This window comes from Phaseolus vulgaris, chromosome 5 (genome assembly GCF_000499845.2).
Source record: "Phaseolus vulgaris cultivar G19833 chromosome 5, P. vulgaris v2.0, whole genome shotgun sequence".
Taxonomy (NCBI): Eukaryota; Viridiplantae; Streptophyta; class Magnoliopsida; order Fabales; family Fabaceae; genus Phaseolus; species Phaseolus vulgaris.
The window spans coordinates 3833114-3899883 of NC_023755.2; the positions used below are offsets into that span (position 1 = coordinate 3833114).

At 34.0% G+C, this 66770-nt stretch overlaps 7 protein-coding genes across 8 annotated transcripts; 4 read left to right on the forward strand and 3 right to left on the reverse strand.

Annotated features, from left to right (window-relative positions):
- Positions 1 to 6704: 6704 nt before the first annotated feature.
- On the forward strand, positions 6705 to 8741 carry LOC137836143 (uncharacterized). The gene has a single exon (XM_068644999.1). The coding sequence runs from the start codon at positions 6705 to 6707 to the stop codon at positions 8739 to 8741; it is 2037 nt and encodes a 678-aa protein (XP_068501100.1).
- Positions 8738 to 9337, forward strand: LOC137836144 (uncharacterized). Its single transcript, XM_068645000.1, has 3 exons — positions 8738 to 8851; positions 8927 to 9118; positions 9191 to 9337. The coding sequence occupies exons 1-3, from the start codon at positions 8738 to 8740 to the stop codon at positions 9335 to 9337; spliced, it is 453 nt and encodes a 150-aa protein (XP_068501101.1).
- Positions 9338 to 9785: 448 nt separating this feature from the next.
- LOC137836145 (protein MAIN-LIKE 1-like) lies at positions 9786 to 11553 on the reverse strand. Its single transcript, XM_068645001.1, has 5 exons — positions 11320 to 11553; positions 11138 to 11245; positions 10749 to 10979; positions 10026 to 10595; positions 9786 to 9953 (listed from the first exon to the last, which is right to left on the reverse strand). Exons 1-5 carry the CDS (start codon positions 11551 to 11553, stop codon positions 9786 to 9788), a joined length of 1311 nt encoding a protein of 436 aa, XP_068501102.1.
- Positions 11554 to 18710: 7157 nt separating this feature from the next.
- Positions 18711 to 20524, forward strand: LOC137836147 (aspartic proteinase CDR1). The gene is made up of 2 exons (XM_068645002.1): positions 18711 to 19308; positions 19733 to 20524. The coding sequence occupies exons 1-2, from the start codon at positions 18711 to 18713 to the stop codon at positions 20467 to 20469; spliced, it is 1335 nt and encodes a 444-aa protein (XP_068501103.1). The 3' UTR covers positions 20470 to 20524.
- A 2957-nt stretch (positions 20525 to 23481) lies between these two features.
- LOC137834894 (uncharacterized) lies at positions 23482 to 28033 on the reverse strand. 2 transcript variants are annotated; one of them, XM_068643122.1, is made up of 9 exons: positions 27830 to 28033; positions 27599 to 27684; positions 26486 to 26973; positions 25788 to 25953; positions 25453 to 25503; positions 25181 to 25363; positions 24959 to 25052; positions 24103 to 24836; positions 23482 to 23999 (listed from the first exon to the last, which is right to left on the reverse strand). In XM_068643122.1, the coding sequence occupies exons 3-9, from the start codon at positions 26947 to 26949 to the stop codon at positions 23670 to 23672; spliced, it is 2022 nt and encodes a 673-aa protein (XP_068499223.1). In that variant the 5' UTR covers positions 26950 to 26973; positions 27599 to 27684; positions 27830 to 28033; the 3' UTR covers positions 23482 to 23669. The 2 variants fall into 2 exon arrangements, with proteins under 2 accessions (XP_068499223.1, XP_068499222.1); XM_068643121.1 differs by having other exon boundaries at positions 23482 to 24002.
- Positions 28034 to 39690: 11657 nt separating this feature from the next.
- On the reverse strand, positions 39691 to 42066 carry LOC137834895 (protein SRG1-like). Its single transcript, XM_068643123.1, has 4 exons — positions 41736 to 42066; positions 40996 to 41243; positions 40472 to 40796; positions 39691 to 40168 (listed from the first exon to the last, which is right to left on the reverse strand). The coding sequence occupies exons 1-4, from the start codon at positions 41988 to 41990 to the stop codon at positions 39929 to 39931; spliced, it is 1068 nt and encodes a 355-aa protein (XP_068499224.1). The 5' UTR covers positions 41991 to 42066; the 3' UTR covers positions 39691 to 39928.
- Positions 42067 to 47812: 5746 nt separating this feature from the next.
- On the forward strand, positions 47813 to 52967 carry LOC137834900 (protein EMSY-LIKE 3-like). The gene is made up of 10 exons (XM_068643128.1): positions 47813 to 48035; positions 49307 to 49509; positions 49609 to 49718; positions 49842 to 50088; positions 50229 to 50447; positions 50529 to 50597; positions 51857 to 52099; positions 52187 to 52255; positions 52346 to 52409; positions 52619 to 52967. The coding sequence occupies exons 1-10, from the start codon at positions 48008 to 48010 to the stop codon at positions 52663 to 52665; spliced, it is 1299 nt and encodes a 432-aa protein (XP_068499229.1). The 5' UTR covers positions 47813 to 48007; the 3' UTR covers positions 52666 to 52967.
- Positions 52968 to 66770: the final 13803 nt, after the last annotated feature.

Sequence of the window (66770 nt, forward strand, 5' to 3'; positions counted from 1 at the left end):
AAGATATATTTATATTAAATAGTAATTTAATAGTAAAATATTATATTGCAATCAGAATTATTTTATTAATTAATATTATATTAAATAGTATTTTGATAGTAAAATATTATATTACAATTAGGTTTAATTTTTATTACAATATATTTATATTTCTTAAAAGTATAATTTACCATAGCATTATATAATCATGTTAATTTTTTATATTAATTTATGTTATTTTAAATAGTAATTTAACAGTATAATATTACATTATAATTATGTTTAGTTGATTATAATACCTTCACAATAAATTATCTTTTATAAATGAATGCCTTTAATAAGTGTGGTTTCGAGATAATATTACAAGTAAAACTTTTTAATTTTTTTATTTGTAATAAAAATTAATAAATATAGAAGTGTTTCAATCCTTATATAAAACAATAATATAAATTACCTGAACACATTGAATCCAAAAAAATCCGACCAAACCCTACTAAATACTAGTAGCTTAGCTGAACAACATCATTAAATATAATCAAACATAATCAAGTTGTCCCTACATAAAACTTACATATTTAAGATTCATATCTATATCCATCTATAAAAAAAAAACATAACAAAATTATTGTTTCTCATAATTAAATATAGCTAAAATGCTCTTTAAATTATTTAAAAAGGATGGAACTTAAAACTTTTTAATAAAGCTAGCTTTATATTTATTATTCTATATCTAAGCAATATATAGATAATAAACTGAAATAACATTTCCAATCATAATTTAAGTTCAATTTTAAAAAAAGTAAAATAAAAACATCTTACTTATAAACACTACTTCTATAAAATAAATTTATCTTTATAAATACGATTATTATTTGGTAAAAGTTTACTCATTTCAATAATTTAAAAAAAAATCTACCTTAATTAATAAAACCATAACTTAGGAGAGAAAAGTGTTTTCAATATAACAAAAATAATTTATCATAAAAAACTTATTTTTTTCGTATCAGTTTCTTAACAATGTCTCTAACTCAAACACATTGCAAATTTACTTTTGCTTGTAGTTTGATAATAACGTGGAAAAAAAAAGTAGAGTTATGAAAAAAAAAAATCCATTATTTATGAAATTCTCATTCTTCACATGTATTTTTAGTTTGTGTTCTTATCAAACATCCGTAGAAAAAGTTTAACCTACCCAAAAAAAGGAATAACAGTTAAAACATGATTACATATTCCACAACGTGGACATAATTTGGACCATTGAAAACTTCTTCATTTCTATTGGAAAACTAAATATGAAAGGAACATGATCTCAATTATTTTGGAGTGGCAAAATATATATTTGGGACCCAGGCAATAAATATAGATAAGATATTTTGTTCTCTAGCTTATGAACATTTATTAGGATATTGTCGTTTTTTAGAAGACAATTAGTGACTTACATAAATCCTAAAATCTAACTCTTGATCAGGTTTTAAAGATATAATGTAAGGATCCCAATTTGAGATTACCGTTACCGTTGCGCCACATGTCAACAACCTTATCCATTTCTCATAACTGCTCATCATTATTATACACAACCAACCTAACTCTATTCATTTGTAATGTGAAACACGATTCATGGCTGCACTGTTCATCATTTTCTCCACAACTATAACGTTAATCACGATTCATGTGGTTGCCCTGTTCACCATTTTCTCCTCCTCATGCTACGCATACAAACACCATCTTCTTTTCTCGATAATTGTTGTTCTCAGGTTCTATAGTGTTGATATCATTTTTTCACACCATTAATTAATAATATGATAGTTATTTATAATATTATTTGTTATTAAAGAAAATCATAAATAAAAATTAATTTTAGAGAAAAAAAAAACAATTAGTTGCTATATTGATTAAATTAGAGACCATTTTAGAGACAAAAAATTTGGTTTCTAAATTGGTTTATATTATTATTAAATGATTTTTAAACTGTATCTAATTAATAATAAGATTTTAATTATTAATTAGCAGTGTAACGTTGGGAGAAAGAGCAGGTTTTGGGTAGTGAATTATTGCACTAAACTTAGGTGGAAAAAGTTTAGGTTAACATAGTGATTAGCTGTGTTGGAAAGTTGGATTAGTGGGTATTTTGATGTGAAAATGATGGTGATTTAACTAAGAATGATAATAAGAATTGGGTGAAATGTCTTCATAAGTTTAAAGTAAATTGTATTGATTACATATTTGTTGTGGATTAGGGGAAATTTGGGTTAATGTGGTTGTAAAAGGTGGTTAATTGTGTTGTACATTTCTTAAAATTATTGTGTGTTGACTTAAAAAATATATGTTGGTGAATAAGCTAAGAATAATAATAAGTTTTTATGAAGTCAAATGTCCAATTGTTGTTTGTTTTTATTGGAATTTTAGGTGACATAATTTTACAAATTTGTTGAATATATTTGTAAATTAATTTAGAAACCATTGTGATTGTTCTGAGAATGACAAAAAGTAGTTGGTGAATGACATATGAAAGCAATGATTCAATTATTATTGTTTCTTATGACATTATGTGACATTATTTTTTAATTATTGCATTTACACTTATGATGGAAAAAAAGTGAGTTTATATAGTTGTCAAAAAATGTAGTTAATTGTGTTGAAATTTGGTTAGATGGGTAATATAATTTGAAAATCATAATTATTGACTTAAAAAGGACATAAAGCAGACGGTAAATGACATATGAAGTCATGTTTGGGTTAACAAAGTTTGAAAGGTGGTTAATTGTGTTCTATAATGACTAAAATGATTTTTGTAATTTAAAATTCGTAGATGTTGACTTCAAAAATGATATAGTTGTGAATAAGCTAAGAATGTCAATAAGTTTCTATGAAGTCAATTTTCCAATTATTGTTCATCGTTGAAACTTGAAGGGCCTAATTTTATGAATTCAGGCATTACATTTTTTTTTTAAAACATTATGCTTAATTGATGAACATAATTTTATTCATAATTTAAAGCTTTAATCTTAGATTCTTGGATTGTAATAATGAATAAATTTATTATTTTAATTGAAATTTATCTAATTGAGTTTATTTTGGTCTTAAATGTTATTTTTACTAATTTTTTAGTTAGTGTAGACGATCTGACTAGAGTCTAGTGGTTATGCACAATAGATATACACAGTAGATGATTTGATAGGAGCATCTAACTAGACAATCTGGAAGAAATATATACCAATGTGAATGCGTCAAATCACACGAAAGTCCAATTTGCTTCTTTAAATAAAAACGAAAAATGAAATCTGAAATAAAAGAATTAGATAATAAAATCTATAGTATCACAAAAACGTATTGGAAGTAAATCTTCTGAAAAAAAATACGAAAAAACAGAGTTCATGATAAAATTGGAAATAAAAATTGAGAATTCTAGAAAGTTGGAAACTGTGAACCATATCTGAACCAAAATATTATTTTGAGGTCTTTAGAGTAGAAAAACCTATAAAAAAATACAAACTTCAAGGATAAATCATCAAACTTCGAATCTTGATAGTGGTGTTAGAAAAAGATAGCATTAGGCTTATTTACTTTTTTTTTTGTAATTCTTTCATTTTGCCTTCATATGGAATGTTAAACTCATTTGGATTGATTCTCTTGTAAATTCTCAATTAATTTTGAGGTTTTACACAATTAAAATTTTGTTCTTCAATATTTGATTGCGCTTTGGGAATTTTTTTTAAACGCACATTGATAATTCATTTTTGACTTTAATTAAACTCTTCTTTAGTTTTCTAAACATTCTCTTGAACCCGCATAATTCAAGAGGTAAAAGATTAAAAATCCGCATAATTCAAGAGGTAAAAGATTAAAAATCTTATGAGTAGATGTATGGAGACAAGAACGGTACAATATAAATTAGTGGATGCATGTTTCATTAATTAAATTCGACTGTCTTTGGTTTATAAGGCTTTCTATGAGAGATAGTGGGTCATCCAAGTTTCTGCACTACTCTTGTAGTCGCGACATTAACACAACTACCCTCATCGATGGCACCGTTTGTGGGAATCGTAAACTCTTTCCCTTAGCCCTCATCTGTTGTGTATTGCTAGTTGTTTTCTTTTCCTTATATAGGGTAACGCTCTCCTCTTTCCCCTTGTATCTAGTTTTATTATTGGCTTATTTCGACATGGATCAGGATTGACTCTGCTCAACATCGGCCTGGGCCGACTCGACCCCACATCGGTTTGGACTGACTCGGCTCGACATGGGCTCAAACCAACTCGACTTGGCCCAGACTTATTTGGCATGAGAAGGGCCCGGGTCAACTCGACTCGACATCGGTATGGACTGACTCAGCTCGACATGGGCTCAAACCAACTCGACTCGACACAGACTTGGCTCGCCATTGGCCCTAATCGACTCGGTTCAACATGGGCCCAGACAAATTCGGCTAGACATGGGCTCAGGCAGATTCTGCTCGATATTAGCTCAGACAAATTCGGCTCGACATAGGTCGAGATCGGCTTGGCTCGACATCGACCTACGCCGACTTGACTAGATGTGGGACCATACCGATTTGATTTGACATCGGCCCGAGCCCGCTCGCCTCGACATCGGCCCAGGCCTGTTAGCCCAGACATCGGCCTGGGCCCGTTTGCCCCGACATCGGTGTAAACTCGTTCGCCCCGACATCGACGTGGGCTCATTCGACCGTCATCGACCCGGACCCATTCGAACCGTCATCAACCCGAGCCCGTTTGACCCGACATCGGCCTGTGCCCGTTCGCCCCAACATCAGCCCGAGTTCGTTCGCTCCGAAACTGGCCCGATCGGCTCGACATCGGCCTGGGCCCGCTCGACATGGGCTTGGACCAGCTCGACTCGTGCCGACTCTGCTCAACATTGACCCGACTCGGCTCAATTCGGGTTCGAGCCGACTTGGCTCAGTATTGGAACCGGGCCGACTCGACTCGGTATGGGCCCGGACCAACTCGAGTCATAATTGGCCTGGTCGACTCGACTCCAGATGGGTATGGATTGACTCATCTCAACATGGGACCGAACCGACTCTGCTGGACATGGGCCCAAGACGACTTGGTTCAATAGGGGCCCGGTGTCGACTTAACCTGGTCCGAGTGTCGATTTGACTTGGGCTCTAGCCCACTCAACTCGACTTGGCCCGGGGTTGACTCGGCTTGACTTTGGCCTGGAACGACTTGGCTTGACTTTGGCCCATACCAACTCGATTCAACTTGGGCCAGGACGACTCGGCTCGACATGGACTTGGGCCGACTTTGCTCAACCTGGACCCGAATTGTCTTGGCTCAACCTAGATCGGTCAAGTCAAAATCCAACCCAAAATGCAATTTGGATAATCCAAAAATGTATCCAATCTATATCTAGTCCATATCCAATTAAATAAATGGATTAGATTTAAAATCCAAAAATATGGATTTGGATTTGAGATAAATCCATTTAAATGAATTATAACTAATATGGATTTGGATAATTATGGATTGGATTTTGTGATTTGAGTTTTTTGCCCAACCTTATGAAAATGACATAAGAAAGTAGTTACACTAACATCAACTTGACCCTGTAGAATTTTTCACTGTAACACAACTAAAAGCTTGATCATGAATAATATATAAAAACAAAATGGTGAATTTCCTCTTATGTTGAATAGTGTATTGATCATATCACTTGTTTGAAAACTATAAAAAATAGTTGCAAGAAGTTAATTTAACAAATATTTTTTCAAAGTCTATGAGAATTTTCAAGGATGGTTTTTGGTTTGGTTTTGCAGGAGGTACCATCCTTGAGTTGGACTATTATTTTAGGCAGTCAGTGGAAGATTGAAATCGTACTCCAGTGAAGGAGATTACAAAGATGCATATGCTTTTGGTTCTTTGCCACTAGTCTTTTGTTGTGCATTTTTGTTAAGGCAATTGCTTCCTGCACCCGATCAATTGTGACTGGCACCCGACATACTTTTAAAAATCCTAAAATGCCCTTGTCTTCTTCACTTATGAAAACATTGAATGGTGAGGAAGAGGAAGTTCATGAATGTGTGAAGCTTTGCTTTGAGTTGCAAAAGAGGAGGTTGTGCTTCGTTCATTGTTGCTAAGTTGAGTGTAAGCTTCGTTTGCCAAGTTAATGAGGTAAGTAATCCATTTTCGTTCGTTTCTGGTTTTTTCTCGAGCTCAGCTGGGTCCTGGATATCAGAATCCGGAATTCAATTTTTTTGCCTACGGATATTAATATCTGGAAGTCAAAAATTTCAATACGGATATTAATATCCGAAATTGTGGATCGTTCCTTCTGGACGCTGATATCCGTAGTTCATCATTGGCTTACGGATGTACATATCCGGAACTAGTTTATGCAATCCGGATATATATATCCGGAAGCTAACTATTGATATTTTTTTGGTTATGGATTTATTTATCCGGAAGCTAAGTGTTCATTTTTTTCAACAGTCGAATGGATACAACAGAGTCATACATGGGAGTTTTAGGGGAGATTGATGTGTGAGATGGATTAGATGATGTTGATCTGGAGCAGTCAATAAGTTATAACGCATTAGATAATGAACAAAGGGCACATGAATGCAGTGAAGCATTTTCTACAAATGAGGTATGGTCAATGTTGGGTTGTGAATGTTTTTTTTATGAATTATTTTTAAATTTGAAATATGTTATTGTAGGTATTTCGTGATCGAGATGAGCTGTTAGATTGGGCGAGAAGTGATGAGAGTTAGTGGAATTACATCAAGAAGTGTTGGCTATAGTTATGGGTTTGTTATTGTTATATTAAGGTCAGATACATGGACGGGCAAACGAGAAAGGATGACCTATGTATTGTTAGGTTGTGAGGGAGGAGGTAAATACAGACGGTATAAAAAAGAAGTAGATGTCAGTCGAACTGGAAGTAGGAAGTGTGAGTGTCCTTTCAGATTGCGAGGCAAACCAGTCAAAGGTGGTAAAGGGTGGATGGTTGAATTAATTTGTGGTTCTCACAATCATGACTTGGCAGAGACAATGGTGGGTCATCCGTATGCTGGAAGGTTAAGTATAGAGGAAAAGGTTATGGTTGAGGATATGACTAAAACTTTGGTGAAGCCAAGAAATATTTTACTAACCATGAAAGAGAGAAATGAGAAGAATGTGACAACAATTAAGCATGTTTATAATGCAATCACTGTTCACCGAAGATCACAACGAGGTCACAGAACAGAAATGCAACAACTGATGTTGTTACTAGAGCGAGACAGGTACGTGCATTGGTGTATGTGTGATGAGGTCTCTAATATTGTGCAAGATATATTTTGGACACACCCAGATTCAGTAAAATTGGTGAACTCATTTAACATTGTCATATTAATGGATAGTACGTACAAGACGAACAAGTATAGGATGCCGTTACTTGAGGTTGTTGGGATTACGTCTACAGGTTTGACTTTCTCCGTTGCATTTTGTTTACTAGCAACAGAAAAGGAAAATAATTTTTTTTGGGCCCTTGACAGACTTAAAGGGTTGTTTTTAAGAGTTGATTCATGTCGTAGGGTGGTGGTATGTGATAGAGATGTTGCCTTAATGAATGCAATTAGAATGGTGTTTCCTAAAGCTTATAATTTGCTCTGTCGGTTTCACATTGATAAAAATGTGAAAGCAAAATGTAAAATGTTGGTGCATCCAAGAGAGGGATGGGATCAAGTAATGGAAGTGTGGGGATCTGTTGTGGATTGTGATATTGTTGAGGCCTTTGAAGATCGTGTCAATGCTCTTCGAGTTGTCTGTTCTCCATGGCCTATATTTGTTGATTATGTGATGGATACATGGTTACGTCCACATAAAGAAAAATTTGTCAAGGCATGGATAGATAAGGTGATGCACTTAGGAAACACAACAAGTAACAGAGTTGAGGCGGAACACTGGAGCCTAAAGAGAGTTCTTCAGAATTCGATGGGGGATTTATGTTTCCGCTGGGATTCCATCAATAAGATGATTATTTTACAACATAATGCAATCAAAGCTTCATTCCCAAAGAGTTTGCATGTGGTTGGACATCGGTTTAAGGTTACAACTTACAAAAAATTGTTAGGTTTTGTGTCTAAATATGCTTTGAACCTTATTTCAGAAGAACTTGATAGGGTTAAATCAGTGGGGTTTGATAAAAGTAGGTGTGGATGTAGTCTTACATGTACTCATGGTCTTCCTTGTGCGTGTCAATTGGCTTCATTTGGTGTTGGTAGCATACCACTTAAATCAGTACATGTGATGTGGACTCGTTTAAGCTTTGAAGACATTGCTACTGAACAATCTTCATCTGAGTTGTCAATTGATAAAGAGTTTGAGGTCATCGCGAAGCGGTTTAAAGAGTTGGATGTTGCAGGTAAGGTTAACATCAAAAGTAAATTGCAGGATATTGCCTTTCCAGAGAAGACATCTATTTACGCACCAGATCATAAGGTGAAAGCAAAAGGTGCTGTAAAGATGTCTCGTCCTACCAAATTCATGAGATCAACTAAGCGAATCCCTTCTTATTTTGAACATGTGGATTTCTTACACTCACAACATGATAGTTGTGCGAGCAAAAAATCTAATGAAGAAAGCTTACCAGAAATTGTACCAGCAAAATGTATTCCTTTCCTTGATCAGTTCCCTGTAGGGTATCATCCATATATTGTTGATGTTGTTGACGTTAAGGCTGATGGCCATTGTGGCTACCGTGCTGTTGCTGCCCAATTGGGAATGGGAGAGGAATCATGGCTGTTGTCTGAATGAATTTGTTAAAAGAACTAAGTGAATGGAGACAAGAATATGTTCAACTCTTCGGTGGTGATGATAGATATGAATACTTGAAGAAGTCACTTCTAGTGGACTACATGTCTATGGTACCAACCACTAACACCATTTCATTTTTACATTGCATTTCTTGACTTAACTTTGTTTCTCAATTGTACTTGCAGGCAGGAACAAATAAGTGGATGACAATTCCAGACATGGTATATGTCATTGCAAATCGGTATAATGTCATTCTTGTTTCTTTGTCCATGTTACAATCATTGAGTATTTTTCCTTTAAGAACCCAAGCACCAAGTAACTTCCGTCATCACCGAATCATTGCAATTGGACATGTCCACGGAAATCATTTTGTGCAGGTATAAACTAAACCAATCAAGATTTATGTGGTAAATTAAGATTTGTGTACCTTATATTTATTACCTTTATAGGTCAAGCTCAAAGATGGTTGTCCAATTACACCTACGGATATATTGTGGGCATCACATCGTTATCCGGCGGCCCAAACTTGGTCAACATACTACACTAGCCGGATACAAGTTTATACCCAACTAATGTCCATTAGACGATATTTGTAATCATAACATTTGTAATATGGATGTTTAGTACATTTGAAGCTGTCCTAGAATTCAGTGAAGTGCCTGCGGATATTAATATCCGGAACTCAATATGCTGTCTACGGATAAAAATATCCAAAAGTTTCTTTGCTATCTGCGGATAAAAATATTCAGAAGCCACATTTGTCACTACGGATAAAAATATCCGGAAGCCACATTTGTGTCTACGGATAAAAATATCCGGAAGTGTGTGAAGTGTCTACGGATAAAAATATGCGTAAGCCAGTGCGGGGTCTACTAAAATAGAAGTAACGTGAAGCAAAAACCGATAAGGTTCATATTGAAACATATAAAAAGAAATCCATATAAACATATTGAAACATATAGATAAGGTTCAAATACATTGTCATGGATAAAAATATTACATAAAAAGAAATCCTAATACATCTGACATAAAAAAAAATCCTAATCAATCATTCCTACGTGCATGTCTCCTGACATAAACAACTCTTTCATCAGTCGCTCCTCGTGCTAACATAATGGTTGCTTGTATGCCTTCCCAAACAGGGCTGCCCTCCACGACATCGCCATGATCAAGTAATGGTTGCAATGTCTCTGTAATTCTACGACAAATACCCTACAAGCATGAATGACATACTATTAGAAAAAAATAATACAAATTAATACGTTAACAAGGTTAGAAGCATACCAGAGCAGGATGTGACTCCTCAGGATGACTTGGCACTGCTTCGTGACCACGTGCATCTGAGGGTACCGGTACAGGACAATCATCTTCATCTGTATTAATCACATATGGATGTGATACAGATCTAAACCAAGCCATGTACTCTTGAACGCAAGCATCAGGATGAGGTGCTATGGCATAGTCATGTATGACATAATCATTGAAATGTAACCATCGACGGTCCATTTCATTTGTATCCGGATGACCATGTCCAAGTATAGATGGGTTGCAAGGGATGATCTGTGTATAGCCATACTGACGCAGGACACGTTCTGGCATGTGCAATTGTGTCCAATTTCCAAGCCTCAAATAACCACTGAATAAGGAAATCCACTCGAATGGACGTTCTTCCCTGTGCTCGTTGTATGGACAAAACCGAATGGAAGATGGTGTCAATGTATCCAACTGTGATCGAACAACAACAATTGAAGTACCTTTTCCAGCATCATACAGCCTACACCGAGGTTGATCTTCAGAATACAATGCTTGCTTACGTCTCATCCCTATAGACAGGAAATGCTCATAAATCCACCCCTGCAACAATGTTGCATAACCAGCTAGTTGCTTTGTGTTTGCATAACTTCAATCTCCTAGCTGCTCATACATGTGAGTTAGGGCAGCTGCTGCCCAAGAATATCCCCCGGTAAGCCTCAAATCAACAAAAAATCCAAGATAAAACACACTTACTGATGTAGCACTCTTGTCCGCAAAAATAGTGCAACCGACAAGGTGAAGTAAGTATGCTCTGACAGCCACAGTCCACTGCCTCCTTGAGCATGCGTCTCCATACACATCTCTTAACCAGCTCAGACGCACATGAGCTCCCCGGCAGTGTCTTGTTTCTTCAGATGCTAGTGCACGGTCAACACGGAGGGATTCTACCAATAAATCAGTCGCCGAATCAGAACCTAAGGTTTCCTGCGTGTAAAAATGACCGACAATGGGTAAGTGTAACAAATTTGACACATCATCAAGAGTGATGGTCATCTCCCCAACCGGTAAATGAAAATTGTTTGTCTCTGCATGCCACCTCTCTACAAAAGCACATAGCAGTCCTCGGTCTAGACTCTCATAACTAGACGACCTAAGCCAGACAATTCTACAGCAGCTTCTATGCGCTCATGAGGTGCTCCTAACTTATTTATCTTCCTCCCATGTGAAACGACCTTCAGCTCACCACGATCCTACAATAATCAACATATATCATCAATAATCCGGAATACATAACAAATACAAAAAATTGTTTTTCATTACTTACCAGACCATCCCACAACTGTTTGGCTACGTGATGTTCATAATTAACAAGTAAGGACTTATCATATGGCCCTCCTGGATAGCCTTCATCATCAACTTCAACTTCTTCTTGTTCAATATAATCTTCAAACTGTTGATTTGGAATTGAAGTACTAGGCCCAGCTCGTTTTCTTATAACCGATGCAGTTGGACGCACACGATCCAAATTAGAACTTCCTCCACCTCTAATCCGCACCATCTTACATTTCATAAAAGTAACATTCAATCCAATATATATAAAAAAATTATAACACATATAGTCTAAAACACTTGTGAAAAATTTCACACTAATACGAATATTAATTTCCGCAGAACAACAACAACATTCCGGATAAAAATATCCACAAGTCAAATGTAGCTTACGGATAAAAATATCCGGAACTTATTTTTGAATTACGAACAAAAATAACCGGAACTTATTCTTGAACTACGGACAAAAATATCCGCAAGCCACTATTCAAGTGCGGATGAAAAAATCCGGAAGCCAATATTCATGTACGGATAAAAATATCCGGAAGCAAATGCTGATCTACGGATAAAATTATCTGGAAGCAAATGGTGATCTACAGATAAAATTATCCGGAATGCACTATTCTACGAAGAAAAAACGATGAACGGTACCTTGACTTCTTTGAAGATGAAGCTCACTCACGGCGAAGCAAACCAACTCTGCGAAGGTGGCTCACGGTGTCTCCTTGCAACTTCACGGTGGCTCAAGGTGGCTGCTGCTTCACGGTGAAAGGCACAAAGGAAGAAGAAGAACCCTATTTGTTGGGTGCTTACATTGGGTGCAGATCACAATTTATGTGTTTTTTATTTTATTAAAGGTAATATGGTCTTTTCACAAATCTGATTTGGTGCCAGTCACAAAGCTTTGGGTGCAGGGAGAATCTGCCTTTTGTTAATATGAAAGTATAGTAGAAGTAAGTCCAATTCCATCATGGATAGACGAAGCATCAAAGGTTACAAGGCTGCAAAGTCCTGTCTAGCGAAAAAAGGTGAAAAAGTGCGGTTTAAATAGATTTTGATGGATGGGGCATTCCTTTTTGTTAGGGCTTTTTTGTGTTGTATTTTTTGTTGGAATGGCTGATGGCAGGTTGGTTAGAGGCAATTACTTCCTGCACCCAATCAATTGCTTCCTGCACCCAACAAACTTATTAAAATCCCATTATGTCATGGTCTTTGTTAAGCACTCCGGATATAAACATTTGTAAGCAATTAACATTTTCAGTTGAAGTTTCCAGACGCCTATGTCCGTAGTAGAGAAACGCGTTACGGATATCATTATCTGAAATTGGGTTTTGTATTCCGGATGTATATATTCAAAATTGGGTTTTGAATTCTAAATATATATATCCAGAATTGGGTTTTGAATTCAGATGTATATATCCAGAAGTTAAGTGATATTTTTTTTCCAACATTCTCAATGGATAATGCAAATGGAAGAATGACAAGACGATGTTGCCCGTTGCGTTCAGTGCGAAAATGAAGGTGACAGTGGCGACTGCTGCACGAGCACGAAGGTGGTCGTGGTCGTGGCGGCTACTGTGCGAAAACGAAGGGGTGCTGTAATTGGGTGTAGATCACTCTCTTAACCTAATTTCAATTTCATTAAGAGCATTTTCGTATTTTCATAAATTTCATTAAGGATATTTTGATATTTTCGCATATATGATTGGGTGCAAATTCAAATTGATTGGGGCTAAGGAGAATTTTTTTGTAGTTTTAGACGGAAGTCCATTTTACATATGCAAAAAAAATGTTGACATCATGTTGTACAATGTTAGATTTTTTTTAAATGATTGGAATATTCCTACTACTCCTCATAAAAAAAAACACCAACACCATCTCCTTAAAAATGACATTAAAGTTTTAGAATTTTTATATTTATCTTGAATCATCTAAATTTTATACAAGACACTTGGAAAGAACATACGAAGGAGTTACAATTATCTTGGATGCTCTTTATGTCTTTCAACTTCTTTCAATAGTTGTTTTCTTCATCTCTCTTAAAAAAAACATTTTTTATTTGTTTCATACTTCTTATATTTATTCTAATTCTTTTTTATATTTCTTTTCTCTATTTTCAATAAATTTCTCACTTATGTTATTTACATATCTTAGTTATTAACTATTAAGGAAATAATAATTATCAAATTATATGCAATATTTGACGATATTGTACCCAATTATATGCAATTAATTTAATAATTATAGAATCTCATGATTAGTATCCTACCTAATTAGATTGTAATTTGGGAGATAGAAACTCCCTATATATTTCATATGCATGAGTGATGTAATATACACATAAGAGAATAAGAAACATCTCTTCTTCTTACCATTTTTATCATTTTCTTATATGGTATCAGAGCACCGATCTTGGTGCCCTGACAGCCTCTCCATTTTTATACCCTAAATAAAAAATCATGTATGGCAAAGAAGGCACCAGTAACGAGTCCGATAGAAACCTCATACAACGCTTCAGTGCCGAGCAAATTCAGCAATTGGCAAGGGCTATTTACTCGCTCAACAATAACGGTAGAAGTGACACGTTTGTTAGCTCTGCAGGTCTGCTTGCCCATAACTCCTCTTCTAACTCTGCTTTTACGAAACCATGGATTTTGGATAGCGGAGCAACCCATCACATTGCATCTGATTCACAATTTTTCACACACACTTCATTATCATTTATTTCAAATGTTAATCTGCCCACAGGCTCAACTGCGCCCATCTCATCTATAGGCACAATTAAATTCAATGACAAAATCACTCTCAAAGATGTTCTTTGTGTTCCTTCTTTTAATTTAAATCTCATGTCCATTAGTAAGATAACCAGTTCACTAAATTGTTGTGTCGTTTTTACTCCACATGGTTGCGTTTTACAGGACTTGGCTACGGGGAGGATGATTGGCTCGGGTAAACAACACGCAGACTTATACTACATGTCCCCTCTTCCAAACCAAGCCCACGCATCTCAAATATCGACCGATCCTGATTTATGGCACAAGCGCCTTGGACATCCTTCTCCAGCGTGTCTACAACTTGTATCTTCCCTACTACCTATCCCTATCAGTAAAAATCTCATTCCCATTCATAATCATTGTAGTATTTGTCCCAAAGCTAAACAGACAAGGCTACCCTTTCCTTTAAGCACAATAAAATCTCATTCTCCATTTAATCTATTGCATTGTGACATTTGGGGTCCTCATAAAACCCCAACTCATTTTGGAAAACGTTTTTTTCTCACTATAGTCGATGACTATACTAGATGCACTTGGCTATTTCTTATGAATCACAATCTGAAACCCAACATCTCTTAGAGTCATTCATTACATTTGCACAAAATCAATTTCAGGCATCTATTAAAACCATCCGCGTTGACAACGAACTGGAATTTATTTCAATGTATGATTTTTTTCTCAAAAAATGGTATTGAATGTCAACGCACTTGCGTTTACACTCCTCAACAAAATGGAGTAGTAGAACGCAAACATAGACATGTTTTAAACACAACACGAGCCCTCCTATTTCAGTCCAATTTACCATTAGAATTTTGGGGAGAATGTGTTTTAACCGCCACATATATCATTAATCGCTTGCCATCACCTTTACTAAAAAATAAATCACCTTTTGAGCTACTATATAATCAACCACCTTCACTTTCTCACCTAAAAACTTTTGGTTGCCTCTGTTACGCAACTGTTGTTTCACCTAAGCAAAAATTTGATCTGCGTGCTCGACAATGCATCTTCATTGGTTATCCTCACAGTCAAAAAGCATACTAATTATTTGATATAGATGCAGACACTTTTTTTACAAGTCGGGATGTCATCTTCCATGAAAGTGTTTTCCCATTCTGCCAACAGTCACAGAAACAATCCTCACCTCCATTACAAGGTATTTTGCCCAGTATTGACATTGACTTACCCACTCCTATCCAACATTCACTTAACCAACCTTCTTCTCTTACTCATCACAATGCACCTGTACCTTCATCAAACCAACCTTTTTTTCCTACTCGTCACAATACACCTGAACCTCCATCAAACCAACTCTCTTCTCCTACTCGTCACAATGCACCTGAACCTCCATCAAACCAACCTTCTTCTCCTACTCGTCATAATACACCTGAACCTCCAGTAGACCAACCTTCTTCTCCCATGCCAAGAAGTTTAGCACCCATTACCAAACCTTCTCTAACCGACCTTCCTGTTCGACGATCCAATCGCACATCAACCCAACATTCCTGGCTTCAAGACTACGTAACGGGATCCCAAGCCAATCATTCGACCACTGCCCAAGACCGACCGAATGAAACCAGGTATCCTATGCATCATTTTCTTTCTAATTCACGATTTTCTTCTACACATAGTGCATATCTTGCTAACATCACAACCACCAAAGAACCTCACACTTATGCTCAAGCTATCCTTGATCCAAATTGGCAAAAAGCAATGGACGAAGAGCTTTCCGCATTGCAGCTAAATCAAACGTGGACCTTGACACTGTTACCTGCTGGACAGAAACCCATCGGATGCAAATGGGTCTATAAAATAAAGTACAACTCAGATGGTAGCGTCGACAGATATAAGGCGCGCCTTGTCGCAAAGGGGTACACTCAGATTGAAGGTGTCGACTATTCTGAAACTTTTTCACCAACAGCAAAATTAACAACTTTGAGGTGTCTCCTCACCATTGCAGCAGCCAGAAATTGGTTTACTCACCAGCTAGATGTGCAAAATGCCTTCTTACATGGCACATTGCATGAAATTATTTACATGGACTTGCCACCCGGACATCATCGACAAGGGAGAACATTGTATGTCGACTCAACAAATCCCTTTATGGTCTCAAACAAGCATCTCGAACATGGTTTTCAACATTTTCTCATGTGGTTAAATTTGTAGGATTTCAACAGTCCAAGACAGATTACTCTCTATTCACAAGACAGAATAACTCATCATTTACTGCCCTTTTAATTTATGTGGATGATATTCTTTTGACAGGAAATGATTTGACAGAAATTCAGCGTGTTAAAGATTGTTTATTACAACAATTTCGCATTAAAGATTTTGGAGACCTAAAATATTTTATAGGGATTGAATTTTCCCGTTCCAAAGCTGGTATTTACATGTCCCAAAGAAAATATGCGCTTGATATTTTGCAGGATACGGGACTCACAGGTGCTTGTCCAGACAAATTTCCAATGGAACAATACCTAAAACTCACACCAGACGATGGAGAGTTATTAAAGGATCCAGTAAAATACAGGCGACTCGTGGGACGACTGATATACCTCACGGTTACTCGGCCTGACATAGCATTTTCGGTTCGGACCTAAGTCAATATATACAGGATCCACGGAAATCTCATTGGGATGCCGCAATTCGAGTCCTAAAGTACATCAAAGGATCACCAGGACAAGGATTGCTATTGCCATCCGAAAACAATCTGACATTGACAGCTTATTGCGACTCAGACTAGGGAGGTTGTCAGACAACTCGGAGATCAGTATCTGGATATTGCATTTTTCTCTTGGTTCCTCTATTATCTCATGGAAGTAAAAAAAACAGACAAACGTATCAAGATCATCAGCGGAAGCAGAATACCGCGCAATGGCCAATACTTGTTTGGAGATAGTTTGGTTGCGATATCTGTTGCAGGATTTAAAGGTGCCATGTAACTTGGCAGCTCAACTTTTCTGTGACAATCAAGCGGCATTACATATAGCAGCAAACCCAATATTTCATGAACGCACAAAACACATTGAGATAGACTGTCACATTGTGCGAGAAAAATTACAAGCTGGGATAATCAGTCCTTCATATGTACACAGTATCAGCTCGCAGATATTTTTACGAAGGCATTGGGCAAGGAACGATTTTTTACGCTACGACACAAGTTGGGGGTTCTTGATCTTCACCTACCAACTTGAGGAGAGTATTAAGGAAATGATAATTATCAAATTATATGCAATTATTGTATGCAATATTTGACGATATTCTACCCAATTATATGCAATTAATTTAATAATTATAGAATCTCATGATTAGTATCCTACCTAATTAGATTGTAATTTGGGAGATAGAAACTCCCTATATATTTCCTATATGTAATATACACATAAGAGAAAGAAACATCTCTTCTTCTTACCATTTTTTATCATTTTCTTATATTAACATTTTCGAAATATAAATAAATAGTATTATGAATAAATTTTCTTTATAAAGATTTTTATAAAAGTAAAATAAGAAGAAAAACTAAAATTTGTTCCTCTGTATCATATGTTGTGTCTTCCCAAATACACTTATATAAAATGCTTGAGGTTTTGAGATTACTGGTTATTCTCTCATCACCTTATAATTGCACCCTTTCTTCTTCTTCTTTTATTTATCTTTTTCAAGTACCGTTTTAGATCTCAATAAGGGAACTAAAATTAAGTTTTTTTTTTCATGTGAGAAAATTCACTTACACAAAATTGAATGAGAATTAAGATTTTTATATCAATAATATATATATATATATATATAAGATGGCTAGGACATTAGACCATTCGTCTTAGGCTCCGTTCCAAATCTAAATTCTTTTATATATTTATAAAACATTATTTTAACCTAACTTAAATTATTAGACGGTATATTAAAATAACACTAATGTGAAAACTGTATTTAAAAAATCAAATATTGTAAACACAGCTCTAAATATTAATATGAATTATATTTTGACACTGGAGGACTAGTATATACAACTTGATTTGATTATTTTAATGATAAAAAATACAATAAACAGTATTTTTGTAATTAAAAAAGTATTAGAAAACATTATTAAAATAACAGTAGTAAGAATTGTGACGTGAATGTAAAAAAAAAGGTTCTCAACTATCAGGTTGCAAATATTAAAAATGATTGACCTAAATTTTTCAATAATTATTTTCAACTGAGTTTAGTTTTTTTCTTTCCAAACTATAAATTATGAATTATCCAGGTTTATAAGCATACAAAAGGACATTACATGCACGTTATAGTTTCTGAAACTCACTGAATAAAACCTAAAAGAGAATTAAATGACAGAGTTTAAGTGAATGAATGGGGATGATTAAAGGGCACTGTAAAGTCACTCATATTTGAACTGTGATACTGAGTCATGCAAATTTAACAAGAACTGAACCAAAAAATCATAAATTTTCATTTTGTAACATCCATGCATGGAATTGAAATCATTGTTTTCATTAAATCATAATAGTTCAATGGAATTCAAAAGGATTCTCTTCTATAATCAACACTCTCCATAACCACTATATATACAGTGTCTTATAAACCATCTTCCATATCTAACTTGCATTCAACTCACAACATGGCCATTCATTCTTGCATCCTCTTTTTCTTCTTCTTCATCTTCACATTCTCAACCACTTGCTTTTATGCAAGGTCTCTCACTGAGCCACTCAAAGGAGGTTTCAGTGTGGAACTGATTCACAGAGACTCTCCAAAATCTCCATTTAACAACCCCACCAAAACCCTTTTCCAGAAACTGAACAACTCTTTCCACCGTTCTTTGGAGCGTGTTAAGCATTTCTACCCAACAACAAAAGCTACCGAAAACACACCACAGTCTGTGATAACCTCGAACCAAGGAGAGTACCTTGTGAAGTACTCGATAGGAACACCAGCGTTTGAAGTGATGGGCATTGCTGACACAGGGAGTGACCTCATTTGGTCACAGTGCAAGCCCTGCGAACAGTGTTACAATCAAAGCAGTCCATTATTCGACCCTTCCAAATCCAAAACCTACAAACCCGTCTCTTGCTATTCCAGGGTGTGTCAATCTCTAGGTCAAACTTATTGCTACTCTGATACTGATCCCAATTGCCAGTATACCGTCTCATACGGTGATGGATCTCATTCACAAGGAAATCTTGCCTTTGACACTCTCACTTTGGGTTCTTCTGCAGGTCCCAAATGCACCCTTTTAGTTCATTTGCATGTTTTGTTATGCCATTGTTCTTAAGGGTCTAATTAAATAGTTAACTAAAAAATGCTTTTTTTTAAATGAAAATGAACTTATATACACACATTCTTTTTGTTTCTTTGTGTAGGCTTTTGCTATAGCTAACACTAAGACTAAGTTTACCAAATTCTTCTGTCTTCATTTCATACTGATAATCTCTTTTAATCGTCAGAAGAGGGTAGTGGATCTTATAATTCTTAAAAGAAAAATACATCTTTTACTGCAGATAAAAACATAATTATAGAAGACATTCAAAATACTTCTTGTCGGTTAATGTTTTCAGAAGTTGAAGTTTGTAAGGTTCATTTGTTATTGTCTTGATGTTCCTTTTTTAATTGCTGTTCACTTGTTTTGATGTTTCTTGTTAGATTCCTCGGTTGCATTTCCCAGAATTCCCATTGGTTGTGGTGTGAACAATGCTGGTACATTTGACACTGAAGGGTCTGGCATAGTTGGGCTAGGAGGTGGTCATGTCTCACTTGTTTCCCAAATAGGTCCTTCAATTGATTTCAAATTCTCCTACTGCTTGGTACCTTTGTTTGATTCCAAAAGCTCAAGTAAATTAAATTTTGGAGCTAATGCTGTGGTGGATGGCCCTGGAACAGTTTCCACACCAATTATAAGTGGTTCTGTTGATACTTTCTATTACCTGAAATTGGAGGGGATGAGTGTGGGATCCAAAAGGATTGATTTTGTAGGTGATTCAACTTCAGATGATGAAAAGGGTAACATTATAATCGATTCAGGAACAACTCTGACCATTTTGCCAGAAACATTTTACGCCAAATTGGAGTCAGAAGTGGCTGCTAACATCAATCTAGAACGTGTTAATATCACAGACCAAATTCTAAGCCTTTGCTACAATTCTGGTGGACATAGTGCAGTTGAGGCTCCACCTATTGTTGCACATTTTAGTGGTGCAGACGTTGTGTTGAATTCTTTGAACACCTTTGTTAGTGTCTCTGATGGTGTGCTGTGCTTTGCTTTTGCCCCAGTGGCAACTGGTTCCATCTTTGGTAACTTAGCACAGATGAACCACTTAGTTGGGTATGATTTGCTCAGGAGAACTGTGTCCTTTAAGCCCACTGATTGCACCAAGATGTAATGTGTCACTTGTTCAGTGAAACAATGATAATGAATAAATGAGTTTATAAGCTTAATCAACTTTATATATTTTGCTTTCAATTTTATTTTGTTCATGATTTGATAATGATTTTGCAGATGTCATTCATCATCATCATCATATATATGTTGCAGGAGAATATATATGTTGCAGGAGAATCTTTGCATACCTTGTTCTAATGTTGTGATTTTTATGTAAGGGTAAACAAGATCTTCACAAAATTATTGTTTATTTAATTTATTTTTCTGAAAACGAAAACCGTATAATTAGTTTTATTTATATTGTTTAGAGTTATTTTATCAGATATGACTTTTCATTACTTTTCATGTTATGAATTTTAACTCATCTCTTAAAACGTCTTAAACTTGGAAATGAAACAAATTTGGATTAATACGGTTAGAAATACTTTTTATTTAACTATAATCAGAATAAATATGAATATAATAAGAAGGGTGTTAACACCTAACATTTTCGTTCTCTTTTTGCTTCTGAGCCTCCCTTTAACTATTAATAAAATTTAATTGTAATTTTGGTTACTATAATTTAAAAAATTTGAAAATTTAATCTTTAAACTTATATTTTCATAACTTTAGTTCTTTTAATTTTCATTTATCATTAATTTTAACTTTATCATGCAATATTTATCATTGATTGATGGCTAATATTGTTAGGGAGATTAACTATATATCGGTTATAGTTAACTAGTGTTTTTTTATATACCATATTTGTGTTATGTATAAATACATGTTATCACTTGTATAAAACATAATAAATAATTATGTAATAAAAAATAGTTTCCCGTTCAATCCTTTCAATTATCTCTATTATTACTTCTGAAAACAATTTCACCACTCCACTATTTACATGTAAAGCTTGCTTGAAACTTTTGTCTCAATAAGTATGACTAATTGATGGTTAACATTGTCAAAAAGAGTGATTAACTCTATTGTGTATTTAGTTCATTTGGTACATGCAACATCATATGTGTGTTATGTATAAATACATGTTATCACTTATATATAAATCATAATGAATAAGTATGTAATAAAAAATATTTTTCCATTCAATTTTTTCAATTATCTCTAGCATGACAGTATGTTCTCTTTTATCTCTAACGATTTTCATCATTCTACTCTTTAAAAATCTTCTCAACAAACATTTGAATCCCAACTACAATATTGCAAAAATGGTTATCGAGATCCAAATGAGCAGATTGTTCTGTTAGTAATTGTGAGCCTTGCTCCTCTTCATCACCCCAAATGAGTAACTCCCAAATTAATAAGGTGATTAAGTTCATAAATTTGCATTACCACATAGGTAGTCATGTAATTCCATGCATTTAATCATTTCATTCCTACTCTACAATATTCCTCAAATATATAAAAGGAATTTCTACATTTTACAATGTATATTATTTCTTTTTCAACCTCCTTTAGCCTTTTTCGGATCATAATTCCTCTCAAAGACTGGGGTGCCATAAAAGAGGTTGTTTCTGGGAAGGGGTGGTGGTGGAAAGCTCGAGGAGAGGAGAAGGTTAGGTAGATGGAAAGGAAGGTACATTTCTGTGAAGGACGTTTGTGCTGATTAAATCAGTATTATTTTCTCCACCATTGTTCAATATGTCACCATAAAATGTTTGTCATGGTGGTTAGGAAGATAGAAAGACTCCAGAGAAATTTTTCATAGTGTCTCGAACCTATTATTTGTATGAGGTCAATTAAAGCCAATAGAGGTTAGGTGTATGAGTAGTTTTTAGTGGTAAGGTCGATATTACACGGTTCCTCAGATTTGATCTAGTTGTGTTAGCTGAACTGCGCTTTGTTGGTAGATTGTTGCGAAACTTTGTGTTCTTACGTTTTGTAAGGGTGGAAGTGGCTTCTAACCTTTTGTATAAGAGTTGAGATATCCCTCAAATATCTCTATTAGTTATTCTTTATAATAAAATAAAAATCCTCCCAAAAACTTATTTATTATTGCTTTCTGTTTTTCTTTTGTCATCATTCCTGAGAATGTCTATTCTCCTTCCAGCTACCTTATCCTTTCCTTGGATTACATCCTCTTAATTTATCTCATCATTTTCTTCATCTACCTTCATGTTCTCATTTGTTCTATTTTTTAGCATACTCCAATGTTCTATTTTTTTAACATAAATGAGACAGTGATATCAATTAAAATGCTTGTTTAACATTTTCCATTTCCTTTTACACCTAGTTTGAGTTAGAACATGACCGAATTGACGAAGCAACTTGGGTTGCTCTTTTCTTTTCTTGCACAACTCAACAAACAACACAATATGCTAGTATTCAAAACGCAATGAATTGGAATACTCGGATTAAACAAGCTTAAGTAAATGAAGTTAAAATACTCGGAATTCTTTTTTTTTCTTTTATAAGTTGTTTTGTTTTCACTGGTGAGAATGTGAAGTAAAGGGTGAAAGAAAAATATCCCTTTGAAAAATGTCATATTTGACAAATTAAACAAAAATATCTAGCAAGTAAAAAAAGAAAAAACTAAAGAGAGAAGAATATGGTTCCGAAAATTCATTCTTCCTGTTCCTAACCTCAAGTCTTCCTTTTCTTTTTCTGTGTCCTTGTTGGCCCTTGTTTGGCAAGCTACTGTATGTCTATCCCTGATTGATAACTAAAAGTATATCTTTTGATTTTTTTTTTCTTGAAAGCCAAGAGTAATACTTTATAAGCATGTCCTTAGTCACCACCAACCAATAAGCAATTATGTTTAAAAAAACTATAACTATAATTTATCTATATAATAGAAATACGAGTCTCTAATGTTTAAGAATACGTCAACGTAGCATTTGTGCAGTGCAACACTGGTTCAAATTTGTAGCACAAATGTTTAAATTCAAGGTCTGAAGTTTGAATGGGTGGTGTACAAGAGGGCACTGGTCCAATCAGACCCTAGCCATATAACAATAAACATATAGTAATGCAGCAATCTTGCAAAATGGAAATGAATACCGTCACCCGAGAATGGTTTTAGTCCAAAGAAACACGTGCCATTTCGAAGCATGATCCACACAGAAAAACAAAAAAAGAAACTGAATCGCATCAATTTAACATACAGGATATATAATAGTTTGCATTCATTTTACTTCTCAGTGTACACCAAAAAAAGTCTCGGTGCAATCTCACAGTATAGATCCTTAAGAACTTTTCCCACAGTTAAAAACCGGCCCAACCAGCTGGTTGAGAAGTTGGTTTGCTCTCAAAGGCCTTTGCCTCACCAAAACCCTGAGACTTACCTCCCGCACTGCTAGGTCTTTGCATCTGTGAGCTGCCACTAGGTACAGCACTGAAGCTATCAGTTCCAAAACCCCATGAATCAAAAGTAGTAGCTAGTGGAACAGGTTGCTTGTTCTGCCGGCCATTATTCGTCCTGGCTGATTTGGTAGTATTTTCTGCTGAGAGGGACTTTTGTTGTTGGGGTTCCTCAGGAAAAGCTTGCCATGACTTAGGTTCTGAACTGGGAGTTTTCCATTCAGTTCTATCCTGCTGCTGTCGCAATGTAAAACATATCAAGCATATACCAAGAACACAATCTAAAACAAAATCGGCAAGAAATTTTTTTTAGAGGAAAACAACAAATTTTTATTACCATAGGTTGAGATGAAGTAACTGCAGGAGAGGTTTTCAAACCCTCTCTACTTGGTGAAGGAGTCCGAGCTGCCAGTGCTTGCTTGAGATCCTGCAATTCTTGCCTCTGAGATCGACATATAGCAGAAAGCTTATCAAACTTGGATGTTATTTCAGCTTTTTCGACGTTAGCTTCCTTCAGCTGCTCTTTGAGTTTCTCCACTTCAGCCTGTAATGCTTGTTCCCTTTCGGATTTGTTATTATGTCCAGGGTTGAGCTTAGTGGTATCGAATTCAGCAACAAAAGTGTTAAAAGCCTTGTTTTGAAAGTTAGCTGTATTCTCCATACGATCTTTATCTTGGAATAAGTTTATTTCAAAATCCTTTGAGGGTGTAGTATCAGGCTTGTGTAATTTTCCATGTGTACTGCTTTTCACAGTATGAGTTTGTGCATTAACCACTTTGCCAGTATTAAGATTTTTGGCTAATTGTTCAATTTCAGGACGAAGGCTATCATGTTTCAGTGACATATGGTGGCTAGATGGTTCTTCATCAAAAATTGGTTTGCTCTTGTCCTCAGTAACAAGTGAATCCTTTGCGTGCTGACTGGACCAGAAAGCACCAAGCTGCCCCCCACTGCCCCCTCCCTTAGAAGCAAGGGATGGCTGTGGTGTAGTTTTGGGTTCTCCAGATGAAGGTGGAGGAGGTGGGTTCCTACGAGGCATTGGAGGTGATCTGTTTGAGGGCAATGACACACCTGCAAAAATTTAGTAACAAATCAATTTTCTGAGTAAGAATCGAGGGGGGGAAATTGTATGTACAACTCCAATCTCTGCAAAGAGATTTTGGCCCCTAATTCATCAAGGATAACATTATGACCTTCATGATTGCTGGGTGAGGGTGATTCAGGTGGTCTGTCAGGTAATGACTTCTGTAGATTAATGGGCAGTTGCTCGTTAACACGAAACCAGACCTGCGACCATGGTATCCAAAGTCATCAATTGATTGCCCTAATTCTAGTACCTATGAATGCTATTGACGGATGATCTATGACCAACCTAAACTGATGGAGATGAATGGCCAATCAAGCAAAGCGCTTGCCTGCGTGATATCTGGTCTGTCATCTGGTCTAGCTTGGAGCATGTCTCTTATCATGTCCGTGATAGATGAATTGTATTTTGGTAAATCGGGAATACGGTAGTTTCCATTTAAGACTTGGAGCTTTGATTCCCCATCAAAAGCACTTTTGAAGTAGCATATGCGAAAAAGAAGACATCCAAGAGCCTAACCAGAAGTATGATTCCTCAATTAGCATAAAATGATTTGCAAAATATTATACTGAAAATGATGAGTTTTATGCATGCATGACTTACCCAAATGTCTACCTTCTCATTAATGACCTCTCTCAGGAACAGATCCCACATCTAAATACACAAAAGAAAATGAACATTTGTATCACACTTGACAATAGATTTTTTGGTACAACAAAAAATAAAACATTTGTGTATCACACATGACAACACGTGCAAACCTCCACCTAACCATTAGCAGTGTTGTCCAGGGAAATGAGTACACACTTAACCCAGAAAGAACCAAGATCAAACCTGTCTAGTATCCACCACCCATAACTGGGCATAGGCTGTGGTGCTTTCACCACAACCTTCATTTGTACCCTAATTTTATCTAGTGAAGACAGATCTCAACTTACCTCAGGGGCCCTGTAGGCTGGAGTTGTGTACTTCCTGATATTGTCTTCCTCAATCCCCATTTCTTCTGGCTTTTCAAAACGTTTGTGATTAGTGGAAGTGCTTCCAAAATCACATAACTTCCATAAGCCATCTGAACTTAATAAAAGATTCTCCGCTTTCAAGTCTCTAGGAAACACAAAGGAAAACAAAAAGCAGTTTATTAATTATAAAAAAAGCACCACTATGCTTCCATTGGATTTGCCAAAGTTTTTCAATGATGTCATGAACAAGAAGACAAAAGTCATTCTCACAAAATAGAATGGTTGAAATAAATACATTCATCACATGTGAATAATTAGATCTTAATAAAACAGAACATAAAGACAGCATTTGTGTCTGAAGATGTAAAAATCATTTCATTGTCGGTAAATATATAATGAAGCTTCGGGCCATGGGCATACTATCTAGCACTTACAAATGAGAAAGCAAACAATGATGTCATGGGGAGAGACAGACAACATCGGAGTTTCGTAATGGAACAAATTTTAGAAGAAAAAAAAAAGAAAATACGAAATTTAGAAAATAAAAAACAGAATAACCATAAAGCTTTACATGTTTCAAATGATTGGACGCAAAAAAAATTAAAGATTCAGAAGAATATAAAAAAAAACATCACAAATTCTGACACATATTAAATCTTTTAGCTGGTGTTGTTTACCGGTGTGCAATAGGTGGGGACAGGCAGTGCATAGCAAAAACTGCATTACAGACATCCCTGAAGATCAAAAGAACCTGTTTCTCGTCAAAATAACCAGCTCCGCGGCTCTCCAGCACACTGACCAGAGACCTCTCACAAAATTCCATCACAAGGAATGCCTCCTTTGTCCTACCCATATCGAAGATAGAATGTGCAAGAAGTGTGACAACATTGGGATGTCCTACCAGCATCTTCATCACAGATATCTCCTTCTTTACCAATCCAAGTGATTCTTCATCATTGCATATCATGTGCTTCAAAGCATATTGCTTTGACATATGTACAGCATCACGAGCTACGTAGACACAAGAGAACCCTCCTTCCGCAATGGCCTTAACAATGTTTATTTTAAGATTGCCAACATCTACAGTGCGGCCTTCTAGACCAGTCTGCTCTTTGTGGCCGAATGGCTTAAATCTCCACATATTTTAGGCAAAACAGAAAGGATGCTGCATATGCAACTTATAATAAGCAATAACATCCTTAGTTGAAAGTTATAAAGAAAGCAAAACAGAACAGCATGCTGCATATACATATGATACTGCCGGCAGTACAATTGACTTTATCCTCCACATTAACTGATCTACGTCATTCATACTCAAAAAAAGAAAGAAGGAAATATAACAAAACTAACAACGATTGATCCCTAAATAAGAGAAGAAAAAACTAGACTTACGCAGAAAAGCTTTCATAACAATAGCAAAGCAAAACGCAACTTCCAAGCACTCTTAAATAAGGTAAAACTAAAATGGTTAATGAGGGTAACACGGATTAACAAAAATAAAAGAGCTTTCGTAGATCATCATAATACACTTGCAAAAGGGAATAACATCTAATAATTGTCGCACCCAGATAAAACTTATCTACCTTAAGAAGATATAATTGCTAAACTAAATAACCACACCATAAGATCCAACAAGGAATAACGCTAGGACATCATTAAATATTCAATCACCACCTCCGCATCCATAAGATCCAATCCAATGATAACAAAATGGTAATCAACACAAGCAGTTAAGAAAACCAAACATTAGAAATAAAATATAAAACACAAAAGCACAATCTTAACCTCACCTAGAACTCTTCCGCTTTATTGCTCCCAGAGAATGAGATCCTTCAATCCGAAATTCAACTCAAATCGAATAGACCACGCCCTCGATCTGCATCCAACTCAAACACCATTGAAGATCACATAACTCAAATCCCAAAAAGAATCACAATACGAATCTTCCACAAGTACCCAGAATCTCAATTCGTGAAAAGAACAAACTTTAAGAAACTCACTATCAAATCTTGGGATTCTACCTGTTCACACCAGATTGAGGGATCGATAAGTTTGTCGAGAATTCGAATCGAATCTAACAATCCGCCATTAACTCAAAGGATTGAGCTTTAGCTTCGGCTGCTAATGTTGCTTCTTCAGATTTGGCCAAGTGAAAAAGAAAAGCAATCTGTGAAGGAAATTTATATGTGGGAGGGGAATAAGAAAGGTTGAGTAAGAAGATCTGTACCGTCAAAATTAGGAGATTGTGGGACCTCAAAATGAACGGTAAAAGATGAGGTTACACGATGAGCTCACCGCAGAGAACAAAAAGATCCTTACGTTTCTGTTTCGCTGAGAGTTGACGTGGGGTGGGGTACACGCGATTGTGACTTTGTTGCTATCATATGCAAATCTAAAAGGTTTTAATCTAAATAAAATTGAAAAAAAAAACATTTAATACTCATTTTCAGAGGTAATATAATTATTAAAAAATATTTTTTGCATTTAAAAAAACATAAAATGAAAGGTGCAATAGTAAATACAAAATAGATGTGAAAATATATTAAGTGTCGAAATATCATAATTTTCAGTGAAATATTAGTAACATTTTTTCTAACATATTTTTTTATTAATTTTGATAAATTTTAGTTTTTATTTAATTGTTACCCTTTTGGATTTTACATTTTTAACAAAACATATTAATTAACTATTAAATAAAGTAAATGACCAGCATGATGGGTTTGTACGAAAAATCTAATTTAATCTTTGAAGGTGTAAAAATTTCAGATCAGTTTTAAATATTAAAGTTTAATGATAAAATAATAATGTCTGATTTAGAGGTCAAATTGGTCTTTAAAATTAAATTTAAATGTTAAAATAGACTCAAAAGTAATCTAAAAGTGATAAAAATAATAATTATGTGTTTATCATTCATTCATTTCTCCATCCAGAAATAAATTCATGTATTAAAAAATTATAAAGTAATGGATCCTATCAAATTAAATCAAATTTATCCGCTTTATTTATAAATGATCAATAAGTCGCCAATTATTTGTCTAAAATCTAATGTCAATAGTTAACAAGTCAAGATCAATTTAACCAAATTTTTCATAATTAAAGTTTTCTTAAGTTTACCACATGAAAACTCCCAAAATTATATTTTTTAATTTTTTTTTAAACCTTTTTAAAAATATTTTAATGGATGGATTTCATCCATAAAAAAATTCTAATAAATGGATTATATTTTTTATTAATGGATAAGATTTTTATTAAATTATTAACCTATCAAAATAGAGTAATAGACTTTATTGTCTAATTTATTATAATCTAATATGAAATTTATTCCATTCATCCATGGACACCTAAAAAACTTTAAAATATAATTTAATTACATTAAAATTTTTGCACATTTATAAACTAAAATAAATATTTTTTATTTTTAAAAGACTAAATTAAGTATGTGTTTGACAAATTTAAAGATCGAATTGGTATTTATTTTATTAATTATATATTCAAAATAGACTTAATCACTCTTTGCCTCATTATTATTTTTATTCTATTTTACTATTATTAAAAGCTCCATCAAAATTCAATATGTTTCATTGCATTAATAGTAAAATCATCAATAAAATCATTAATAAATTTAATAATCTAGTAGTTCAGTCCTAAGAGATTTGATAGTTGAAATTTATTCAATCTCGATAATATTCGTAAAATAACAATTCTCATTAATTCTGAAATTCTAGAAGAAGAAAAAACTCACAATTTACATTCAAATATACTTATTCAATTTTGATTATATTCATAAAATAACAAAACAACTCTCATTAATACCAAGAGTTTAGAAAAAGACTTATAACTTACATCCAAAATATAGCCATTTTTTTTTAATGTTATTCACAAATTATAATAAATCTAATTTTATTATTACATATTCAAAACCTAAATCATCTATAAAAGCAACATAATTAAAAAGAGAAAAGATTAAAAAATTTATTTGTAATTAAACATCGTTTTAACTTAGAAAAGTCTTTTAACGAGATCATTTAAATCGATTATTCTACCAAATTAAATTAAATAAATAAAAATAAAAGGAAAAGATAATTAACCCAATCAAGTATTTTTAAAATGTATATGAATAACACTTCCACGTTTTTTATTTTTATTTTATTTTTACTTGTATGGGTGAATCGGTTAAAGGTTTTTTACCCTCTTGGTCACGAAACAACGTGGTGGAATGTCACAACAAGCAAGTGAAATTTCGCACCTAATGATTTTATTATTTTTGGCAAAAACATGTGTGTTTGTCATTTTTAAATTTCCAAAATGTTGGTAGTTGAATTTTGTTTTTTCTGCAAAACTATCTCGTGAGTGTTTAATATCATCATTGAATTATTTTTCTATTCATACAAATTACCACCTAAGTTGTTAACTTGATTATATGTTTTTTAAACTTTTCAATTTTACTATTCAATTTTTAATTTGACCAAATTTATGATCTAACATTAAACAATATTATACATGTTTTACCTATCAACTTACAAAGAGTATGATGATGTAACCAATATAAGATTAATTATATATTCAATGATGAATTATATGCTACATTTTAGATTACAGAGTTTATCATTAAACTTTTCCACTTTTACTAATTTATTACTAAATTTCAGTCTCATAAATTTTACCGTTGAACATTCATCCAATTTTCAAAATTATGTACACTTTACCTTAATACCAATTGAATGTCAATTATTATGGTATCACCAATAACAAAATCATTTTATACTATAACTTCATTTGAATAATAATTTAATACTATTTAAACAATTTAATAACAACTATAATATTTGTGTACAAAATTCATAAAGTTTAATTTATTTCCTTAACCTGTTAGAGTAATAACTTGTCTGCAAAGCTAACTTTAATTTTTCTACTTAATTGTGTTAAACTAAAATAATCAATTTGGTTCTTTTATGTTTTGTTATAAAAAAAAATACTAAGGTTTGTAGTTAAAAAAAGAGAAATAATAGAAATATTATTACAAGAAAATCATTAAATAGAAATCAACTTTAGAGATTAAAAATAATTAGTTGTTATATTTGCTAAATTAGATACTATTTTATAAACTAAAAAAATTATTGGTGTCTAAATTATTTTCTATTATTGATAAATAATTTTTAATTTAGTATCTAATTAGTTATCAAGGTTTTTGCTACCAAATTTATGATCTAAATAATTGGTAGTTAAAACCTTGATAGCTAATTAGATATCAATTTATAAACTATTTATTAATAATAGAAATTAATTTAGAAACCAATAGTTTTTTTTAGTTTCTAAAATAGTATCTAATTTAGTCAATATAACAAGTAATTATTGTTAATCTCTAAAATTAATTTTTATTTAATAATTTTCTAGTAGTGATATATTGTGTTTAAAAAGGCACAATAGAATTTAATTTACAAACTATCAATCTCGATAAGTATTATATAATTTAATCTATTAGTATAAGACATAGTAATAATAGCAAACTAAGTAATTATATCTTTGTATATTGAATTGAAGAATTATCCTATCATATAGATTAGTGGTTGGAAGTATGGTAAGAATACAAAAGTATTCAATTAATTATAAAATATAAATACAACATGATAGTTCATCGTTATTTTTTAAAATTTGATATGTTTGTATTCTTCAATTAAGTACCTAGTATTTTATGCGACAGTCTTTCATAAGTTTCTTGTATTTGAACTCAACAACAAAAATTATACATCTTATCAAAATATATTGTAAATTAGAACAATCTATGAGATGTTTTGAATTACAATTCATGATTAAAAACTAATTTAGGATAGTGTTGGGAAAAACGGGTAATTTTCCCACTAAAACAAAACCCTAACAGAGCTACCCGACAAATAATATTGAATAAATAAAGCGGAATAATAAAAGAGATAAAGAGGAAAAACACACCCGAAAATTGTTAACGGAGTTCGGCCTGTTTAGCCTAATCTTCGAGCACAGCAAAAACAACTCCCTTTTATTATTATGAGAGAAGATATTACAAATTGGGATATATATCAGTGAAGGAGGAGAGTTTAATTTATAACCCTCAAACCTCCTTCCCAAACAATGAACCCACCGATGAGGGACTTGGGATTAAGCCAAAATCAACAAATCTCCACCTTGTCTTAATCCCAAGTCCCTCATCGGTGGGTTCATTGTTTGGGAAGGAGGTTTGAGGGTTATAAATTAAACTCTCCTCCTTCACTGATATATATCCCAATTTGTAATATCTTCTCTCATAATAATAAAAGAGAGTTGTTTTTGCTGTGCTCGGAGATTAGGCTAAACAGGCCGAACTCCGTTAACAATTTTCGGGTGTGTTTTTCCTCTTTATCTCTTTTATTATTCCGCTTTATTTATTCAATATTATTTGTCGGGTAGCTCTGTTAGGGTTTTGTTTTAGTGGGAAAATTACCCGTTTTTCCCAACAAGTGGTATCAAGAGCCGAAGGTTCGCCTTGGGTTGTTTGAAATTATTTGTAATATTGAATATTATATTGTGAGTCTGTAATGGCAAATTCGGATCAAGAAGGGAAGGCTCTGCAAGATGCAAATGTTGCAGAAAGCAAAAGTGATGTGTTGATTGTCTCGCTTTCAGCATCATTGCATCCAGATGAGTGGATATTGGATTCAGGTTGTACCTATCATATGTGTCCCATTCGGGAATGGTTCTTTGATTTTCAAGAACTCGATGGCGGGGTTGTTTACATGGGTAATGATAATCCATGTAAGACAGTCGGGATAGGTTCAATCAAGTTGCGGAATCACGATGGATCCACCAGAATTTTGCGGGATGTACGGTACGTGCCAAAGTTGAAGAAGAATCTCATCTCATTGGGGGCTTTAGAATCTAAAGGCCTAGTTGTGACGATGCGAGATGGAATTCTTAAAGCAACTTCAGGAGCACTGGTGATGTTGAAAGGCGTGAGGAAGAACAATTTGTATTACTACCAAGGTAGTACAGTGGTGGGGACAGTAGCGGCAACAACTTCTAGCACTAAGAAGGATGCTGAGGCAACGAAGTTGTGGCATATGAGGTTGGGACATGCTGGAGAGAAATCCTTGCAAATTCTTACCAAGCAAGGATTGTTGAAAGGTACGAAGGCTTGCAAACTTGAATTTTGTGAGCATTGTGTTCTGGGAAAACAACGAAGAGTGAAGTTTGGCACTGCAATTCACAATACCAAGGGTATTCTGGATTATGTGCATTCAGATGTGTGGGGACCTGCCAAGACTCCGTCAATCGGAGGTAGGCATTATTTTGTCACTTTTGTTGATGATTTTTCCAGGAGAGTTTGGGTGTTTACTATGAAGAACAAAAATGATGTGCTTGGAATTTTCCTTAAGTGGAAAGCTCAAGTTGAAAACCAGACAGGAAGGAAGATTAAGGTTCTCCGAACAGATAATGGAGGAGAATACAAGAGTGATCCGTTCCTGAAGGTATGCCAAGATTGTGGCATAGTTCGGCACTTCACTGTTAGAAAAACACCACAGCAGAATGGGGTTTCGGAGCGTATGAACAAGACACTTGTGGAGAAAGTTCGTTGTATGTTGTCTAATGCTGAGTTAGGCAGAGAGTTTTGGGCTGAGGCTGTGACATACGTTCAACATCTCGTCAATCGTTTGCCATCATCTGCTATAGATGGCAAAACCCCGTTAGAGGTATGGTCTGGAAAACCTGCAACTGATTATGATTCTTTGCATGTTTTTGGTTCTATTGCATATTATCATGTGATTGAATCAAAGTTGGATCCACGGGCAAAGAAAGCTCTTTTCATGGGCTTTAGTCCTGGAGTGAAGGGATACCGTTTGTGGTGTCTAGAGGCAAAGAAGACGATTATCAGCAGGGATGTTACCTTTGATGAATCTGCCATGTTAAAGAAGGTAAATCCAGAAGGAGCTGATAGTACTCCGCAACAGGTGGAGTGTGCCCGGAAGCAGGTGGAGTTTGAGCCGACAGTGGTGATCCCAACACGAAATACCACAAGTGACTCTCCTATGGCAGAAGAAGAGTCAGATGAGGAAGAGGTTCCTACCCAAGAATCTCAACAGCAATCAGTGCCAATTGCAGTTAGAAGACAGAGACGAGATATTCAGAAGCCTGCTCGTTTCATGGATATGGTTGCCTATGCACTTCCAGTTGTTGATGACATTCCATCCACTTACCCAGAAGCCATTTTGAGTTCAGAGAGTGGTAATTGGGCAGGTGCGATGGAAGAGGAGATGCAATCTTTGAATAAGAACAAGACGTGGAAGCTGGCACAATTACCAAAAGGTAAAAAGGCAATTGGGTGCAAATGGGTATTTGCAAAGAAAGAAGGATTTCCTAATAAAGAAGATGTTCGCTACAAGGCAAGGTTGGTTGCTAAAGGTTTTGCTCAGAGGGAGGGAATTGATTATAATGAGGTATTTTCTCCAGTTGTTAAACATTCCTCCATTCGAATTTTGTTGGCCTTAGTAGCACAGTTGAATTTGGAGCTTGCTCAACTTGATGTAAAGACCGCGTTCCTACACGGTGATTTGGAGGAGGAAATCTATATGACTCAACCAGAAGGATACAAGGTTGATGGTAAAGAAGATTGGGTTTGTAAACTTAGCAAATCGTTGTACGGTCTGAAACAATCTCCGAGACAGTGGTACAAACGATTTGATAAGTTCATGAAGGATCAGAAGTACAAGAGAAGCAAATATGATCACTGTGTGTATTTGCGCAGACTTGAAGATGGTTCCTACATTTACTTACTCTTATATGTTGATGATATGCTGATTGCAGCAAAGAGCCAAGTTGAGATTGACAGGTTAAAGGCTCAGTTGAGTAAAGAGTTCGAGATGAAGGATTTGGGGGAAGCCAAGAAGATTCTCGGCATGGAGATAAACAGGGACAGAGAGAGGGGAAAACTTTGGCTGTCACAGAAGCAGTATTTGCAGAAGGTACTACAACGTTTTGGTATACACGAAGATACAAAACCTGTAAGTACCCCACTTGCTCCTCATTTGAAATTGAGTAGTCGTTTATCTCCGACGACTAATGAAGAACGAGAATACATGGCGAAAGTCCCATATGCAAATGCAGTTGGAAGCTTGATGTATGCAATGGTGTGTACAAGACCAGATATTTCACAGGCTGTGAGTGTTGTTACCAGGTACATGCATGATCCGGGCAAGGGTCATTGGCAAGCTGTGAGATGGATTCTACGGTACCTCCAAAATACCTTAGATGTTGGATTGACATTTGAGCAAGATGAATCACTTGGTCAATGCATAGTTGGATATTGTGATTCTGATTATGCAGGTGATTTGGATAAGCGACGGTCTACAACTGGCTATTTGTTCACTTTAGCAAAAGCGCCAGTTAGTTGGAAGTCTACCTTGCAGTCTACGGTGGCTTTGTCTACGACAGAGGCAGAGTATATGGCGATTACAGAGGCTGTGAAGGAAGCAATTTGGCTTCATGGGTTGCTTAAAGACTTGGGAGTTGGTCAGAAACAACTTGAGTTATATTCTGACAGTCAGAGTGCTATTCATTTAGCAAAGAATCAAGTCTTTCATGCACGGACGAAGCACATTGATGTTCGCTATCACTTTGTGCGTGAGATTCTCGAAGAAGAAGAGATTGTTCTCCAGAAGATTCACACTACAGAGAATCCTGCAGATATGCTCACCAAGGTGGTTACAAGGACCAAGTTTGAACACTGTTTAGACTTGGTTAATATCTTGCACATTTGAAGTTGGCGCCCGGAGGCGCAAATTTGAAGCACTGTAAAGTTTGTTTTTGTTATGGTTTGAGAAGATTTGTTTTAGGTGGGACTTGAAATTAAGCCAAGGTGGAGATTTGTTGATTTTGGCTTAATCCCAAGTCCCTCATCGGTGGGTTCATTGTTTGGGAAGGAGGTTTGAGGGTTATAAATTAAACTCTCCTCCTTCACTGATATATATCCCAATTTGTAATATCTTCTCTCATAATAATAAAAGGGAGTTGTTTTTGCTGTGCTCGGAGATTAGGCTAAACAGACCGAACTCCGTTAACAATTTTCGGGTGTGTTTTTCCTCTTTATCTCTTTTATTATTCCGCTTTATTTATTCAATATTATTTGTCGGGTAGCTCTGTTAGGGTTTTGTTTTAGTGGGAAAATTACCCGTTTTTCCCAACAGATAGTTGGTATGAGTTTATTCAATATAGTTAGAATTTTTATGAATAGCATACAATAATAGGCATGAACTATTTTGTAAAGATACACACATTAAAAAAAATCTTTTTGAAAACAAAGTTCACTATTCATTGTAGTGCTTAAAGGTTTATTGTCTTTATCATGTATCAAGATTTTTAGTCCCCTCTTACTTTGAACTCTTGAGATTGCAACATACAATTGACCATGACTAAAGACTAGTCTTGGCAAGTATAATCTAACACTTGTAAGTGTCTGACTTTGAGATATATTAATATGCAGCAATTATAAAATATTATCTTCTTATTAGTTTAAAAGGTCATGGAGATTGAGACAGAGACAAAGACATGCAAGGAATGTAGATCTAGTTTCCATTTTTACTTGTATACATGGCTTATGCTTCAACTACATGGTTTTTCAACCTTGGGACAACCAATATAGTTCCATTAGATAAGTCTTATGATTGGTCTAAGTTCCTAAAAGCATGATTGAGGTTCCAAATTTTAGTTTAATCTTATGAGTAAGAAGACCATATGTTATAAAAGAATTAAGGAATTCAATTATTATTGATTCAAATGATTGACTATCTGAAGCTTAAGATAAATCAGTTAAATTATAACTTAAATCCTCTCTTTCGTCACTTGTAAGAGTTTTAACATTATTATTTTTAGTTATCTATGTATGATATTGAATTTAATAAAAAATATCAAAATATTAAAATATACCTATAACAAATAAAAACACTTATTATTGATAAGATCCACAATTTTAAATTGTCATGCCAAAATTGTTCTAAAAGCCAACAACTCTTCATTATTATTATGAACAATTAGATAAGATTTTTCACTGTGTCATTAATGAGATCGTCATACACATTTGCTTTGTTTGATAACCTCATACGTAAAAGCAACATGCATATATATGTTCGCAAGATAACCTCGTTCTCAGACAAACATTAAGATATGTAGTTTTCAATATTATAGTGAGTTTGTTAACGAACACTCTAGGTGACCTATATTAGATGTTGTTATTATTATGTATTGCAAAAAAAAATAGTACATAATATTTCATTTGATAGCCTTAGACACAAAATCAACTTATATATATATATATATATATATATATATATATTTGTTTGATAAGTCCATGCTTAAACAAACGATATGATATGTAGTCTCTAATATTATAGTGAGATTATCAACACAAACTTTATTTGACCTATATACTTAAATCATACACAATTCTTGTCATATGTTGCTAAAAAAATTAATATATAAAAAAATGTAATTCATTGGTCAACAAGTGATCTCAATCAAATGCACTGCTTTTATGCATTGTCTATGCATACCTCTGAACTATCTCTTGAAAAGAAGTCTCTCGTTCATCATACACACATTGCAAAACATTCCCTTTGTGAATTTGTTATTTTCTCCCAAACAAGCTAAGCTAAGCAAAATGTAAAAGCTATATTTTTACGCCTTTCATACCCTGCATGCTTTCACAGTGGTCTTTCCTTTGTGTTTCTACCATGAACTAGCAAGACAAATGTTTGTTCTTCTTTAAACATATGTATGAAGGAAGCTTTGTACACAACTAATGCAATGTTTTAACCAACACTAGGGGCTCGTAATCAAGTTCTTTTGGGAAGTTGCTAAGTGGAAAGCTATGACTTTCTGCTAGGCTTGGGACTCAAATCTTTTTTTTCCTACAACCTCTTCTGGTCATAGGGTTATTTCATTTGATGATGAAGCATTGGAAGAAGTTATTTGATGTTGGTCGCCCCTTGTCGACGTTGCTTAAAAAGGGGGAGAATTAAGTAAAAAGTGGAAGAGCTAGTTAATGGGGGAGTTTAGTTTAAAGGAAAGAATGGGGGGGGGGGGGGTGTTGAAGGAGCTAAAGATCATGTCAAGAGGTTGGGTGTGGTTGTTTGAACCAAGTCTTTAAGGTATCGGGAGGGTATACCGATTAAGATTTCGTCTTGGACTGATCCACGCGTTTAAGGATTGGTAGGGTATACCGGTTAAGGTTATGTCATTGACCAAACCGAGTCTTTTAAATGTTGGTAGGGTATACTAGTTAAGGTTACGTTCTTAACCAAACCAATTCATTTAGGTGTCGGTAGGGTATACGGTTAAGGTTACGTCCTTGACCGAACTGGGTCTTGTAAGTGTCGGCAGGGTATATTGGTTAAGGTTACGTCCTTGATCGAACTGAGTCTTTTAGGTGCCGACAAGGTATACCGGTTAAGGTTGCGTCCTTGACCGAACTAAGCGTCGTAAAGTACCTGAATTTATATGCTAATACGCATGATTTAAGAGAAATGTTTCATTAAAACCTTCCCGACCGAAAACACTCCTTAGGGAGAAAATAGTCGGGTGAGGAAAGAGTGCATGATGGACCCCCCTCTACAAATTTCTTCTTCATCTCTTCATTCTCCTTTCGGAGAGCTAGAATTTCATCCTCATTCATCCGCTTAGTTTTCTCATTCCTTGTTTTCATGTCAACCATTTCCTTCTGCAGAGATATCAAGAGCGTCATCTGCTCAACATCTGACATCTTCTCGTTCACCATGCTTCTGGTTGACACTATCTACCTTATTCTTCACGCCAATTCTCTCGGTCCCACAGTGGATGCCAATCGTTCTCGAACGAGGTTGGAACCAAGAGAACGATTCAGACTACTCCTTGGTCGGTCGGTCTGCACTTCCTCCCTTCCTCTTAAAACAAACTCCTTTTTCTCCCTTCATTACTCTGCCTCTCGGTCTCCGTGAACTTCAAGCTCAGATGGTACCTGCAAAAGGCACTCTGACGCTCAAGTGCGAATTTGGTATTCGGCACTCGATGCTATTAACACTGTATGATGACATACCTGATTCTTGGAATCTGTGTGTCTATTTATATTATTATCATGAATCATTTGTTATTGGACTGAATTAGGGAATTAAATCATGCTTAAAAGTGTATTATCTAATGCTTGATCGCTGATTAGTCTCTTATTTAGACATAATGGTCTTTGCGGTGTCGGACAACTTGAACCATATATCGAATCATGGTCTAGTTCGTACTTACCCTCCTTGTACATATCATATTAAGTAATTTACATCATGCCCTCCTTGTGCATATCATATTAAGTAATTTACATCATGCCTTGTGTGAGTCACTTTCTCATGGAATTGAGTGATTTATTAATCGATCATCCATGACCGAACTTCACTGAGATTTGGTGTGTCACTTGGAAAGTTGTCAGTTTTGTGGCGTCAGATTTTCCCAAAGCACAATCACTGTAGCAGGTAGTCCTCAGTTACCATTATTTTTAAAGCCTCTCTTCTCATCCTTTGACTCCTTTTTTACTTTCTTTTGAATAAATTAGCAACAATGAACCTAATGTTGGCCCTACATGGCATCAAAACCCTAGACAATTCTAAATGGAATGCCTTAAGAAACAATTGTTCCTAAGATCCTGAATATAACCACCAAGATATCACTATACATGTGTGATCTGCCCTTTTGTTACCTTTATTTTGGAAGGGAAGACTAAAACCGGCTTATTTTGCAGCCAAACAAAGCCCTCCTGTCTCCCCATTTTACCTTCATTTCCACATATGAACATGCCTAAAACCCTTAATTTCTGCAAATTTAAGACTCTCAACTAGGAAAAAAATTATAAGTAACCTATAACTAATTAAACTTAATTCTTATTATCCTTTATAACATTTCATACAAAGACACTCAATAATGCAAACACCCAAAGTCCCTTTTTTCATCATATCCAAGAAGGTATAACCAACCGAAACTATAATTCTTTCACTTTTTTGGACTGAGAAAATAAAGAAAGTGTGTGGTGCAAATGTGTGATCCAAAATGAAAGTGATTTAGGAATGATGCAATGAAATGATGTACAAATTTAACATCATTGATCATAATCTGAGACTATCAAGAAAGGATTCATCAAGGTCCCTGTTGAAAAACTTGCTGAAATACTCTGCATTTGTCAATTTCTTGTATACAGCTACGTTCCCTTCACCTATAAGCTTGTCAGATGGTCCAATGTCCATATGAGGGCTTGGATAGCAGAATGTCACTACTGAAAACCTTTCCTTCAACTTATTTACTACAGCTCTGTGCTCAGGTGCTTTGTATATCCCATTGCTCATCACCTGCATAATGGAAAAACATGTGACATCAAACTCAGGTTTTTTATTTTAACTTTTTTCTAAATATTGTAAAGTTTGTTGATTTAGGATAACCACTTACAAGTCTTAAAAACAATGATTTCTGATCATAGTTTAAATTTTTCATTTTGAGGAAATCTCATTTTCCAAGGCACAAAATGTGATGGCAATTATTGCTCAAATATAATGCAGTAGTTCTACTGATTTATCCATTCATTTGATCTGTACCAAACTTCCAGTAATCTATCCATGATTGAATGTGCTGCCTAATGAGTCACAAATACAAACCTCAATAATTTGGCCAATGTTTACAACAATGGCCCCTTCTATAGGCTCAACATTGACCCATTTTTTATCTTTGAGGAACTGCAACCCTGAAAAATCAGTGCAGTCAAGCAAGAGAGTGATCCCAGAATTGTCAGCATGAGGCATAATCCCAAGAACTCTTTCAGGCTCTGGACAGGGTGGGTAGCAATTCATCCTTATATCATATAGTCCTTCTCGGAAACTTTCTGATATCTGTGTATCTTGAAGCCCCAAAGACATAGTAATGAACTTCATAATTGCAATTGTAACTTCCCTTATATCTTCACAATATCTCTCTAATGTTTCCCTGATAATCAAATGCAAAATGGCACCCTTACAAGCATGAGAATAGAAATTTCACATTGGAATTTCTTGAATAAAACAATCAAGAGGAAAAATAAGAACAAGGAAACAGGTAAGTAATTAATGTGGATCTTCTCTAGCACATTATAAACAACTATTGGCATCACTAAGCTCTTTAGTTCAGCTTTTTATTATTCATGTACCTAAACTCAGGAGGGTTTTGTGGCCACAAATCCAATTTTCTGTTCTGAATGGGGAGGCATTTGAGAAAGATCATGTCATTCCAATCTAGCTTTTGATCTTCTGAGGTTACAAATGCTTGGCCATAGCCTTCAAGGCTTCCTGGTCTCTGTGCCCATCGCTTCTTCTCTTGCAAGGGAAGCTCAAAAAATCTCTGAACTTGATTCCCCATGTTCTTAAGGGAAGCATTTGAAACTCCATGATTTACCAGCTATAGGCAAAAAAGAGAAGAAAATCAGGTACCAAGGAAGTAAAAGGAATGCTGATAATCTCTCCCTTACCTTTTGTTCAGTTCAATTCAATCAGCTTTCTAATACAGAAAAATACGCAGATTTGGCTTATGTTCTTCACTTTTCTGAGAATATAGCATCTAATATAAGGATATTTCTCGAATTACTTAACTAAAAGGGTCAAGGATTTTGACAGTCAAAAATATAAACTGAATGGAAATGTTTTAGGTTACATTATATATACAGCTCGATTGCATATAGTAGGCCATAAATTTTCAAACCAACAACTAGAGAAAAATCTGAATTTACTATAAACAGCATGAATGCTAAAACACATGTTTACATGGCTTGTGAAGTGATTGAAAGCAATAAGTTGTTACTACTACCTACTTCATAACCATCTAAGAATAAATACTAATCCATAACTATCTAAGAAATCATTCTGAATTGGAATCAAAGGTGTACTGTGGTACCTGAAAAACACCCCAGTCTTTGCAGGCAAGGAAAAGCTTTTGAAGCTCGAGTTGGTGTGTATGGGCGTTGACCAACTTTGCCATGTCTATGCAGGGTACATGAAGAGATGGATCAGAAGGGTAAGGGCCAATGATGTCATCACCATCTTCATCTCTGATGTACCTTGGTGGCACTTTCTCTGGCCTTTGAAATGCTAACTCTTGAACACTTGGAACTGAAACGGATGATTCAAGGTTTGCTGGTCTTGAATCCATTGCCAAAGTCCCTTTGGGGCAATCAAGGGAGAAGATATATGAATATACCACACCTCTCCATTACCATATTATAGGTACCCCTTTGAACAAATTTAATATTATATGATTGTCTGTTTTTGTCTTTTTCTGCTCACTGTGCAGATATGTTTCAAGCATGTGAATTTTAGATGCACCCACCTTTCTCTTTTTCTGTTGACTGTGCAGATATGTTTCAAGCATGTGAATTTTAGATGCATTCATCTTTCTCTTTTTACTAGTATTTTTTTTAATAAAAGTATTTAGGCATCTTAGACATGCAATTTGACTTCTCTATGTACCGACATCTCAATTGTTTCTCGAAACTCATATGTTAAAAAAAATCATATATATCAAAACTCAAAACTCATATGTTAAAAAACGATATAAGTAGATTATATTTTAAAAAAAGATATACGTAGATTATATCTATTTATAAAAAATCTAAGAAAAAACTACTATTTGATTCATGTGAATTTTCAACTTTCTTCTTCCTTTGTTAGCATGTTGTCTTGATGACTTACATGGCCTGCAAAAGTGCTTTTTTCTTTCCACATTGGAGGCAAGTTGAATCTCCAGCCTCGGATTCAAAGCTTACAACCCAATCCATGTTAAATAATATATTTCGACTCCAACAAAATAAATCTAACAAGTAATAACTTAGATGTAATGGTTAAACACATTTCACTTAAACTCGAAAGGATAATATGAGAAATTCATGTTTAATTCTAGTTGTGTATACAAATTTCTGGAAGCAGTAGTAGTTATAGTGTAACTGAAGAATTGTGTTAACAATTTAGTTGTTCCATAGATTATGGAACATAATGTTATATATAAGATTTAATTGAATTTTTTAGGTTTATGGAATGATTTGGTATAATTTTTTTTTTATAATTTTAACCAAATTTTTAAATATAATATTTTTTTTAACCTGATTTTTATGTGAGGATTAAATGGAGAAGTCATTGTGAGGTACTACAAGGATTAAATTATAATTAGTTTTAGAGTAAAAAAAATTAATTATTATATTGAATAAATTATATATTATTTTATAAACTAAGAAATTATTAATATCTAAAGTAATTTCTATTATTAATAATAATTTATAAAATAGTTTCTAAATTGATATCTAACATTTAATTATCAATATTTTAGCTAATTTTGTTCAACGTCAATGGTTTGATTTTGAAAGGAATCATGGTGTAAAAGTAAATCTAGAATTTGATATTGTGGAGGTTCATCATTATAAAAGGTATTTAAATTATTATTCTTTCATATTTGTAGCAGATGCAATTAAGTTATATTATACACCTTATCCTAAAAAATTCAAGGAAAAAGTATATTGGTGGGTTGTCATTAAAACAAAAGTAAAAAATATGGTTGATGATCAATAAACACTAGAGGTTGCATATCAAGGTACCTTTCTAATACTTAATCTGTGTGTCAAATGATGAGCTACTTGGTCAATTAACATATGATGAAGGTGGATATGAAGAAGTAGTAGGCAATGAATTAGAAAATGATAATGAACATAATAAAGATAATGAGAAAGATTTAACACAACTCACTGGAAAAAAGAGTATGAAGAAGAACGTGATTTTGATGATGAATGTAAATCTAATAATGATGAAAACATTGTTGGTGATGCTCATGAATTTTATTATAATTCTAACTTGTTTTATTTTATTGTATAGAAAATACCCTAATTTTCCCACCTAAACATAGGTGAGCAAGAAAGAACTTTAAAATGCAAGGTGCAAACATATTGAAAAGCTAAATAAAACTTGCATTGTAATGAAAAAGCCAAATTGACTTGTGGAAGATGGAAGATGTACGTTGAAGAAGCATCCCAATCAACATATATTGGGAGAGAATTGTAAGGGAGGATATTTGAAGTTAAAATGATAAAATGTTTAATATGAGAGAAAAAAAATCAACAAAATAATAAAATGTTACTTCTTTTGATGATGAAGATGGACTTTCAACCTCCTCAAATACAAATATAAACTTGTATTCTCCTTTGTTAGATTTTATGTTTGCATTGAATTTTAGTCATGTGACAATATTATCAACTTTTTTTGGATGATAATATTGTTGGAGATCCCACATCGACTAGAGATTAGAGCCTTTCATTGTATATAAGTGGGTGCAAATCTCCACCCCATGAGCCGGTTTTATGGGGTTGAGTTAGGCTTAAAGTCCACTTCGTAACATGGTATCAGAGAGTTGAAAACCCTATTCTTCATAGTCTTAATAGTAGTCACACTATTACATGCAATTTTTGTGGTAAATATGGTCATACTGAGGCTGTTATAAAAAGCATGGGTTCCCTCCTGGCTACAAATTCCCCAATTGGACATCCCAAGCCAATAATATGATTACTACTGACACTTTTTCTGAGCTTTTTCCTAAAGAACAGGATGTAAAGGGGATTCAACTTACATCACAACAGTGCCAATTCCTTACCAACCTTTTGCGTCAGCAAAACCTTGAGGATCCTGCCCCTCACACTCAAATTAATCAAGTTGGCACCATCTCTATGGATGAAATCCCCAATACTGAGCATTCTTCAACAGGTAAGTTTCTCTCTTCACTATCTTCTATAAAAGAATCTTGGATTATTGATTCTGGTGCCACTGATCATGTTTGTCACAATTTGAACGTTTTTACTACTTATACTAAAATTAAACCTGTCTTAATTAGTCTTCCAAATGGCCAAACTATTTATGCCACATATTCTGCTTTAGTACGTTTTTCTGATCAGTTTTATTTGTCTGACAAATGGCCAAACTGTTTATGCCACATATTTGTCTGGCCAAACTCACACACCAACTTAAATGCACTTTAACTTTCACTTCAACCCACTGCATTATACAAGACAATCTCACTCAAGAGAGGATTGGTACAGTTAAAGCCACCGCTGGCTTGTACCTTGTCACTACCTTGCCTGCTTCTAATCATTCTAAACCGCATTGTTTTGCTCCTTTTATTAATTGTAATATCACAGACAAAACACTATGACATTATAGACTAGGACACCCTTCACATGAAAGATTACATGTCTTAAGCAAACAATACTCTTTTATTACTGTTGATACTCATCATGTATGTGATACTTGTAGTCGTGCAAAACAGAGAAAACTTCCTTTCACTTTAAGTAATACTGTTACCTCTGCTATTTTTGATCTTGTACACTTTGATTTTTGGGGACCATGTTCCATAATTTTTATGCAAGGTTTTCGTTATTTCTTGACTATTGTTGATGATTACTCGCGTTATACTTGGGTTATTCTGCTGCATAACAAATCTGAAGTGCGTCAACACATTATTAACTTCACTATTTTCGTTCAAAATCATTTCAAAACTAATATCAAAACGATTCGTACTGACAATGGTGTTGAGTTTGCTATGTCAAATTTTTATGCTTCAAAGGGAATTATACATAAAAAATCTTGTGTTGAAACACCACAACAAAATGGCATTGTAGAACGTAAACATCAACACATACTAAATGTAACCTGGGCTTTACTTTTTCAAGCAAATCTTCCTCTTATTTTTTGGGAATTTGCTATAAATCATGCTGTTTTCTTAATAAATGTTATTCCTACTCCATTACTTGATAACATCACTCCTCATGAAAAGTTGTTTGGAAAACCATATGACATTTCCTTTCTAAAGGTGTTTGGTTGTCTCTGTTATGCTAGTACCATTACTGCACATAGAAAAAAATTAGATGATAGATCTATCAAAGGTATTTTTCTTGGCTTCCCGCAAAATACAAAAGGTTATATTATCTTAAATTTAAAGTTTCATAGCATAGAGATATCAAGACATGTAATCTTTCATGAAAACCACTTTCCATATAAATTAGACAGTGGCTTGCCTAAGGACCCTAACACTTTATCTCTCCCTATTTCTAATGCATATAATTCTGCTTTTGATTTTTTTTCTGATACTGCACCTCCTGTCGAGCCATGTGCCTCTACTCCTACACCCAATACTATTCCTCCACCAGCCTCATTATCCTATGATCTTCCAACAAATAGTGCCTCTACTCCTGCATCCAACATTGCACCTCCATCAGAATTATCACCGCCTGCATCTCCAGGAAGCATCTCACCCCAATTTCCAAGAAGATGAGCTCGTCCTCACCGACAACCTGCCTATCTTGCAGATTTCCACACTGCAACCAACACTGTAAGTAGTAGATATCCTATTCATACTTACTTGTCTTACAATTCCTTATCTTCCAATTTTAGAAATGTTATTTCCTCTATCAATTCTCATCCTGAACCTCGGACATATAACGAAGCCTCCAAACATGCTTCTTGGCAATCTGCCATGCAAGATGAGCTTCAAGCTCTTGCTGCTAACAAGACTTGGCAACTTACCCCTCTCCCTCCAGGAAAGAAAACTATTGGTTGTAAATGGGTATATAAAATCAAATACCATTCTGATGGCACTGTTGAGAGAAAAAAAATCAACAAAAGAATAAAATGTTACTTCTTTTGATGATGAAGATGGACTTTCAACCTCCTCAAATACAAATATAAACTTGTATTCTCCTTAGTTAGATTTTATGTTTGCATTGAATTTTAGTCATGTGACAATATTATCAACTTTTTTTGGATGATAATATTGTTGGAGATCCCACATCGACTAGAGATTAGAGCCTTTCATTGTATATAAGTGGGTGCAAACCTCAACCCCATGAGCCGGTTTTATGGGGTTGAGTTAAGCTTAAAGTCCACTTTGTAATAAATATTATTTTCTTTATATAAAACTAGTATTATTATGCTGAAATTTGACAACATATTAAGTTAATGCACACACATTTATTAGGTTTATATTTTTTAAAGAAAGAAATTTAAAATTAAAAAAAAACATTAATGAGTGATGTGTTATTAGGGAACTTATTTAGTTACTTCCTTTAAGAATAAAAAATACAAAAATTGGAGCAATTAAGTTTTCAAAATTTTAAAATACAAATCGTTTAAAAAAATACAAATAGTTTAAAAAAACATAAAAAATGAAAGTAACATGAATTTGCAAAACTCTTTAAAATAATGAGGGTTTTAAAAACCTTTAAAAGTAACGAGGTTTTGAAAACCCTCGAAAGTAACATGAAGTTTTTGAAAACCCTTAGAAGAAACAGGGATTTCCAGAACCATCGAAAAATAATTGATTTTCCAAAAGTTATTCAAAACTATTGGTAATGCGTTAACCATGTTAGATTTTCTAGAAAATAAAAAATCACGAGCAATACACTTATCGAGAGTTAAAACCATTGGTATCACTAAGTATAATTCTTGTTAATTTTATTTTTTTTATAGTGTTATCAATAAAAAAATTAAAAAAAAACCATCAAATTAAAATATAATTTATAAGCACACTTTAGTTTGTTTACAAATTATAGAACATGGAAAAGTATAGGATAGAAAAAGAATATTTAAGAAGTATTCTAAATTTATACTTCTACAATCTCTTTCCACTATATATATATATAACAATTAATAATATGATTATTTTTTAATTATTTATTTAATATCTTTTATTCACCATTTTTGTTTATATAAACCCAACTTATATGATTTGTAAGTAACTATACGTAAAGTTACGAGTGACGACAATACGATCATAACATTATAAAAATTAATAATTTTTTTATTACTGGTTTTTACGTAAACATTTGTTTATAGCTTTGAATGTATTTTTTAGTAATTTTTTTCATTTTAATAATTATTATAATACTTATTTTTATAATTATATATATATATATATATATATATATATATATATATATATATATATAAAATAAGGAGTACAACTTAGTCTGGGATTCCGACGAATAGAGGTTCTACTCAACAGACCACCTACGATTCCTTTTACCTTCAACGTTTGGTTCCTCCCATCCTCGCTTGTTGTCATCCGTTTTGCTGCAATATTTGTTTCTGCGCTTTTTCTCCTGAATCTCGGTGCTTCAATTTCGCTGCAAACTGGCTATGGACTACGAACCCTACGATAGCAGTGGTGAGTTTCAAGTTTCGTACTTATCTCCTATCTGTGCCAAAATCCTGAAGACTTGTTGTAATTATAGAGTTAGGGCTTTGCTTTTCATTCTCACTTTACCCATTTTTGTTTTCTTCTTCTTGATGAGTGTGGGGATTTCAATTGGCGCCAAATTGTTGTCTTCCTATGTTTGTGGAATCGGAGTATGTAAAAGCGAGTAACTTAAGAGCAACTTTAGCGTGTTTGATTAATGGGTATAGCACCAACTCTCCGTGTTCTGTGGCTTGACCTGAGGGACAAAAGGATTAATATTTTACTTTAATTGGTTTGTTCCATGGTGTGTTATTGGAAATATTGGTGTGACATTGATTGAGGTAAAGAGGAAGACAGATTCGTTAAGGTGGTTTGAGAGCATGTGTGAAGGAGACCATTGAAAGAACTAGTTAGAAGAGTAGATTGCATGGTTTAAAGTACTGTGAAAAGGGGGAGAGGGATGACTAGAAGAACACTAGAGGAAGTTGTTAAAGCGGGATTTCATGGTGAATAATATTCTTGAGAGTTTGATCTTTAATTGACCTCAGTAGCAGTGAGCGATTCATGTAGCCGACCTCACCTAGCGGGATGAACTTTTTTTGTTGTGGTTATTCCATAATGAAGGTAGAAATATTCTTGTTAATTTACTTGTTAGCTTGTCTTCCTATGGGCTTTAAAGGAAGAAAATGGTGCCCTGAGAACCTGGGCATTTTAATGACTCGAGAGTCACAGGTAAGTAAGCCTTTGCCTCAATAAATAAACGCTTCAGAAAGAAGAAGCAGGAAATTATTTGGTTGTTTTGCCTGAAGGTGCCATATAAATTTAACTACTTAAGCATGACACTTTTTATAAATGTAAAATGATATAAATGTCTATCCCTTTGTTTACAAGGACTTCAATTTTTTTTCTAAACCCCATTTGCCATCCTTTTCTTTTTTGGAACTATTTGCATACAATTCTCTATATGATATAGTGTAATGCTGGCATGTATAGGTTGTGTTGTTCCCATGAGGAAATTTCGGTGCTTTTAATTATTTATCCTCTCTCTTAAGATAGTATGTCTTATCTAGTTAGTTGTTATGGTTAATGGAGTGTGTCCCAACTTTGTAGAAATAGTAAATGCACGCATGTTACTTTTGATGCTCCGAATTGTACTTACAACCTGTTTCTTGAGAATCAGAGATTTTTCACCTATTTCAACGATTCATGATCTGGCCTCACATGTTATACTTACATTGCATACATTCACTTGATTTCAGGAACTGATGATGATCTTCCACCAACTCATCAAAATAGAATCCCCAGAGGGGCACATCCTGCAAGGAATGGAAGATCTGCTGGAGGTTCATACCCTATGATGTATGGTGAAATTGATATGGAAACTCAAATTCACCAACTTGAGAAGGAAGCATACAGTGCAGTTCTACGAGCCTTTAAAGCTCAAGATGATGCCATTACTTGGGTATATTCTTTCATTTGATTCACGTATCTAATATATTTAAAATTTGTGAGATGATTTGATCAGGTTTAAATGACTGCTAAATGTCTTGCATTTCTTCAGGAGAAGGAAAGTTTGATTACAGAACTTAGAAAAGAACTAGGATTATCAAATGAAGAACACAGAGAACTTCTAAGTCATGTTAATGCAGATGAAGTAATACGAAATATAAGGTCTGATAAAAGTTTGAAACATGGCTTCTTTTTTAACTATGCTTCAGAAGTGAGATTGTCATTGCTTTTTCCATATATGCAATTTTATTTTCTTAATCGACACCTTATTGAACATTATTTTAGGGAGTGGAAACAGGTAGGAGGCCATCAGCCTAGTATGTTGAATATTGGGCAAGCTATTCATGATTCAATTCCAACTCCCACTATATCTGTATCTCGTAAGAAGCAGAAGATAATGCCGTCAACTCCTTTAGAAATTTTTGATGGGCCTTCTCCATTTCACCCCCAACCTGTGGCTGCACCCCTTCAGCCATCTTTGGTGGCAAAACGAGGATCTGTTTCTGGATCTAAGGGCAAGAAGCACAAACCTGTAAGCAAATGATAAATTTTCTTAGTGCTCTTCATTTCTGTTTAGCTTTACCGAGCTTGAGTTTGTCTCCTATGCAGACGTGGATTACACTTTTTAGTACTAAGAAATAACAATTAAATAACATTGTTGTTTACTTGCAGGGCCAAGTATTACTGGGTGTATCTTCAATAAAGCAATACCCGTCATCTGGACTTGGTGGAAGGAATCAAGTACCTAATAGAGCTTCTTCTGGTATTGATATGGGTGAGCTTTCTAAGGGAGCATTACAGGATTCACTAGTTGGTAGGAAAGTGCGAACACGATGGCCCGATGACAACAACTTTTATGAAGCCATTGTCTCTGACTACAACCAAGCTGATGTACTTATTCTCCCAATTTACTAAGAATTAGTTTCAGTTAGCATGTAGCTGAGAGGTTTATGTTTACTTCTAACTTTTCAGGGTCGATATGCTCTGGTCTATGACATGGGGACTGCAAATGAAACATGGGAATGGGTTAATCTGTCGGAGGTATATCTGATACTGATTACTGTGGTCAAATTCTTGTGTACTTATGATTAACATATCATCATCTCAATCTTATAATTACAAAATTATGGTTGGAAACATGTTTGGATTAAGAAATTTGAAATGGCAATCAAGCAGTAAGAGAACAGTTTGACATTAATGTTCTCATGGCTCCCCCTCTCCTAAAATGGGTTGCTGATTCCATTTCTTTGAAAAAGAGAGGCTTAATGGTCTTCTCTAAAAATGATTAAGCAAGTATGTTGTGGCAGCTAAAGGTTCATCTATTATCTGCTAAAGAACATTTTACCAGAATTAATATTTTATATTTATAGAAACAAATAGTTTAGCATTGCCAAAATGGTCTATTATATTACTTAAAAATTTGAACAGATTAATTTTTATGTCATGATATTATTATTTATATTTTGAGAATATCAATGTGTAATTTAATATCTATGACTGGTTCTAAAGAGTTTGTTAGGGACTTGGGTGTTAACGGGTGCTTAAGTCCAACATCAAGCAGAATGGGATGCTTAGTGGAGTTTTAGCTTCTAGTTCTATCCCCGTAATTGCTAGCTTTTAAGGGTGAGTTCTCCAAGTACTTAGGTGCTTATCAATTGGTATCAAAGTTGGTTGTCGATGTCTCAAAAAGAGCTACCTACATAGTTATGATTTATGAGGAAATTAAGTGGAGTGTCACGGGTAAAAGTATTGTAGAGTGACAGTTTCAAAGGCATTGTCTCTTAGAGGAGGTATTGGGACTTCGATAATATGGGGTACCAAAGTCTCATATCAAGTAGTATGGGATGTTCGATAGAGTATATAAGTGTTTGGTTCTTCCCCTTAATGGCTAGCTTTTGAGGGTGGATTCCCCAAGTATACGGGTGTTTATCTTTAAGGAAATGGTTACTCAAATAAAATGACCTTGTGCTGCTCTTTAATTTTTTTTATTTTATTTTTGGCATTGAAATTGAGAATAAAAACTGGCTGAATAGAAATTGTATGATGCTTAATACTTCGAAGTTAATGAATGCAGCTGTTGATACTATATATATGAAATGAAATATGTAGTCAAAACATGTTCTAAATTTTCAATTTTTTTTTAACCCTGAACTGTGGTGGTTATTTGAAAACACTGCCCTTGCATGTAGTGAACGTACAATACTGTGTAGAATATGGATTTTTCCATCCACGTGATATGCTGTGCATTGTTACTACTGTAATGTCTTTTGCTTATGCAGAAAATATTATTGTCACTGCAGATCTCTCCTGAAGATATTCAGTGGGTAGGTGAGGATCCAGGAATCAATCACGTTGGGGGTCTTCGCGGATCTGGTAATGCAATGAGTAGGTCTGTAGGGCGTGTCGGTGTTCCAGGAGCTGTAAGAGGTAGGGGAACCACAAAGGGGCAATCCAAAATGGAATTTTTTCCATCACAGAATGGAATTGGAAAGAAGACTCTAGATGATATACACATACTTCACACAGACACGCTAGTGAAGAAGGTTACTGAAAACAGTTCAATCAGAGTAGTACTCTTAGAGATTGTTTGATCTTATTTGACATATTTAGGTATCTGGTGAACTTGACAGGTAGAGAGGGTATTCAATGCAAATCATCCTGATGCACTTGAAATTGAGCAAGTCAAGAAAGTATTAAAGGTAAGGGACAAATATATATATGTCAGTGTGCCATTTCTTGTATTTTCTTTTAAATTGTGTGTACAGATAATTGATATGAAATGAACGCAGGATCATGAGCAAGCCCTTATTGATGCAATTGCGAAACTTGCAGATCTTTCTGATGGAGAAAGTGGTATTTTTCTGTTCTGATACCTTTTTTCAGTACCATCTGATATTCTTCCTTTCATGAATGGTCTCCTAAATTAGAAGTTAGAATAATGTGGAGATTAATGGATCTAGTTAGTGCTCAATAATCATAAATAAAATACTATAATTTGCATTCTTTCAGCATCATATTTTTGGGATGCTGGCTTAATATTCCATATTTTTTTGCTTACACAGGTGAGGATGGCCACCATTTGGCACATGCTCAACCAATGGAACGATGATGTTGGAAACCATCTTTGTAAATGGGAAGAGTTGGCATTATTATGGTCGCAAAAACTTGGGAAAATCTGAATTTCTGGTGTTATTATGCTATGAAGGTAATTTCCCTGACAGGCTTGGCTCATGTGCATGTCACTTAAATTGAATTAGGTTGAAAATTAGGTAGTTTAGTAATAATTATTCATTGAGGTTTTAAGAATTGACACAGCATTCTCCGATGCTTGTACACAACCATGATAGTGTATAAATACTTGTATTTGTTGTGTATTATGTATTTTTTTATAAGAGAAAACACTTGGGCCCAGGCTTGGCTTCTTCTCCTTTTGATGTTGTGTTTTGAATTATATAATCCATTTTTTTATAACATTTTCAACAATTTAAATTGTACAAAAGTTAAAATATATTTTAAATTGTACAATACAAAAAAGTATATTTTAAATTTTATCAAATCTGAAATATGATCCGAATTTAGGTTTATTAGAGTGAGCATTGATGTATGTGTGCATGTGGCTACAAATAGATTTAAGGAAAGTTCCACTTTAAGATTTAATCCTTCTTGCTTTTAAACTAAAATTGGAGTTTAATTCAAATTGTCCTTTTTAGGTTTATAATGAAATATATTAATAATAAATAAAAGATTCAAAATCACAATAAAAAAATACATTAACAACATTAAATATCATATTATTTTGTAAATTCTTTTTATTTTAATTACTTGATTAATATTTAGTCAACATTCATCTTTTTGTTTTCCAGTTCACTTTCATTTATACTTTGTTTTCCAGATCACCTTGATATATTATTTTCAAAAAGATGATAAATAATTTTTTGTTTAATTGCATTTTTATCTTCATATTTTTAGCTAATGTATAATTTGGATTGCTTGCATTGCTTCTCTAAAATTTTCAATTCAAATTAAGTTCATCTTAGAATTCCGTTCAATATTTCTTTTACTTTTATTTTATATTTTTGTTTAAAGATTTTATACATTTTATAAATAATGTATATAAATCAATTATATGTTACATCTAGGTAACATATTTATACCAATTGCTGGATGGAATTTTGGGGTCAAAGCAATTGGTGCAACTTTTTAAAATACAACTGTAGTTATTTTTAAAGTATATAAAATTAGTAAAATAGATATAACTATAAATAATTTTAAAAAATAGTGTAATCCCGTATAATTTCTATGATTTTAGAATAAATTTAATTTATAACTAAATCTTACATTGGAATGTGACATTTTTACCGTAAAAAATAATATTTATTTTAAAAATTGTATTTTAAGCACGACTTTTTATTATTATAAAGTAGTATCTAAACTTATTTGAATAAGTATAAGAAAATTATTTTCTAATTTTTTTTTTCAAAATAAATGCATGAATTGATGTTTTGACTGAATTTTGGTGTGAGTAACTAAATTTAAATAATTGAAAAAAAAGTGTTAATTCAATAAAAGTAATTAAAATTAATGAAACCAAAATTTTATGTAGGCTTAAATTATGAAAAATACTAACTAAGCCTATTTCTCAATTAATATGTGACATTTATTTTGGGCATATAGATAAGTACTCCCCAAAACACTCATTTTATTATTAGGAATAATGTAAAATGGAAGAGAAGTAAAAGTTGTTAAGTGATGAACCAAAAAAAAAAAAAAGAGATACAAATGTAACACATTTTATTTATTTTATTTCAAATACAATAATTCATGAAAAACCGTTAATAGTATTTATGTAATTTTTAACATTAGGTAAAAGAGTGAAATTTTTAACATTGTTTTGTAACTTTTTCCTTGCCCACCCCTCATTTTTTTTTATGTAAGTCCATCAATTTTCTTTGAATTTTTTTCCTTTCGTAACTAAAATTATGTTTTAGAAAATACATACGAAAAGTTTGATAAAGTTTCTATTAGATGACAGTAAATTACTCTTGTATACACCTGACAGTGAGCTTTCATTTCCAGGTCGAGATTCCATTATTTTAAATTAAAAAAATAAATAAAAAGTTAAATATTTTTTATTATATTATTTGAATGTTTCAATATCTAACAACCTAAATCATTAACACTTATAAATTAAGAATTATTAATTATAAGATAATTCAACATGTAAAGGTAACAAATTGTTTTAATTTATCTAATTAAATATATTAATTAACTAAAAATTAAAAAAATAATTATATGACTAAGTGTTATATATATAAATTTAAAAATACAAAATTTAAAATATAAAAATTAGAAAAAGTTGGTGAATCATCCCTGATGTACCATTTGGTGAAACGGGTCAAGATTTTCAATCTGTTTTATCATGATTTAAATTCATCCTACGGACCAATAATGAATGGAACTAACTTCTGGGAATGAAGAGCTTCTTGACTTATGAAAGCAATGTACTTTTTGCCCTACGCTTCATGATTGATTGCAACATACTAGGTGGAAATTGGATTGAAATTCCAGCCACTATGTATACAAATACGAATACCGATACGAATACGGAAAAATTAGATCGGGACCATGATTTATATATTATATAATTTTGAATTATATAAATTAAAAATAGATATTTATGTGCAAAAGTATGTTTCAAATTCTTTGGAAGCTGGAAGATATTTTTCATGACTAGTTTGTTCCTTATTTTTATAATCATAATAAAAATTTATACAATAAATTTGAGTTTTTAGAAAATTATTCGATTTATACCTTTTAAAATTGTGTTAGAACCATGTTAGAATTTTGAAAAATTCAACAAATATTTTTTGAATTGAACACTTCACCGATAAGTGTCCTACGAATGTCGTATGAGTGTCGACACCGATACGTGTGTCCGACACGGATGCAGTTTAAGAGAAGTGTCCGAGACATATCTCCCTCAGCGGCTTTTGGATAAATTGATGTTGATTTACAACTATGTGGAGATGGTTCGAGTAACAGGTGTTCCAATTTCCTTTCTACTTTCCAGAGGCCAAAGCATTAAGGTACTTTCACAACTTCTTAGGAAGACAAGACAGAAGAATCTGGTCATTCCTAATGTCAAACAGGTTGGGTCCGAACAAGGAACATTTGAAGGTGCCACAGTATTGGAGGCAAAGGCTGGATTTTGTGAAAAACCAATTGCTACGTTAGATTTTGCATCCCTGTATCCATCTATTATGATGGCCTATAATTTATGTAATTGCACTCTGCTGACTTCTGAACCCTCCAGAGTCCGTGAACAGAACTCCATCTGCAGAAGGGAATACTTGCTGAAATACTTGAAGAGCTATTAACAGCCCGAAAAAGGGCAAAAGCAGACTTACAGGAGGCAAAGGATCCCCTGGAGAGGGCAGTGCTAGATGGAAGGCAGCTGGCCCTGAAAATTAGTGCAAATTCTGTGTATGGCTTTACTGGGGCTACCATTGGTCAGTTACCATCTTTGGAGATATCATCGACTGTAACAAGCTATGGTCGACAGATGATTGAGCACACAAAAAAACTTGTGGAAGATAAATTTAGAACACTTAATGGCTATAAACACAATGCTGAGGTAATATATGGAGACACAGATTCAGTCATGGTACAATTTGGTGTTTCTGATGCAGAAGAGGGTGTTTCTGCTGTAGAACAGGCTATGAACTTGGGGAGAGAAGCTGCCGAATATATAAGTGAAACTTTCACAAAACCCATCAAACTAGAATTTGAGAAGGTTTATTTCCATATCTATTGATTAGCAAGAAGAAATATGCTGGTTTGCTTTGGACAAAACCAGACAACTTTGACAAAATGGACACTAAAGGTATTGAAACAGTTCGAAGAGACAATTGTTTGTTGGTGAAAAATCTGGTGAATGATTGTCTTCACAAAATACTGATTGACAAGGACACTAAGGGAGCTATCGAGTATGTCAAGAACACAATTTCAGATCTTTTCATGAATCCAATGGATTTATCTCTTCTGGTTATTACAAAGTGTTTAACAAAGACCCAAGATAAGTACAAAGTAAAGGCATGTTCTAGAGAACAACATACCTATAGATACTAAATACTATCTTGAGAATCAAATTAGCAAGCCGATTCTGAGAATTTTTGAGCCAATTATCCCGAATGCTAGCAGAGAACTTTTCCATGGAGATCATACAAGATCTATTTCAATTTCTACTCAATCAAACAATAGCACATTGAAATTTGTCAAACAGCTTACCTGCATTGGCTGTAAAGCTGTAGTAGGCAAGGATCATCACACTGTCTGTTCACATTGCAAAGGAATGGAAACTGAGCTATACTGAAAAGCAAAAATGAGCTATACTGTCTGTTCATATTTATTGAGTGATTGTAGTTGTTTTCTTCCTCAAGTCAAAGTAGCTAGGTAATGGACAGTTCTGAAATTTGTTACACCTACCATAATTAATGCAACAAAATGATACCTACTTTTGATAGCAGCAAGTTTTTATTTCTTTCTTTAAATAAAACAAATAAAAAGTTGTGGGTTTTGTGGGAAATTAAATTTAGCAAGATTTAGACAGAAACCAGACATGTTTCAAACATATTCTTTTGTTTGAATGAAATAAACAAGCATCATTAATTGGCTGGCTCAACGGTGAGTTCGTGAAACACTTTTTTTTAATCTATTAATGGAAACAAAACAGATCCTAAAACATGAACCTATGAAGAATGAAGTGAATCTGTTTCACCCCACACCACAAATAAGATAACATGTAAAATGATATATGAATCATCACACACGCATGCAACATTCCCTAGGTCTCATCCTTGCCAAACAAAAACTTGTCGTAAAGAACTTTTTTCAGCTTTTTCAGCTGAGATTTTGGTGTTGTCCTTGTAATGTATCTTCAGAATATATTTATTTTGATATTTTAAGATATATTAAAAGCCTTTTAATTTATTAAAATCAATGTATTTTGAAAACACAACATACCTACCAGCGAATCTGAACTCCATTTTGGATGCTCTCAAAATTTTATGTTTTTAGAATAAGTATTACAAAATATATTTTAAATTTTCTGAAAATGTTTTTTCATAGTAGAAATTCTTATTGTGCAGTATTTCAGAAGTTTATTATAAATTTTGGATAATATTGGAAATTCTCGGTACCTAAGTCCACCAAATGCAGAATGTCTAGGCCCAATATGGATTTCATTGGGGGTGTTTCTTTTCGCACCCCCATAACTTCCCTCAACACCCCATAAATTTCAAAATATCCAAATTACTCTTCTACTATTATATGGCAATGGACATCATTCTTGATTTTTTCTCTGGTTGGTCTGGAGAGCTCACGAAGGAAGTGCAGGTATTGAGAGATGAATTTTGACACTATTGAACTACACTAAGGGGAGAAATTGTTTGGGCTTTGGTTTTTTCTTTTCAGCAGTGTGGGTTTATGAGTTTGAGCTCATCTGAAATTGTGCAATTTGTTGATATTCTAAATTATGCAACCCATCATGAAAAATGAATATATTTAGAATGTATAATTTAAAAGTTAAAACCATGTTAAGGATTTTGACTTTTAAACTGTATAATTTATAAGTCATTTTTTTTCTTTCAAATTATACATTTTGAAAGTCAATTTTAATTTTTAGATTGTGCAATCCAAAAGTTCTTTCATAATAATGCAGACAGGTTTAGGTTTGCTTCACCAAGTAACATGTTATTGGAGGGGACAAAAAAAAGAATGAGGCGATGCAAAGAGATTTTCCCATCTATAAATTCAAATCCCAACCATGCTTTAAAGCAAATATCCCTTAACATTTTTGCATTGATTTCTTTCTCGACGATTGATTTGAAGGCCTAGAATCGCACACATTTTCCAAACCTTCTAATGTCACTTTTAAATTGTATATTATAAAAAAAAACTGAGATAAACAAAGATAAAAAGGAAAGACAAAGAATATGAGAAAAACTATTTCTTCTATTTTATTTTTCTTATTTAAATCAAAGCAAAGAGGGTAAATATATATAAGCAGTACACTCATTCTAGGTCTATCTAAAGAGACAACATGTAAAATAAAGAGTCAATAAAAGCTAAAATAAGAAAAGACAAAATAAAGACTAGACATATGTACTAAGAGAAACAACTAAGAATTAGAAAAGACAAAATTAATAGTAGCTTCATTCTAGAAGCCTTGTATCCATATCTTTTCTTAGCCCCCCACAAGCTGGGGAGCAAATATTGATGAGATCCAAAGATCGAGGACTTAAGACTTTGGTATAAATGTCAGTCAGTTGCTCTGTGGTAGATATGGGAAGCAAATGTATGAGAATCTTCAATTTTTCCTAATAATGTGATAATCTATTTCATGTGTTTCGTATGCTCATGAAACACTGAATTTGTTGCAATATATCTTGTTAATTCATTGTCATGGTATAAAAGAGATGGTTGTTCAAAAGTAACTTTGAAATCTTGAAGAAGATATGTTAAGCATTCAATTTCACATGTAACAGTGTGGTCATTCCCTGTATTCAACTTCACAGGAATTCTTTGACATTGTTCCTTGCTTCTTTGATTTCCAAGATATGAGGAAATTTTGAACATACACACTAAAACCAGTCACTGATTGTCTTGAATCACTACATGTGCCCCAATCACTATCACAAAAGGTTTTAAATGAGCATAAATGTTGGAAGGGAAAAATAAACCAAGACTCAGAGGTATTACAGTAAATAAAGATGAATATTCCTTGTCTGATGTGATGCTTTAATGTAGCGTACGTAATCGCACGTAATCGTAATGAAGAAAGAGAGGTTTTGATGAACCCTAATTGTAGAGAAAAATAAATATAAAAGAAACTTTTATTCACTTGTATATTAGAGAGTAAAATACATGGTGCATATATAAGAAAAAGATTAAGACCTAGCTGAAACAGAAAAAGGAAAGTTGGGTTAAACAAACAAAGCTCAATAATTTAAAATAGAAAATTAAATATATTAACACCCCCTCAAGATGGGGAGTAGATATTTGTCAGGCCCAGCTTGGATTTGAGAGTAGAGAATTGTGCGGAAGCAAGGGGCTTGGTGAATATGTCAGCAACTTGCATTGCAGAAGTAATGGGTAGTAGTTTGAGGAGACCAGAGTTAAGTTTTTCACGAACTAGGTGGCAATCAATTTCGATATGCTTGGTTAGTTCATGAAAAACTTGATTGGAAGCTATTTGAAGGGCATATTTGTTGTCACAGTACATGGTTGCAGGCTGGGAGAGAGGAAGATGTAAATCCTGAAGGAGGTAAGACAACCATTGTAACTCACATGTGGTGGTGGCAATGGCTCTATACTCGGCTTCAGAGGAGTTGCGGGAGATAGTTGACTGCTTCTTTGATTTCCATGATATTAGGGAGTCTCCTAAGTAGATGGAATATCCAGTGACAGATTTGCGTGTGGTAGGACATGTTGCCCAGTCAGAGTCACTAAAACCACAAAGGTGAAGTGAACTAGTGTGAGAAAAATATAGTCCTTCACCAGGGGTGCCCTTGAGGTAACGCAAAAGACATGAGACAACTTGCTGATGATGAGTTGTGCGTGCAGATATGAATTGGCTTAAATTGTGGACAGCGAAGGCGATGTCTGGTTGTGTGTTGGTTAAGTAAATTAGACGTCCAAGGAGTCTTCTGTATTGAGAAGTGGCATCAACATCGAGAGGTGAGCCTTGGTCGGGAGAGAGATGGGAGGTGTGAGTCATAGGAGTGGCCACAGGTGCAGAGTCAAGCATGCCAGTTTCTTGAAGGAGATCAAGAGTATACTTGCGTTGACTTAAATGAAGACCAGTACTGTTGCGAGCAATTTCCAGTCCCAAAAAGTAAGTGAGATTACCTAAATTTTTTATCTTGAAGTGATGGTGAAGGGATGCAGTAATTGTATTGATTTCCTCTGTGTCATCACCAGTTAAGAGCAAGTCATCAACATAAACAAGAATAACAGTGAGTTTATCATTATTATATTTAAGAAAAAGAGAGTGATCAACAACAAAAATAGAGTAATTATTTGATAAAAGAAAAGTAGAAAGTTTGGCATACCATTGGCGACCAGCTTGACGAAGGCCATACAAAGACCGTTGAAGCTTGCAAACATGCTGGGGAGAAGGAAGAGAGAGGCCAGGTGGGGGGGTCATGTATATCTCTTCATGGAGATCACCATGAAGAAATGCATTATTGACATCAAGTTGTTTTAAAATCCAATTTTTGGTAGTGGCAATAGCAAGCAGAAGGCGAAGGGTAGTGAGTTTAGCAACAAGTGCAAAAGTGTCTAAGAAATCAAGTCCTTCAAGTTGGGTAAACCCTTTGGCAACAACTCTAGCTTTGTAGCGCTCAACAGTGCCATCAGAATGGTATTTGATTTTATATACCCATTTACAACCAATAGTTTTCTTTCCTGGAGGGAGAGGGGTAAGTTTCCAAGTATTGTTAGCAGCAAGAGCTTGAAGCTCATCTTGCATGGCAGATTGCCAAGAAGCATGTTTGGAGACTTCGTTATATGTCCGAGGTTCAGGATGAGAATTGATAGAGGAAATAACATTTCTAAAATTGGAAGATAAGGAATTGTAAGACAAGTAATTATGAATAGGATATCTACTACTTACAGTGTTGGTTGCAGTGTGGAAATCTGCAAGATAGGCAGGTTGTCGGTGAGGACGAGCTGATCTTCTTGGAAATTGGGGTGAGATGCTTCCTGAAGATGCAGGTGGTGATAATTCTGATGGAGGTGCAATGTTGGATGCAGGAGCAGAGGCACTATTTGTTGGAAGATCATAGGATAATGAGGCAGGTGGAGGAACAATATTGGGTGCAGGAGTAGAGGCACATGGCTCGACAGGAGGTGCAGTATCAGAAAAAAAATTAAAAGCAGAATTATATGCATTAGAAATAGGGAGAGATAAAGTGTTAGGGTCCTTAGGCAAGCCACTGTCCAATTTATATGGAAAGTGGTTTTCTTGAAAGATTACATGTTTTGATATCTCTATGCTATGAAACTTTAAATTTAAGATAATATAACCTTTTGTATTTTGCGGGAAGCCAAGAAAAATACCTTTGATAGATCTATCATCTAATTTTTTTCTATGTGCAGTAATGGTACTAGCATAACAGAGACAACCAAACACTTTTAGAAAGGAAATGTCATATAGTTTTCCAAACAACTTTTCATGAGGAGTGATGTTATCAAGTAATGGAGTAGGAATAACATTTATTAAGAAAACAACATGATTTACAGCAAATTCCCAAAAAATAGGAGGAAGATTTGCTTGAAAAAGTAAAGCCCGGGTTACATTTAGTATGTGTTGATGTTTACGTTCTACAATGCCATTTTGTTGTGGTGTTTCAACACAAGATTTTTGATGTATAATTCCCTTTGAAGCATAAAAATTTGACATAGCAAACTCAACACCATTGTCAGTACGAATCGTTTTGATATTAGTTTTGAAATGATTTTGAACGAAAACAGTGAAGTTAATGATGTGTTGACGCACTTCAGATTTGTTATGCAGCAGAATAACCCAAGTATAACGCGAGTAATCATCAACAATAGTCAAGAAATAACGAAAACCTTGCATAGAAATTATGGAACATGGTCCCCAAATATCAAAGTGTACAAGATCAAAAATAGCAGAGATAACAGTATTACTTAAAGTGAAAAGAAGTTTTCTCTGTTTTGCACGACTACAAGTGTCACATACATGATGAGTATCAACAGTAATAAAAGAGTATTGTTTGCTTAAGACATGTAATCTTTCATGTGAAGGGTGTCCTAGTCTATAATGCCATAGTGTTTTGTCTGTGATATTACAATTAATAAAAGGAGCAAAACAATGGGGTTTAGAATGACTAGAAGCAGGCAAGGTAGTGACAAGGTACAAGCCAGCGGTGGCTTTAACTATACCAATCCTCTCTTGAGTGAGATTGTCTTGTATAATGCAGTGGGTTGAAGTGAAAGTTAAAGTGCATTTAAGTTGGTGTGTGAGTTTAGAAACAGATATTAAGTTTAATTGAAAATGAGGCACGTATAACACATCAGACAAATAAAACTGATCAGAAAAACGTACTAAACCAGAATATGTGGCATAAACAGTTTGGTCATTTGGAAGACTAATTAAGACAGGTTTAATTTTAGTATAAGTAGTAAAAACGTTCAAATTGTGACAAACATGATCAGTGGCACCAGAATCAATAATCCAAGATTCTTTTATAGAAGATAGTGAAGAGAGAAACTTACCTCTTGAAGAATGCTCAGTATTGGGGATTTCATCCGTAGAGATGGTGCCGACTTGATTAATTTGAGTGTGAGGGGCAGGATCCTCAAGGTTTTGCTGACGCAAAATGTTGGTAAGGAATTGGCACTGTTGTGATGTAAGTTGAATCCTCTTTACATCCTGTTCTTTAGGAAAAAGCTCAGAAAAAGTGTCAGTAGTAATCACATTATTGGCTTGGGATGTCCAATTGGTGAATTTGTAGCCAGGAGGGAACCCATGCTTTTTATAACAGGTGTCAACAGTGTGGCCAAGACGATTACAAAAAGTGCAGACTTTTCTAGTAAAAGAAAACTTTGAGGTTTTAACATTACCAGAAGGAAAACCCACTTTGCGAAAACAAACAGCTTTAGTATGACCATATTTACCACAAAAATTGCATGTAATAGTGTGACTACTATTAAGACTATGAAGACTAGGGTTTTCATTAAACATCGCCTAAAAGATTTTTAAAACCAATCAAGATTTTGAAAGAGAACAGAAAAAAAAACAAAAAAAACAAAAAAAACCAAGAACAGCAAAGCGGGAAATAAAAATCAGAGAGAAGCGCAGCAGAACTCTTCATTCGAAGAGCTCTGATACCATATTACAGTAAATGAAGATGAATATTCCTTGTCTGATGTGATGCTTTAATGTAGCGTACGTAATCGCACGTGATCGTAATGAAGAAAGAGAGGTTTTGATGAACCCTAATTGTAGAGAAAAATAAATATAAAATAAACTTTTATTCACTTGTATATTAGAGAGTAAAATACATGGTGTATATATAAGAAAAAGATTAAGACCTAGCTGAAACAGAAAAAGGAAAGTTGGGTCAAACAAACAAAGCCCAATAATTTAAAATAGAAAATTAAATATATTAACAAGAGGTCCTTTAATATATCTAAGAATTCTAATTGCTACATTATAGTGAGAAATTGCAGGCTTAGCAAGAAATTGAGAAAGTTGTTGTGCAGAAAAAAGTTATGTAAGGTCGGGTATTACTAAGATACATAAGTCTTCTAATCAATATTTTATAGGCTTGAACACCTGTGAAAGGACCACTCTAGTAGATAATGATTTTGCATGATTATTAATTGGAGTAAGTGCAGGTTTGCAAGCTACAAGACCTGTATCTATTAACAATTCCAGTGCATATTTCCTTTGATTCATCATTACCCTTTTCTTACTTTCTATTTCAAGACCAAGAAAATATCTTAAATCTCTAATGCTGTAAAAGATCCTTTAGAAGAATTAATGAAGAAGGAATGATCATTCATAGATTGAGTATATCCATAGAAAGCAAAAAGGATAACATTTTGGCAAACCACTCTCTCTTGGCTTGCTTAAGGCCATATAAAGCATTTTTTAATTTACAAACTTGTTCTGGTTGAATACAAGTCAATCCAGGAGGAGCAACCATGTATACATCTTCTTTAAACTCTCCATGTAAAAAGACATTATTTATGCCTAATTGTTTCAATTTCCAATTATAGATAAAAATTAGAGAAAGAAGCAACCTTATGGTGGTCATCTTTGCTACTGGAAAGAAAATATCAAGGTAGTCAATGTCGTATATTTGTGTGTATCCCTTTGTTACTAGCCTTGTTTTATACCTTTCAATTGTTCCATTAACATTATATTTTTATTTTGAATATCCATTTGTAACCTTCATTATTGCATTTTTTTTGTCCTCCCTTAAGTGTGTATTAATTGTTTTTTTGTGATGACAATATGTATGTGTTCATTGACATATTATGGTAAGTTACCATTTTCTGTTGGATTTCAAGTCTCAAATACACCCTAAATTTTAAACTTTAGAACAACCTATCATATGATACCATTCCCTGAATTCTTTTCCATATATTTCTCATGTATTAACAAAAAAATATATGTAGACATAGTTGGTTCAAGAAAAGGGGGAGGGGGTTGAATAAAGCTTGAACTCAAATCACACATTTGAAAAAACAAAGTAAACACAACATCTAACAATATATATCTGTGTGTATATATATATATAATATATATATATATATATATATATATAGAGAGAGAGAGAGAGAGAGAGAAATAGGTACAAGATTTATATTGATTCACCCAACAACAAAGGCTGCGTCCAGTCTTCTCAAGCAACCACTTAAGAGTCTTCACTAACATGAGTATTTGACACCTCTCCATGTACAAAAGTATTCTACACCTCTCCAAGATTTATCTATTTTCTTCTAAAATGAAATGAATAAAAGATATAAGCAACTTAACTACTTGGTGGTTAAGATAGTATATAAATATAACTACTTCATTAATAAGAAAGTTGGAATCATCATGAATGTCATTTTCAACCATCAAGAGATTTATTATCCTTGGTTGATTTGTTTTTCTTTTTTTAATCCATCTTAGGACGCTTCTTGAACATACATCTTCATATTAATAGAATCTCTCTCATGTACAAAACACATTTGAGATTAATAAAAAAATTATTTTGTGAGATTTTAAGTATTTTAAGAGTGTAATAGAGAGTTTCTTCAAGAATCAACAATACACTTTTGTTTTATCAATGTGATGTGTTTATGGTACTTCTTCACCTTGTTCATTTTGATTTTGATTTTATCCTTATTTTCTCCAAGGCCAAGAGACTCTTAGGTTCTTTGGACGAAGATTTTAGTTCCAAATCCTTTCATGAATTGATAAACTCTTCAAATTCAAGAAAGGACTATGTCAAAGTGTCAATAGTAGATTTTTTTTGAACAAATTGTTTAAGATTTTCACTAATAAGTTACATCATCAATAAAATCGTTGAGAAAATAACAAGACAAATAACTTTTGAATAAGTGTAACTATCTTATATTTAGAAAAAATAATAATAACATATCATTTGTAAATTATATTTATTGACTTAGAGTATAAATTTAAAATATCATATATCCATTTGTAGTAACTATAGACAAGTGTTTATAAATAAAAGTACTCATGATAGTATTGATTTGTGTATTGTTCGTATACTTCACTGGATACCCCCATGGTATAGCTGAATCCTCTATAGTTTAATACATCTCAAAAAATTGAGAAGTACTCATGAATAACATGTTTAACATAATCACTGGACAAAATAGCTATCTAATACTATGATTAACTTAGTAAATGGGACACAATATTAAAGACTCATGTTGACATTATAAATATACACTCCAAGACAAGACAAATGTACGCATTCTAGTGGCATTTATTACTCCAACCACTGATAACCAAATACTGACGTGAGCGTTGAAGTACCTTTTGCAGATATCATCAACTCTAACTGAGGCTGGAGGCTGAGACCTAGGAGAGACGGTAGACTAAAGATCGAATTCATATAGAAGATGCACATAAGAAAATATCCACACGAAAACACCTTCCTAACCCATACAAAAACAATTTGAAAAGCATATTACACAAATATTATAAATTTTCGTAACACCTGTGGTCATAGCTAATAAAAATGCAATTACTATCTATCTTATCACCGTCTTTATGTTATCACTCTTGATTCTTTATACTCTTCTACTTTATTTCATGTTCATTTGCATCTCATTTACTTGAATTTTGATATATTCATTCTTCTGTTCAAAAAATTTCGAGTCAATTTACCGCTTTCCATCCATTTAAATATTTTTCATTTTACATTTTAGTAATCTCTTTATAGTTATTCTTTTAGTCTTACTTTTGCTATTTTGGTTTAACATACTTATTTTACATTTCTTACTTTTTCAATCTGAACCATAAATTAGAGAATTCGTGAATAATAATACCTGACCCACCCATATGTGAAATGGAGATTTAGTTTGGGTGAAGATGTGGCCCTTTTAAGAGCTAGAGCACGAGGCTTTTGGGGGAACAAAGAGAACGGTGGTGTGGATGAGCTT

Bases quoted from the DNA above. Each gene is read 5' to 3' on its own strand.
- LOC137834900 (XM_068643128.1), top strand. From the start codon at position 48,008: ATGGACTACGAACCCTACGATAGCAGTG. The intron at 49,719-49,841 runs GTCTGATAAAAG...ACATTATTTTAG, and splicing joins GAAGTAATACGAAATATAAG to GGAGTGGAAACAGGTAGGAG. The intron at 50,448-50,528 runs GTACTTATTCTC...CTAACTTTTCAG, and splicing joins CTGACTACAACCAAGCTGAT to GGTCGATATGCTCTGGTCTA.
- LOC137836144 (XM_068645000.1), top strand. From the start codon at position 8,738: ATGAATTTGTTAAAAGAACTAAGTGAATGGAGACAAGAATATGTTCAA. The intron at 8,852-8,926 runs GTACCAACCACT...TTGTACTTGCAG, and splicing joins TAGTGGACTACATGTCTATG to GCAGGAACAAATAAGTGGAT. The intron at 9,119-9,190 runs GTATAAACTAAA...TTACCTTTATAG, and splicing joins ACGGAAATCATTTTGTGCAG to GTCAAGCTCAAAGATGGTTG.
- LOC137834895 (XM_068643123.1), bottom strand. From the start codon at position 41,990: ATGGATTCAAGACCAGCAAACCTTGAATCATCCGTTTCAGTTCCAAGT. The intron at 40,797-40,995 runs GTACATGAATAA...TTTGATTATCAG, and splicing joins CAAAACCCTCCTGAGTTTAG to GGAAACATTAGAGAGATATT. The intron at 40,169-40,471 runs GTTTGTATTTGT...TCCATTATGCAG, and splicing joins ACATTGGCCAAATTATTGAG to GTGATGAGCAATGGGATATA.
- LOC137836143 (XM_068644999.1), top strand. From the start codon at position 6,705: ATGAGAGTTAGTGGAATTACATCAAGAAGTGTTGGCTATAGTTATGGG.
- LOC137836147 (XM_068645002.1), top strand. From the start codon at position 18,711: ATGGCCATTCATTCTTGCATCCTCTTTTTCTTCTTCTTCATCTTCACA. The intron at 19,309-19,732 runs GTCCCAAATGCA...GTTTCTTGTTAG, and splicing joins CACTTTGGGTTCTTCTGCAG to ATTCCTCGGTTGCATTTCCC.
- LOC137836145 (XM_068645001.1), bottom strand. From the start codon at position 11,553: ATGGTGCGGATTAGAGGTGGAGGAAGTTCTAATTTGGATCGTGTGCGT. The intron at 10,596-10,748 runs GTAAGTGTGTTT...ACATTGTTGCAG, and splicing joins CGGACAAGAGTGCTACATCA to GGGTGGATTTATGAGCATTT. The intron at 9,954-10,025 runs GTATGCTTCTAA...TCATGCTTGTAG, and splicing joins AGGAGTCACATCCTGCTCTG to GGTATTTGTCGTAGAATTAC.
- LOC137834894 (XM_068643121.1), bottom strand. From the start codon at position 26,949: ATGTGGAGATTTAAGCCATTCGGCCACAAAGAGCAGACTGGTCTAGAA. The intron at 25,954-26,485 runs GTAAACAACACC...TGTGTTTCCTAG, and splicing joins TCCCCACCTATTGCACACCG to AGACTTGAAAGCGGAGAATC. The intron at 25,364-25,452 runs GTAAGTCATGCA...ACTTCTGGTTAG, and splicing joins ATGAGAAGGTAGACATTTGG to GCTCTTGGATGTCTTCTTTT.